Source organism: Mercenaria mercenaria, chromosome 12, assembly GCF_021730395.1.
Source record: "Mercenaria mercenaria strain notata chromosome 12, MADL_Memer_1, whole genome shotgun sequence".
Classification (NCBI taxonomy): domain Eukaryota; kingdom Metazoa; phylum Mollusca; class Bivalvia; order Venerida; family Veneridae; genus Mercenaria; species Mercenaria mercenaria.
Window position 1 is genome coordinate 75766196 of NC_069372.1, and position 72089 is coordinate 75838284.

Here is a 72089-nt window from a genome sequence, read left to right on the forward strand (position 1 = left end):
AGAACATCAAGAAATGTTCGATGTTCTTTGACGGAGATCATAGATGGGTAGAAAGCCTGCACCATGAGAGGGCTTTATCATTTGAACTGTTTCTAAAGAGCCCTGACATTTTATATTATGGTCGTTAATCTATTACACAAAGCAGTTTGATTATAGGCTTAACTATACATGTAACATAATTTCCGTAACGCATTATCACTTCCGTTACTAGATGCTCCAATATTTGCTGTATATACAGATTTTGTATAAATGCCACACATGGAAGTCTAGTTTAGTTGCTGTTTAGTCTTATGCAGGTAATTGTTTGAAAATGTACAGTTTCAATGGTTGTCTCTTTTAATGAAATGTATTGTTTTTGAATTTATGTTAGGTGACAGGTTTCTAATACTTAAGCAGTGCCAGAACTGTAATATGTCAACTTATTGTGTTGTATTTTAATCAATTCTTTAAAACATTTAATAAAGTTCCAAAATCATGTTCCCATGGTAGAAAAAAAACCAACAACAATATTTTCTTTAGGCTTATTTTTTCATTTCGTTGTAAATTTTATCACTTCCGTAACGGAGTTGTATGTTTTCAGAATCGCCATTCCAGCACTGTAATATACGTAACACATCCGTAACTTATTGTGTGGTGTTAAGGACATTCTAATTTGACAGAGGGTTGCCAATTTTCTTCTATACGATGCTCAATTTAATAATTATAACAAGTGTAAATATTCAAATTTTTGCTTTAAAAATACAGCTTAAAATTGTCAGTCATATACCTTTATTCTCTCTCGGTATTGATGGTAGAAAATGTCATATTGATTGGATTGTGTGTCGGACGTGTTTATCAATTGTGTTTCATTAAAGGGTTTCTTTTGACTAAGTAACTGCGTTAGTGTTTAATTTCTTAATGTCCGAAAATATAGATGGTCACTAAATTCTACCCTCCGTAACATGAGTAAATGCACATATGTATTAACACTCGATATTGTTTAAACGCTATCAATGTTGTGGTAGCAATTTTTCAGAGAAAACCAGGAGATGTTGGACTTTTGAATAAAACAAGTTAAGAAATGTTATTTAGCATTCACATTTTTAAGATTTTTCTAATTGTAAGTGGGTCAAATTTTTGGTTTTGGCTGCATTATATGGTCTTATTCCATATTTATTCAAATCGGGGCTCTTGGCCCCTTTTAGGGGCCGCTAAAGCCAAAATTAGAAACACCTTTTAAACGACTTCTTCTCATGAATCGCTGGAAGGATCTACTGATCTACTTATTTCCGAAAAACAGACACGGAAAATTAAAACAAACTTCGTGCAAAACTTGTAGGTTTTATTTGCGCAGTGGGCCCTGAATTAACTTTCCCCACTATTCAAGCAGTTATTTCCAGTTCAGGTTTACAGCATATTGCTGAAAATGTAAAGGACACAAAGCGTTGAGCATAGTAGGAAATTAGTGGCTGTATTTTTCAATTGATCTTCATGAAATTATGTCAGAATGATTGACTTGATAAAATCTAGGTCGAGTTTGAATATGGGTCATCTGAGGTAAAAAAAATAGGTCACTAGGTCAAATCAAAGAAAAAACTTGTGTATGCGATAGAGACTGTATTTTTCAAGTGGTCTTCATGAAATTTGGTCGGAATGATTGTCTTGATGAAATCTAGGTCAAATTTGAATATGGGTTATCTGGGGTCAAAAAGTAGTTCAGTAGGTCAAATCAAATAAAAACATTTTGTATGCGATAGAGGCTGTATTGTTCACTTGATCTTCATGAAAATTTGTCAGAATGGTTGCCTTGATAAAATCTAGGTCAGGTTCGAATATGGGTCATCTTGGGTCAAAAACTAGGTCACTAGGTCATATCTAAGAAAATATTTGTTTAAACTCAAGACACCACATTTTTAGTCCAATCTAAATGAAAATTGGACAAAATATTTGTTTTCATGAAATCACTAGGTGTAAACTGTTATAGCATGTTTCTCAGGTGAGCGACCTAGGGCCATCATGGCCCTCTTGTTTTAATCTTCTGTCCTTTGATCGTGTGGACATGGATGTAAAAACAAAACTGTCTTTATTCAATTCAATGGCCCTACCTATTTTTCTTTATGGCACAGAAGTTTGGGGTGTCAACAAGTTAAAAGAAATTGACAAGTTACATGTTTGGTTTTGTAAATACCTCTTGGGTGTTAAAAGTCAGACCCCAAATTATGCGGTGTGTAGTGCCTTTGTCTGTTGTTTGATAAATAAGAGCAATCAAATTTTTGTTAAAAATCATTGAGAACCCTGATTCTGCTTTATATGACATATATCTTGACCAGTGTAGAACTATTTACGGTATTTGCTGGTCAAATCAAATTAACTCCATTATAGATCACCTTGGTTACACTGATACACGCATGAACTTTGATAATAATTTGACCTATTTCCCGTTGTTGAAAAACAGATTAAATGATCAATTCATTCAAGAGTGGAGTGAATCTATAAATGCTATGGCTAAATTGGAAAGTTACTATAAATATAAAACGTCATTCTATTTTGAGGATTATTTGTGAAATTAAAAAATACTGATTTACGAAAGCAGTTTACTTGTATGAGATTAAGTTCACATCAGCTGGAAATTGAGATGAGTAGATATAATAATTTATCCTACCTTCATGCAAAATAAAGGCAAAAACCAAAGGGTCAGATAAATTTTGCTTTATCAGGTCAATGACTTGATAAAGCTTGGCGGACTACTTTTTGGATTTTTTTCTTAAAACGACGCCATCTTGTTTTTGAGAATAACTGCAAAAAGACATATTATTTTATGCAGCAAAAAGACATATTTACGCAATTATTTTTATAAACGCGCTTTTATTAGGTATGTGAGACCATGGGAAAGGCAAGGTAGACTCAGATCTAGTTGGTGGCAAATTTTGAATTTTAATTAAAGAATGATTTTAGACCAGAAGGTTGGATAAATAGAACATTAGGTTACTGTCTTATAAATTTAAATTTATTAAGTTCGTCTACGAAAAAGTAAAAGTCTCGGCAGAGCCTCGACTTTTATATTTTCTCCGACTCACTTAATAAATTTAAATTTATAAGACAGTAACCTAATATTCTCTATACAGATAGAAGTAACAGACTACGTAAGATATGTAACCAAATTGTTGTGGAGTCAGAATATCATTTCATTCTTTGTTGTAGTAAATATACAGATATTAGAAAGAAGCACCTTGGTAATATTGGTAATACACAATGGCCCACTATTCAGAAATCTAATAATTTAATGTCTTCGAAAAATGCTAAGCTGTTTTGTTCAGAAAGCTAAGTTTATTAAAGAAGCCACGCAATATAGAGTCAATGCACATAAAAAATAATACCGCATAATTTCACAAAAAATGTTATATATGTTTTGTTTGTTTGGATGTTTCCTAACATACTTTTATAATTTATACGTTTGTTTATTGTATGCATACACACTATTTATTTTTACATATATGGTATTGTTTGTTAATATGCCGTGTTCTTTTTATATTTGTTAATGGCAAAAGGCATGTATAATGCCGAGTTTGCCGAATAAACCCTGAATCTTGTTCACACCTTATAAACGACTGTATTCCCCCTCTTCCTCTTGCGAGTGATCAAAACAATAAACTGACAGCTAAAAGTTGGAAAACAGCATTTTAAAGTGACTGATTTGCTTTGAAGGTATATATATTTACACTTTATTGGAAACTAAACATGATTTGTTTCTGTATATAATGTGTTAGTCTGATGACAGGTAGAATATAGCAAAAAACTCGATTGATCACTGATTTTGTCCAGAAATTGTACATTGTCGGCGTCAAAAGTACTTATTGTCTTGCTTGAAGAATGGCCTACATGTAAATTCCACTGTTTCATGGATAAAGAAACAATACTGGTTTGGTAAAATAGAATCAAATCATTGATAAATTCTCCAATTTGTTTATAACCGTAAATGAAAGAAGATTCGGTGTTATTTCCTGACTGTATGCACGCTTGCTTAATTACTGTACAAGTGCTTGCGAGTTTGGTAAAAAGACTGTATGCCTGTTTGTGAGTGACTTCTTTTTAAAATATCGGCGTTTCCTATGCCCCTGTAGTAGTTCTTCATATTTAGAACCCGCAAACAATGTTTGAAGGAGGATGGTATAAAGCAGTCACCATGCGGTCTGTCCGTTCGGTCTGTTTGTATATGTGTCCTCATATATTTGGTCGTGCAATTACTTCAATGCTATTGCACCTACCTCTCTCAAAGTTTACATACAAACATCGGCCGTATGTAGTTAATGTCCATCTTATTATTTTCCTTTTTCTTTTTAAAGTGACACTTAAAGGTGAAACATGGTCTGTTTTTCGTATCAGTGCCATAACTTCTTTATGCATTAAGGGAGTTTGAAATAACTTGGAACAAATGTTCACCATCATGAGACCGTAATGCGACGATGTGTCGCATACAAGACTATATTTTCTAGAATTTCAAACCATTGAAACCAATATATAATCGCAACTGCAATTAATAAGGTGTGAACATATGAACAGTAAATGGGGTGATTTGGAGTGAAACGGCGCCAGATTGAATCCACTAACCCTTTGTGGATCGCTTTCTTGACAGCGTCGCACAGTAAACATCTCTATTGTAGTTGTGTCTTTGTATTTGCCATAAACACATGAACTTTAACATGAAACTTATCTTATTTTACTGAAAATACATTCTGCGAATGAAATAAGTCCCCATTTTACAAGCAGAAGTGCCATTAGAGGAAAAAATGAGGATTTATTACCTCACCTGAGCAAGAAGTGCTCAAGGTGAGCTTTTGTGATCACACTGTGTCCGTCGTTGTCGTCCGTCGTCAACAATTTGACTGTTAACACTGAGAGGTCACACTTTTGGTCCAATCTTAATGAAACTTGGTCAGAATGTTACCCTCAACAGCATCTTGGACGAGTTCGATATTGGGTTATCTGGGCTCAAAAACTAGGTTACCAGGTCAAATCAAAGGAAAAGGTTGTTAACAGTCTAGAGATCACAGTTTGGTCCAATCTTAATGTAACTTGGTCTGAATATTACCCTCAATAAAATCTTGGATCAGTTCGACATTGGGTCAACTGGGTTCAAAAACTAGGTCACCAGGTCAAATCAAAGGAAAACCTAGTTAACACTCTAGAGGCCACAGTTATGACCATTTATTAATGAAACTGTTTTCAAAATGTGTTTTTGGTGATGTATAGGTGACTTTAAATCTGAGTCAAGTGGGGTCAAAAACTAGGTCACGACTACCCGCTGTGATTTGATAATCATTTCTCATACATTTATACTTACCAAATAACATACAACTTTCGATATAAATGTCGGAATTTGCCAGTCATACTGAAACAAAGACGAGGTACAACTCACGCCATTTTTAAAACAACGGAAGTGGATTGAGCAAGGCCTAGCAATGAAAACGACCAAATCCGCAAGGACAGATTCCCGGCATGTGTGCGTTATCACTATCAAATGTAAATTATTTCTAACATGAGAAATAGTGGTAAATCTTGACAGGTAGTAAACACGACGGCTGTATTTGTAACGATAACATGTTTATTTTATTATTGAGGAAGGGGGATTCGGGTAGTTAAACCATTAGGCCGTTCAACTATTTTGTACTACTTTTGAATCTTGTTGACTGATTTACCATGAAGTAAACTCTGAATTACTAATAAGGACTTAATCGACTTTTCCGATAATCTTTTCGTTATCCTTTTCTATTTATACGCCCATTCGCAGGATACTTGCGGGTGAAATAGTTTTTTTTTTTAAATCAGAGGATCATTTTGTTGCTGACGGACAGACAGACGGGGGTCAACCTATAGTCCTCTCCTGTCTCATCTCATCAATATTTTGAAATCGTAAGGTAACATTTCTTCGTGTGATTTCCATAGGGAATCGACGGTTAATTTCTTGCAAGATATAGTGGGGACCCTGTGTATACTTTCAGTTTCTAATTAGTATTTTATGATAGTATATGTGTGTAAAACCAACACTGAACACTTGCATGTAAACGACTTTGAAGCATTCAATTAATTATTTAATTAAGTAGGATAGCGAGTCACAGACACTCTACCCACCCCCATTGGATTAGTTCAAGCATCGCATTGGGGGGTTCGACATTAAATGACATTATAAACATGACGACTGATCAAAAAAAAAATTGTATGCATATTTTTATTTCATTTACGTCTTTTCATAAATCGCCTGTTGTACTCGCAAGATGGAATACAGTATCACTCGCAAATACGCATTCAGATCAAATATCAAAATTGGCAAGTCGGTATACAGTAAATGTTTTTTCATCGACTAGATAAAAATTAATTTCATTCAAAAACGCAACAGAAACGAAACATTTTATGTACATATATTTATGGAGTATACATACTTATTACAGAAAACATCATGAATAATTGGATTACAAATCAATTTGGCGTGATATTCATCAGTTTCGTGACTTGGTCGAGTGAATTTTCATGCAATGAGTGTGATCAGTCAACATTTTTTAAACATTACCTGTCAGTTTCATCTATTATATCACATTATACACATATTTATGTTAGGCTTATCGTTTAACTTAAATACACATACAGTGTAAAGCCAAATAATGAATTTGAAGACGATTCTTACCTTTTGCGTGTCTGTTTATTGTTGTGATCACTCGCAAGAGGAAGAGAGGGAATACAGTCGTTTATAGGGTGTGTTGTTATACATTGTTATGTTATAATCGTCAATGATATTTAAAAAAATGGGGTTTACAGTTTCAGCTGTATAATAAGCCATTAAATGCAAATAATGCATGTTTTCACCTATAAAAATGACCAATACCTGAGATATCAGTTGCAAGTTTAATTCGGGATAACCAGCGCTTATAACAATTTGCAAACAAAGAGTCATAAAATTACATTACGGTTCATGTAAAGTGTTTTGAGCCCACCTTTCGGGTATACAACATATCTTACATTTTCACTTGTAGTTACGCCAACGTGAAAATATTACAGGTGATTACAAGTTATTTTCATAATTTTCTATGCAATCTCTACTCTTGCTTCATTTTCGATTCACATATGCGTATTAAGGTCTTTTACTTTGAGCGAAATATTTTACAAAAAAATCACGATTATTAAAAAGTACAATTGTCTAATAATTGTCTATGTTTTAAAGGCTTGTCACATGTCAGTCTCCTTGATAACCGCTATAAACAAGTTGGAGTTGTTTAAGTAAGGTAAGTTTCATCCTTATTCAAATAAACGTATATAAACATTACTTACACTGATCTTCTACTTAGTTCGTTAACAGATGTCTGCAGTTATTTTATACTCTCACCTCACTGACAAGTAGTTTTTGTTACAGAGTTTATGAGAAACAACAAAAGAAGTGAAAGCGATATTATTTAAAAACAGAACATGTAAATGTTTAATGTGTTCATCATTTTAAAGGCATCTTAGTCGATTACTTTCTTTCAAAACATTTATATTTTACACAGGCACTTTGCAAAAGATGATGGCTAGTCAGTGCTTTAAATAATTTCTACTAAAGGCTTTGGTGTTTACTACAAATATTTATAGGATTTGGTATTTACTAAAATGTAAATGGGACGCTTACAAATAAAGAAATAAGTCATCTATATTTAGACAGAAGTATTGATTCGTAAAAGCCTATAAGGGTGACTTCAATACAAAATGGAATGAGAAGGACAATAAATACAAACTACAGTAGACTTATACAGTCATCATTAGTGCGTGCGTATGTGTTTAATACGGTGATGTGATTTACTGATTATTATTTGGCCAACACGAGTTTCACCTCAATAACACCAATCATCAGAATCGCAATAAGCATCATAGTCATCATAATAGTTATCATCATTCCCATCATTCCCACCACCACCACCACCATCACCGTAAAACACGAAAGTGGAGGTATACCCTTCACGATTCCTATTTCCTCCTAAATCTTCCATTTGACGCCGCCAGTTTTCGCGATCATCTCGATTTTCTTCTTTTAACCTATTTATTTGTCGTTGGTACCTTGCATTATCTCTTCTAGCCTGTTTTTCAATTCTTCGCCTGTTTTGTTCTTGTGCTCTATAGAACTCCTCTTGCTTCATCCGTTCGCGTTCCCTCATAGCCTCCTCCTCTCGTTGACGTTCTTCATACCGACGAATAGATTCCTGTCTTTGTCTTTCATGTTCCAGTCGCATCTGTTCTTTCTGTCCTGCAACAGCGGAAAGTTCATTAAATAATAATAGAGAGTTTGAGATTTCAACCTTCGCCTTCCCCTTCAACGTTTTGCGAAGTTAACGTATAAAGTTGAAGTTCGATTAAAATTCCTTGAGATTTCAAACTTTAGGATGAACCTTACTTCTTTTAATCCGCCCATTCAATTTATCCGTAATTATGATCGTTTTTTTCGTGCATTTTGATATCAATAGTCCGAAAGGGCAGGACTTTTACAAGAGGTTTCTAAAATGAAAATTAAATTAAAACATTTCAATTAATATAATCATCGCATGGATATTAGTGCGATTACGGAAGTCGCACTGAGTTTCAAGACCGATTTTCTTTGTAAAATGTAAGAATCATAGTGTCGTGGGGGGGGGGGGGGGGGGGGGGCCCACAATGCCCCTTTACCAGGCTTTGGGTCCGTGCATGTAAAGAATGGAGTTATCCAATACCACTAACAGGACACTTCTCGCATCATGATATCATAGATCTGAAATTGTCTGATACTTCAGAAGAATATTCCGTCTTACTAGTACCATTTTATGTTTATAATTAAAATGCAATTGTCGTATTAAGTGTAAGACAGAAACGGATTGATTTTACCTGGAAGTGGAAATAATATGTTCCACCAAATGATAATCGCGCGTTATTATTCATTTTTCAAGTAAAATGACTGTCATGCCATGTGCCTCCATCCAGATTTCAGTCTTTGATGCAGAGTATGTGGACAGAGTAGATGCAAAAAAGACTTAAGTTTTGACTTTCGTGATATCACATCTCCGGACGTTTAAAACTTCCCTTCATACGACAAAAAGGCCCATCTGGTATAATCGATACCGCCTGGGGACACAAATATGCCGTAGAAGTTAAAGTTTGAATAAAATCTCAAAGTTTCTCAAAATCAGTTAATAACTTCATTAGCCATACAAAACTTATTATTCTCATACTTGTTGATAGTGTTTCGCATCAAATTTAGTCTAATTATACATATGGATAATCAAATAACTTAATAAGCAGAAATCCTGAAATTAAGCTTTTTATTTCACATAGTAATAAAGAGAAGTCTTAGGCCTACTTGATATTACACGGAAAACTTTAGTAGCAACGTCTGATATAAATAAAATACACTTATATCGGCGAAGTTTTACCCCAAATATATATTAGAGACGTTGAAGGGGAAGGCGAAGGTTGAAATCTCAAACTCTCTATTCACATTAACTGTACGTTCCGCGGTCGTTTCCCGGTTAGGGCTGATATCACGATATTTTTGTACGATATTTTTTTACGATGGCTGATTAATTAAAATCAAGCAGTATCATCCTAGACTGGAAAAACGGGATTGCGGGATATTTATCACACAGATAATAGCACTGAATGACGTTATTTTGAAAGGTTCATCATGACATCACAATGTTTACATAGATCGATTCTTGGAAAGGTTTACAATACACTTGTCAATGTATACTTATTCTTGATTTATGTCTAATTTAAGGCATGCACATTTTATTAATTACAAGCAAAAGTATTTGTGTTAATTATTATTCTTGGATCAGTCAATTATAATTCTTGGATCAGTGTAAACTTAGTGATTAAACTTTAAAGTATCTCTGACCTGAGTCTGGGACTGGAAGTGAAATTTTCAGCGCTTTGGACATGTAGTTGCCAGAGTGAAATGGTTTAATAATGTGGAAATAAAGCATGTGCTGGTTTATTCAAGAGGATGAATTTTGAGTTTTGCGTAGGTAAGAGTTTATTTCATTGTTGTTTTATACAAGAATATCAGAAGGTCAAAAACATTGTCGGAGCTGAATTCAATATGGCTGCCGTTTTGGTTCGTTCAGATGTTTGAGGGGCGGATGAAGTTTCAAATCCGTAAGATATGAATTAAAATCTATTAATGTTTCAGCAGAACGACTTCAGAAGTCATTTTTACGAAATAAGAGATTCCCAGCCAGCAAGACTATATCGGCCCGATATAGGTATACTGTCGGAATGTCGGCAAAATGTGCCGATGTAAGGCCGACGTCGGGCCGTTGTGAGTGAGTGAGTTAGGTTTTACGGCGAGTCGACACAAAATGATCATATATCGCCGAGATCGGACCATTGGACTGCCGCAAAATATTAAAATCAGTAGATCGGCATCAATCAGTGTAACTATTTCTTAAGTCGGATTGACATGGGGCCGATATTGGATTCCCTAATATAGCAATATTTTTCAAAATATTATTGATAAACGTGAAAAAGTAATCTAATTGTTTATGTGTGCTAATTTATTAAGCAAATATGATGTATGCCAGAATTAATCAAACTAGGTTCCAAACAAAATTTGTAGACGGTATTTATCAAAATTTTATATGTAATAAAGGGAGGTTATACTTAAGATGCATTTTTATTTTATGTAGAATGCCGCCGTAGAAATATTTATATTTACAAAATAATGAAAATTTAAATATGTTTAAAATTCTAATTGAACAATTTTAATAGTGTTTAGAATATACAGAAACGTACGTAACTGTATAAAACATGTAGTATATAGTTGTGAAAACTATTATATCAATAAAATCAAATAACCATCATACACATGATGCGAGACATATCTGTTTTCAAGTAAATTTCTCTGAGAATTTATAAAGTGTATATTTAAAGAAAACTTTGATGAAGCACTGCGTGTCACACTGTTTCGCGACAACGATATGATCTACCAATATCAGGCCGATATCATTTTGATGTTGGCCAAATATCGTTTGCTAATGTCGGACCGATGTCATTATGATGTTGGCCCGATATCGTCTGCCGACGTCGGGCCGACACCATTCCTATTTGCAGCCGATATTGAAGCCGATATCGGGCCGTTATAGACAACGACGTCGGTTTGATATCGGGCCGATATAGAATGCTGGCTGGGTTAGGACATATGTTGTTCTAGGCAGTTTGTATGTAAGTAGACCATTTGGTGATATCGTGTCAAAAGATACGGGAATTTAGATGTATTAGGTGCAACAGTAAATGCCTAATAAATCTATTAAGATTTATAAAACATCCCCATACCAATATCAGAGGAGCGGTGCAATTAGTGTCCCTTTTGTAAGGAAAGCAGATATGTATATTTTTGCCCGCATGGTTTGGTAAATAGAAACATAATGACTGAAATATGGCGACTTGGTCTTCAAGGGCAAACAACAACATTCGTATATAACATTTATACCTAAGATAATCGCATTTGCATCCTTTCAAGTACATTCAAGTTATGTGAAAGAAAACTTCAGATATTTTCACGAGCGCGTAGCGCGTGTGAAAATGTGAACATTTTCTCACTTTGAGGTGAGATATATTCCATATTCACGAAAAATAAACAAATTTTCTTTTTATTTTTATGCTTAAAGGCCTAGATTCACTATTATGTAAGTGCCCCCTCCCCCCAAATCCAATATACAACTCCCATCTTATCTGCTGCTTATCAGCGATTATGTTATAGTAACTGATTAGGGCAATTAGCACAGCAGGGACCCCAACTAGACCATGAAGATGTGTGCATTGGAGTTGAAAGAAATTAATTTTTGTTCAGTGAATGTGGAATGATAATAATAATAATTATTATTTTGATATTATATATTAGATGATAATAACTATTACTTTAATGTTATAATAATAATAATAATAATAATAATTATTATTATTATCATTATTATATTACATATAGGATAATAAAAGATACAGTAATAATATTGAAAATAATAATGATAATGAAACACAAGTATAATAGTGAAAACTTCTTCAGTTCTTCAGTTCTTTGTGCTGACAATCAATATTTTTCGAATTGGAAATTGATTTTCTTGTATCCATGTAATCAACATTATTTGAATATAAAATTATTGCGTTCCATCTATACTCAATTTTCATTTTCAGTATGTTGCCAAAAGGGACTTTTTTCATGCTCTGCTTTGTAACTTTAAAATTCACATTCTGTTTTTAATTTAGACAAATGTTATTTACAGTATACTGCAAGCTTTAGATGAGTGAAAGTCACATTTTTCTGAAATATCACAATTCTCCAGACAGAATTCGAAAAAATAAAAACTTGCATATTTCTTTAAGTAATTTTCTCATTATTTCATTTTTATGAAAATAAGTTCCTGATTATTTTACTATTGTATTTGATCAACAAATATTTTTCTTTACAAAAAAATGCCAAAAAAACCCCCCAAACTAGTATAACTTTAAAAGTTAACAATAATAATTATTATTCATTAATTTAAAATAAATTACATTGTTACGGGTTGATAATAAAATATGCAAAAAGGCTGAATGGTTTGATAACGACTGTCGTCAAGCTAAATGTGAATATTTTGATGCTCTTACATTATTTAATAGAATCAAAACAGATGAAAATAGGTTAAATATGCTTAGACTGAAATCGATTTATAAACGTTTAGTCAAAACGAAGAGAAAAAAGTTTGAATATGGTAAAGTGAAAGAATTAGAAAATTTACGTCATTCAAAACCAAGGGATGTTTGGAGACTGTTTCGCAAAAATAAAAAGAAATCAAATAGTTCCATCTCTGTAGATGATTTTTATAAATATTTTTCAGGCTTGCAAACTGATATACAAAATGTTGTTAATAATGAAGCTAAGCGCTTTTGTTCGGAAAATAATTTCGAAGACAATGCTTGTAGATTCGAGGAATTAGATAGTCCAATTACTGTATTAGAAATTGAATATGTTATTAAAAGGTTGAAAAGAAATAAAGCTCATGGTAATGATAATCTGATAAATGAATACTTCATAGAGTGTTTTGATATATTGTCATCTCATTTAGTTGATATATTCAATGCTGTATTGAATTCTGGACATTTTCCTGTGGAGTGGTCCAGGGGCATAATTGTGCCTGTATTTAAAAAGAACGATCCCTGCAATGTTCAGAATTACAGAGGCGTAACGCTTGTAAGTTGTTTATCAAAAATATTCACTGGAATTTTAAATAAGCGTGTTAGCGACTGGGTAGAAAATAATGATATTTTCAGCGATGCGCAGTTTGGATTTCGCAAGGGTCGTTCCACTGTTGATGCTGCGTTTGTGTTAAATGCTATTATACAGAAGATTTTAAACGAAAAATTTAAAACCGTTTGTATTGTTGTATGGTAGATATGAAAAGGGCGTTTGACTCTGTTTATTTAAATGGTCTTTGGCAAAAATTGTTTAAATTAGGCATTGATGGAAAATTACTAAGCATTGTTAGAGATATGTATTCACAAGTAAAGGTTTGTGTTAAAGGTCGTAGTTCCTATTCTGAGTATTTTGAATGTGTGTAGGATTAAAACAAGGGGAGGTAATGTCTCCTTTGCTGTTTTCATTATTTGTTGATGATCTTGAACTGTTTTTACAACAACAGCCCAACAGTGGCTTAAGCTTAGATGATATCACATTTATACTTATGTTGTTTGCAGATGACATGGTCATTTTAGGAGATACTGTGGTCGATTTGCAAAATAGTCTAGATCTTTTAAGTACATACTGTAACAAATGGGGACTTGAAGTAAATACTCTAAAGACAAAGATTATGGTTTTTAGAAAGCGGGGTCCAGTTAAAAATAATGAAAAGTGGCATTACAATAATCAGGAACTGGATATTGTTGATAATTTTAATTACATTGGGATAGTTTTTAATTATACAGGTACGTTTGTGTTAAATCAAGAAACCTTGGCTGGTAAAGGGCTCAAAGCTTTAAATGTGTTAATGAATAATATTAAAGGTTTAAGTTTAAAACCCAGTGTTATATGTCATTTATTTGATGCTTTTGTTGGTTCTACTCTTAATTATGGTTGTGAAATATGGGGGTTTGGAAAATCGAAAGAAATTGAAGGTATTCACCTTAAGTTCTGCAAATCTTTACTGAATGTCAAAACATCGTCTAGCAATATAGGTGTATATGGAGAACTAGGGCGTTACCCGTTATATATAAATAGATATGTACGAATAATAAAGTACTGGGGTAAAATTGTTTCATCTTCAAATATTTTATTAGTCAAATTGTATGAATGCTTTCTTGTTAGTAAAACTTATAGAAATAATTGGGCTTATCAGGTGAAATGTCTTTTAGACAATTTTGGTTTTTCCTATGTATGGAATAATCCAACGTTGGTAGACTTAGATAAGTTCCACCTAGCGTTTAAAGAACGTGTATTAGATACTTTTAAGCAGAATTGGTGCCAACGTATGAACGATTGTGGAACATTAGCTATGTACAAAAATTTTAAAACTAGTTTTCTATTTGAAAAATATTTAGATTTATTACCGTTTAAATATAGGAGTGCTTTAGCTAGGTTAAGACTATCCTCGCATAAGTTAGCAATTGAAACAGGTCGTTACTCTAGAAATAGAACAGATAGAAATCTGCGTTACTGCATATTTTGTCAGAACAGAGATATAGAAGACGAATACCATTTGATCATAGTGTGCCCATTGTATGAGAATATAAGAAAAACATATTGTAAAATCATATTATTACAGAAGGCCAAATGTAATGAAATTTATTGAACTTCTCAATAGTGATAAACAAGTTATTATTAAAAAATTGTCTAAATTCATTTATCATGCATTTATACTGAGAACATCTTTATTGTAAATAGTGGTAAACTTTTAGCTCTACATATCCAGATGATACTTCCATGTATTGTTTGTATAAGACTCATCCTCCATAACAATCTATGTTACATGTAAATTCAATTATTATCCCCCGACGAAAGTCGGGGGGATATAGTTTTGGCGTTGTCCGTCCGTCTTTCCGTCCGTCCGTCCGTCCGGAGCCATATCTAGGAAATGGTTTGGAATATTTATTTAAAACTTCATGTACACGTTCACCACTATGAGTTCTTGCGGCCCGTCAAGTTTCAGTCAGATTGCCCAAGTAACACCAGAGTTATGGCCCTTAGAAGTTTCTAGTGTTAACTATATAGGGTACTATAAATATGGCAATTTCGGCATCATAACTTTTGATATATTTGACCTAGAACTATGAAACTTAAACAGAATTTAGATCACCATAATGTGGTTGTGTACACACAATTTCATTCGGATGTATGTGTAAATTAAGAGTTATTGCCCTTTAATTTTATAAAAATCCACATATTTGTACATAACAAACTTACTATTTGGTAGAATTTCATTAAATTTCTTTCATTATTTTCCATGAACATTTATTGTAAACATGTGAAGTTGTGTACCCACACCTGGTCACCCCCTTACCTTGATCATACACCTCCCCCCTATCCCCCGACACCCCCCACCCCCCACCTCAAAAAAAAAAATCATTCCTTATTTTAGATTTTTTTCAAACAAACTTCATATACATGTTCAATTCAATTCAATTCAATTCAATTTATTTGGATTATCTGGCCTCCGGCCCAAATACAATATATACAACATGAAATAAACATAATGCATGAGGTTATGACATAAACAGCTAGACGACATAGTCAATGTTAAACCATGATGACGTATTAAAGTTAACAATACATATCAAAAGTCATATTTAACTGAACATTTCTAATTATTTGTCCCTCTCTTTAAAAGAGTAGTAAAGATACATGGCAACTTTTCTAATTAAAGGCCTAGATTTTGGCAGTGGGCCAAGGGATTTCTGTCCTCACCAGCACAGTTGGGGGCTAATGACCATCACAGTATGGTTCCAATAAACAAGGATCATTGTTTATTGGAGAGTCAGTCTACCTTTCAAGTGTATCAATTAGTGAGAAGGGGAAACAATGTAATTTATTTTAAATTAATGAATAATTAAAAACATTAAAGTTTTACTAGGATTTTTTTGGCATTCCTATGTAAAGAAATATATTGATGATCAAACACAATAATAAAATAATCAGAAACTTATTTTCACACTGATAAAATAATGAGAAACTTACTTAAAGAAATATGCAAGTTTTTATTTTTTCAAATTCTGTCTAAAGATAACATTTGTCTAAAATTGAAAACAGTATGTACATTTCAAAGTTACAAAGAAAAGCAACATACTAAAAATGAAAATTGAGTGTAGATGGAACACAATAATTTTATATTAATTTATTTGTCAGCACAAAGAACTCATGAAGTTTTCACTATACTTGTGTTTTATTATCAGTATTATTTTCAAATTTATTACTGTATCTTTTATCATCCTATATGTAATATAATAATAATGATGATTATTATTATTATTATAACATTAAGGTAATAGTTATTATCATCTATATAATATCAAAATAATAATTATTATTATTATCATTCCACATTCACTGAAGAAAAATTAATTTCTTTCAACTCCACTGCACACATCTTCATGGTCTAGATGGGGTCCCTGCTGTGCTAATTGCCCTCTGATCAGTTACTGTTACATAATCGCTGATAAGCAGCAGATAAGGTGGGAGTTGTATATTTTCAGGGGGGAGGGGGGGGGACACTTATATAGTAGTGAATCTAGGCCTTTAAATTCACATTTTCGTCTGACATCAAAGCAAAAAACTTTTCTAGGGTTGGATATTGACAATAATACATAGGTAGATATCTTGTACGAATATCAGCATATAAAGGGCATGATAACATGAAATGATATTCATCTTCCAGTACAGTTTCACAGTACAGACATACTCGATATTCTTTAGATATGTTATAATGTCTACCTTTTCCTATTAATGCGAAGAGCTACGGAATCTTGCCATACAATTTCTAAATTTCTCAACATCTATTGCAATAATATATTTTTCAACTCCAAAACAATATTTATAGTTACAATAGTATTGTAGTTTAATATTGTCTCTACACCTTGACTGCCAGTTTTGTATGAACTGGTCTTTTAAAGTTTGAACATACTGAATTAAAAATAACCTTGGATTTGCAACATTTTGTGTTTCCCATACATATCCAAACCCATTGCTGTATAAGTTACGCTTAACATCAGTAACCTAATTTTCATACCCTATATTGTCATAATACATAAGCATTTCATAACACAATCTTGTATATCTATCTTTGGGAAGATTAAGTAATCTTAACCAATATTTAATACATCGTTTTGAAGCATATATGTGCATAGGATATCTCCCTGTATCCCCAAGTACAGCATCATTACATGCAGAGTTGTATACATTCAAAAATCGTTTGCAAGCATACACCTGTACTGTTTCTACGCATTGTGGGTGTTTTAAACCCCAAAGTTCAGAACCATATAACATAATAGATGCAATCAAACACTTTAAAAAACGTTTTATATGGCAGACAAGATAAATGTTGAAGAGAACTAAAAATGTACATAAGTACCTTCTTCGCTTTCACAGACATGGCCTCTGCCATTTTATACATTGATAATCGGTTTGTAAAGAATATACCGACATAAGTAAAACCATTGACAATTTCAAGCTGTTTGCCATTATATAACCATTTTTCTCTTCTCGCCAACCTTCCACCTCGTTTAAATACAAGTACTTTTGATTTCGTGATGTTTACAATTAATTTACTCCTTAAACAAAACTGATATAAAACATTTAATTGTTTTTGTAAGCCAACAACAGTATCAGAAATCAAAGCAATATCATCAGCAAACATAAGCAAAAAAAAATTTCAGCAATATCTGGAAATAAGTGAATCCCTCTGATGTTATCTTCACATAACATTGAATAAAGTTCATTTATGAACATTGCAATTAAACGGGGCTTAGGCTACAGCCCTGACGTAAACCAACCGGACATGTAAATATGTCTGACACACCCTCGTTGGTTCTTACACATGCTTTGACTGATGAATAAATGCCTTGTATTGACTTATATAAGTGACCCTTTACACAATTTCGTTTTAATATATCATACAAAATCGACCGATCAACTGAATCAAAAGCTTTTTGAAAGTCTATGAAAGCTACATATACAGGTTTCCCTTTCATACATAAGTATTTATTAACAATGGAATATAAAATAAAAGCATTATCAACTGTAGTATAGCCCGCTCTAAAACCTGCTTGGGATTCCGAGAGTTTGTTATAAGCCTCAACATAAAAGGTAAGTCTTTGAGTAATTATTGATATATACACTTTACTAAAACATCTAGTAATGCTATACCCCTGTAATTATCAGGGTTGCTATAACTGCCCTTTTTGTGTAGTGGTATAATGACTGATTTAATGCATGAACATCTGGACTTAAATGTTATGGTTAAAGCTGTAGCACAAAGTGCAAGCCGTGCTCTTGGACTTTCATAGCCAAATGTAAAGTGATGGGTGGGGTTCCATATGACGTATTCACAAAGCTCTACGATACTGTAGTGTGGCCAGTTATTAGTTATGGTTCGGCCATTTGGGGGTACAGGTCATTTTCTTGTATTGATGCTGTTCACAATAGAGCCATGCGGTTCTATTTGGGAGTAGGGAGGTATTCTCCTAATTTGGCTCTTTCGGGGGAGATGGCCTGGACTCCTACAATGGTCCGTCAATGGAAAACTGTCGCGGGCTTTGTGTGTCGTCTGTGTAACACCGATATGACAAGAGTTAATAAACGGATTGCAGTCTGGGCTAGTTCTAAAGTTCGGTGCAAAAATTGGTTTTACTGTGTGAAACAGAAATTCCAAGAGTGTAATATTGTTACGATCCAGGGGGTAGAGGTCTCCGAATACTGGCTATGAACAAACAGGCTATCTGTCAAACGATCTTTGTAAATTATGCCGGTTTACTTTTCATAGGGGTAGTACGGTAGCTTGAGTAAATTTGAGTTACAGTCCGCACGGTAGTGGGCTGAATATAGTTTAGAGTAAATACGGTAGTCAGTTGAATCTAATTTGGACATATACGGTAGTTGGCTGAATCCAGTTTAGTTAAATACGGTAGCTGGCTTGATCTAAGTAAGAGTAAGTACGGTAGTAGACTCAATCTAACTTGGGCAAATACGGTAGTTGGCTGAGTCTAGTTCAGTTAAATACGGTAGCTGGCTTGATCTAAGTAAGAGTAAGTACGGTAGTTGGTACTGGTAAACACAGTAGTACTAAGGTTTATTAATTTTGCCGACCTGTTAAGTTATTTCTTCTAGGCACAGGAAACAACAGAGGACAATGTTGGCTTTCCATAACCTTGGTTAATATCTGCATAAATATTCAACAACACTGATGTAATAGTTTAATTAACTTTTATTTTATAGATTAGGTAAATCTATAGAGAACAATAACTGGATTCTGTTAACTTCAGATTAGTCTATTAATTCATAAAATACGACTTTCTATGAATTGTATAACGTTGATAAGAATACATTGACTAGACCTAATAAATATAATGAGCGTATTTCAAGATCTCCGTGTAGTTGCATAACAGCATTTCACAAAACGCGTAGTTTCTATAACAGTATAATAACCGTTGTGACAATAATACCAGAGTTTACTGTACACAAATAACAATTCGAAGCACTGTTTCTTTAAAAATATATCAAAATGTTGTAAAAGTCTGTAGAAATAAGTTAAAATAACAATGATCCCAGGTCTAAGCAATTTACTTCAACGGCTCTTTACTTCGTGAATTTATTTTGCTTACATCTGAATTATTCGTGATAAAACAGGGAATAACAACGTAGGATGTATGCTCAAGAGGTTCGAAAGCTAGACTCCTGGTGACCAAAAATTGGGCAGCTTATATACTAAGCAGTGGTAGACTGACCCAAAGTGGGTAGCTGCTACCCGGACTAGGTAGTGCTGACCGAAGATTGGTAGAATGTCCGCTACCCAAAACGACTTTGACCCAGAATTGGTAGAGAAAACTGTATTAATTCTGACAAGAAAATGGCCGCTAAAATCTAATGAAAAATGCAACTGACTAAGTTTAACATTGAATATTGTAGTAACTACGGTAACAACCTTTATCAAACTACTGTATAGGTAAAATAGAGAGGTTGTATTCTCGAAATATCGATGACTAAGCGATTTACTCGGCCGTAACTATCCCACAATGCAAGAGATAAAATGGCGTATACAGTAGGATTTGTAAAAATCAATAACATGTTTTTACGTTTTAAAAATGATTTAAACGTGGATTTAAACACTGACACCTGGCTAAAATACAGGTTCAATACCCTAGTTTACGAAGGAATCGACATATTTAACAGACTTTATGGAATAACAATGAAATAAGCGTAAACACTTGGAAAGATTAGGATATCCCGGAATCATGTGGCTTCGACCTAATGTCAGGAAGGAAAATCTGGAATATTTCAACAGATACACTATGAAAAAGACAGGAAAGATAAAGGCAATCACTGTTTGTTTAATGTGTAGACTGCCCGATAAATATTTCTGGTCAGAATACATATTTTATGTATGGTGAATTGCCACATGCTTCGCACGAGTATGGAGATCTTGAATACCTAAAACACTATGAAAAATAAAGGTAAATGTTCACTTTGTTCAAGTTTTGACTAGTGTTCAAGTGTAAAGTAGTGTTTCAGCATAATAAATTAGTGTTCAAGTATTATTTTATAACCGTCTGAACAACCGGTTCATAATGATAACAACAGGTCATGTAAAAAGTTGATCAAAATCCGGGGCACTTCAATATTACTTTCAATATAATGGGTTATGTGTGTAAGTCAAACGTTGTTGGTAACATTGAGAAATGTATTATGGAAAAATATGTTCAAGATTGGTTTAATGGTATTAATAGAATAACTAGTAATAGTGGTAAAGGCAACAATAAATTAAGGACATACTGTACATTTAAATCTGAATTTATTGTTGAAGATTATTGTAAAATTATTCTGCCAAGAAAACATATGTCTGCCTTATGTAAATGTCGATGTGGTGTAGCACCAATACGTATAGAGAGTGGTAGATATGAAAATTTACAAGTTGAAAATAGAATTTGCCCGTTCTGTCCAAATATTGTGGAATATGAAAAACATGTTATTTTGAAATGTTCCTTGTATAATGATTTAAGGGAGTCTCTTTTCAGTTATGTAGTTAAAAACAATGAAAATTTCAAGAATTTGCCAGAACAAGAACAACTGAAATATCTATTTACAAACCCATTGTTAGTAAGATCTGTTGCCAAAACCTGTTGTAAAATTCTATACCGTCGTAAATAAATAATTTTACATAGAATTTCAGTCTTTTTTTCCACTAAATTTGATTAGTTTAAATCTCTTTCTGAATGCTATGAGGGTAAATTGTTATTTAGGAAGTTGGTATTAACCATGTTGCTCTAGATCTGATCTGAAGTATTATCCACTATCTTAAATACTTTGTTTAGTATTCTTTTTACTTTAACTTTCTTATTACAACCTTTTAGACATGAACCAGTGAACCAGGCAGGATTAGTGCCAACTTCACAAATCTATCTTTTGTCTATAAGTATGGTTTTTAGTACCAACTATGTCAATTAGTATGGTTTTTAGTACCAACTGTTATAATAAATACGTATCATTGGTAGAGTACGGTTTATATAAATGGTGTTTTAATATTTTATGGAATGTGACTGTCACGTATTCATTAAATATGGATTTGACTTCCACACTTAGTGTATTAGTACACTCTGAGGTAACTTTATCTCATCAGATTCACACACACACACACACACACACACACACGCGCGCGCGCACACACACACACACACACACACTTGTCTGTATACTTTTTAAGTAATGGATATACACTCACCAACACACGCAAGCACGCATAAACAATCACACACAAAAAAAAAGACACACACACACACACACACACACACGCACACACACACACTTGTCTGTATACTTTTTAAGTAATGGATATACACTCACCAACACACGCAAGCACGCACAAACAATCACACACAAAAAAGCACACACAAGCACACATGCATTTACACACACGAGCACACTCATGCTTATACATATAAATATATTGTGTGTACTGTTTTAAGTCATCTGGTGGATTTTAATGTTTGTAGTATTGTTTTTTACCGTTTTATATGTCTCTTATAATCTAAAATTGAATGGCCATTTACATATGTTTTAATGTTGTGTTGTATATTTGTATATACTTATAGTTTGTAAATGGAAGAGACTGAAATAAAATAAATAAAATAAAATAAAATATAAATGGTAACAATACATGTACGCCATACACTAACTGATGGGGTACAAGACTACCTCCAGACGCTTTATTTATATTTAACGCTTTTACACTATGTAATATCTCTTCATTAGTAATCTCAGAGTTAAAAATTAACTGTTCTATATCATCAAAATTTGTATCTATATCAAAAGTAACACATACATTGTCACATACATGGTTATTTTCTACAGTATTCGAAAATAAATTACTAAAGTGATCATACCATTTGTCCAATGATATAATAATCTCTGATTTAGGTTTATTTAATACCCCTTTGATTTCATTCCAGAATTTTCTGGAGTTATTAACAGAGGACTCGACTTTATTTAAGTATTTTCTGTTAAACAACAGTCGTTTATGTCTACACAAATTTTTATATCTACATTTACTATGTACATAAGCATTCAAATTCTCATCACACCTGTGTTTCCTGAATCTTTTCAAAAGCTTTCTAGTAGTACGTTTTGCCTGCTTACATTCTATATCAAACCACTCATTGCATTTAACTGGTTTGCCTTTTCTTCTAACCTTTTGAAAACTAGTACTACTGTTGCAAATCACAGTTTCAAATTCCTGAATTACTGAATTTATATGTGTTTCATCATCTGACAACATAATTTCTAGATTTGTAAAATACCCATTTAGGATGTTTTCAGATAAACAATTTAAGTACTCCTCACAATTATCCTGGTTTAGGTCATGTCAGTACGTTTACAATTATTAACAGGTATATCACCTTGCTCTATCTTCAAACCCAACGATAAAGGAACATGACTACTTTCAGTGCAAGAATTGATCTCAAACAATGTAATTATATCAAACAAATGTTTCGTCACAATATAGTAATCTATGACACTACATCCGTTATTGTTAGTAAAAGTGAAGCCATCACCTCCATCATATCTACCAAAGCGGCCATTCACAATATAACATGAGAACACTTTACAAAACTCTAACAACTCGTGTCCAAATTTATTAGTTCTGGTGTCACATGATACCCTTTCAATGCCAATATCACTGTCAATTATATCGCTAAACTCTTCTAACTCCGGTATATTGTCCGGACATACTGTGTAGTCAGGAAGACTAGCAGTTCTGGCATTAAAATTACCGCATAAAAGTAAAGCAGTGTCTAAAAAATTATTACTTATAATATGGTATTCTAGTTGTTGCAACGCAGACATGACAACATTATTATAAACTGGCGAATTTTCTGGTGGTATATATAACGATACATAAAGTATATCTCGATCTAAAGACAGTAACTTGCTATCTATTATTAACATCACTCAAAAACTGAAATTGTCACAAACACGTTTAAAATAACTAGCAGCGTTGTTTTTTACCAAAACTGTTACACCGCCCATAGCTCTACCTCCTACAAAAGACGTTTTGGCATTGCAAGAAAAAATTGTATATTCATTGAAATATTTGTTACAATAGTCAGAGTCACAATCCCAAGTTTCTTGTATACTGATTACATCATATTTTTTAATAAATTCAATTATATCAGTAGAAAACAATTTCGATTTGAAACCTTCAATATTCCAAGACAAAAAATGTATGTCCGTCTGTGCAGGGCTTCGGCCTTCATCCTATCTGGAATTTACGTTGACTCGATCTGGCCTATCATCATCCGAGGTCACAATATCCATATCAGGGGCAGGATTTAAATCCGGACTCCTATCCCGGTGTCTAACGGCTCGTTTTAATGTTCTGAATTGTCCATCAAAGTCGCCAGTCAACGGTGCTGCCTTTGGTCTAAAGGCTACAAGTTTACCGTTTTTAAAGTAGCCAGTTAGTCCTTCCTTCTTGAGCTCCTTTAGCTTTTGTCGCTGTAGGAATGATAAATCATTCGATACCCGGATTCCTCTATCTCTTAAAGTTTCTCTGTACTTGAATAACTCCAATTTATGATCACTATTCTTGAATTTTACAATCACCATTCTTGGTTCATCATCTTTCAATTCACCGACCCTTTTAGCACTATCAATCGAATATATGTTAAGCTCATCCGGTTTTCCAACTACATTTAAAACATTTTCAGACACCACATGCTCCAAAGATACTAATTCTGACTCCGTTTCTTTTAGACCGAAAATTCGTAGCGACAGTTTCAACCTATAGACTATAATATTTAACTGTATTTCAATATTTGTCAAGCGTTCTTCCTTCGTTTCATCTGCAAGAGACAGTGTCTCTACATCACTATTCAGTACTTCCTTTCCGTATTCAAGTATATCAACTTTCGCTTTAACCGATCTGATTTCATCCTTCAGACTTCCGATCTCTTTTTGTAAACAAACAACCTGCTCTTTCACTCCTTTAACTTCCTCTTTAGTGTCAGCTATATCATACAGAATCAACCTCGTGTTAAGGTCAATGGTGTCATCAGGGTTAATACTCATACCCGGACTCTGTATGGGTCCAGGGTTGGTCTCCACATCGGACGATAATATCAACAAACGTCTGCAATAATAACTATACTGTCCTCCGAACGAAACACAAGATGACATATATCCTTGCATCGTCCCATGTATTGACAAAGATGTCCATGTGCATATATCTGTGTGCGACTCTGAAAGGTTCTCCATTAATCATTCATGTGAAATCATAACTCCAGATAGCGCTAGTATTATGAACAAAGAGTATGTACAACATATGAAAGTTCTCAGGTGAATGTCAGATCCTTTCGTGAATTTATTATATTTCCCGTATTTATAGCGTCTTTTATTCACTTTAGTTGACAACGCAAACGCACCACTGTGAGGTTATGGGGCCCATCAAGTTTCAGACAGATTGCCTAAGTAACACCAGAATTATGGCCCTTAGAAGTTTCTAGTGTTAACTATATAGGGTACTATAGATCTATAGATATGGCAATTTCTGCATCATAACTTTTGATATATTTGACCTAGAACTATGAAACTTTAACAGAATTTAGAGCACTATAATGTGGTTGTGCACAGACAATTTTGTACGGATTTCTTTTGTAACTTCAGAGTTATTGCCCTTTAATTGTCTAAAAATCCACATAATTGTACATAACAAACTTACCATTTGGCAGAATTTCATTAAATTTCTTTCATTCTTTTCTGTGAACATTTATTATAAACATGTGAAGTTGCGCACCCACACCTGGTCACCCACTTGCCTTGGTCACACCCCCTCCCCCTCCCAACCCCCTCCTCCCCCCCAAAAAACATTATTTTTCATTTCTTATTTTAGATTTTTTTCAAACCTTCCAAGTTGTACCATTCCCCCACCTCACTTCTCCATCAAGTCATGCCCACCACTGATCATGCATCCTCTGCCCCCCCACCCCACAACTTCACCCTTTTACCCTTTTTTTTAATTTTTAATTTTCAATCAATATTTATAATCAACATGTGAAATTTTGTTTCCTCTCCCGTTCCCCTGCACCCCACACCCTAAAAAAAATATATGCACATATCTATATATATTCCATTCCTTTTTTTTTTAAATGTTCAAACCTTCAACATGTTAAGTTGTGACAGCACAAACCTTGCCCTCAGCCATGTTCAAGATATCTTACCTGTGTTCTCTTAAGGACATCTGTTCTTTTAAGTTCAAATGTACATGTTAAACAGCAACACCTGGTGCCAAACCACTCAAAGACAATATTTCGTTCCAGTTAAACTTCAAGCTCACATTTCAATTAACTGCATTTATTTTTAAAAGCTAAGCTTATTACAGTAAGCATATCCCATTCAAAATAAATTGTTTAGTCAGGATCAAAGTATCATACAATTTAATACTCTTTAATTAAACATTTGTTTTCTGTTAAATTGATTTTGACTAATGAAATTATTTGCTTCTTATTAACATCCTTAACTTTTTGCCGGATATATCTTTTTGCCATTCCTCACCACAAACCCTTTCGGCGGGGGATACCAATTCATCGAATTTGCTTGTTTCATTCAAAAATGCTTACGCTTTTTGTTATTTGTATAAAATCACATGACAATATTTTGATGTATGTGTATATATTGTATTTATGACAAAAAACTGTACAGTTAACGTCAATAAAATATTCTGTCTGTCTGTCTGTCTGTCTGTTTGTTTCCCCTTCTCACTAATAGATACACTTGTAAGGTAGACTGACTCTCCAACAAACAATGACCCTTGTTTATTGGAACCATACTGTGATCGTCATTAGCCCCCAACTGTGCTGGTGAAGACAGAAATCCCTTGGCCCACTGCCAAAATCTAGGCCTTTAATTACGTTAAGATGTGCGTTTTGCAACAATTTTTAATCTAAGCGCGGGAAACAGACGCGCGTAAACGGACATGACGTCAGACGTTTTGTGACGTTAGAAAGACGCACACAACATAAAGTTCCATTTTATTTTATTTTTTGTTGCATAACGTTATGAAATTCTTATTAAGTAAAATAATTTGAATCGAGAAATATACTATAAAGAACAAAATGTGACTACAATTTTCATCCTGTTTTACACAAATAATTTAAAATTCATACACACTGTATGAGGGGGCGGAGCTATATCTCTCACAGTTTGAAAATATATATTTAATATTTTCACAATGTGAGTGATGAGATATTAAAATATTTAAATGATAGAATACAGTATTTCATTAGTTAGCATAAAATAAAAATCCTTTATATATACTTGTGTCAGTTGAAAACGTTATATCGTTGATGACTATTGTTCCTTTTGTTCAAAAAATTATTACAACAAATTTCATCGCATCAATACCACTTTGAGGTTGACTGAAATAATCTAATGAAAACTCTCAGTTGCTAACCTTGAAGTACATGATCAAGAGTTAAGGAAATACAATTGTTCTTATAACATTTCAAAATAATAAAATGGATGCCTTACTGTCTTCCTTTTCCTTAGTTAGTCTACGGTCTTCCGTCATTATCCTTGATTCTATTTCTGTCTTTTCATCTAGGAAACGTTGCAGAGCCCGCTCCCTCTAAAATGAAATAATCAAGCCATCTTTTTAAGAATGTAAGACTTCTTTTTAGCATGTAAACAGCAAGCAGTGTACTACTTATCACAAGCTTTATTCCGTGTATTCCGGGAAATAGTAGCTGTGAATTAGTTTTAAAAAGTTATTTTAGTAATACAACAATCAGATTTTTTATTTTACTTTGTTCCAGTAATAGCCTTCAAATGTCGTCTGGCATCTGTCATTTGCTCAAAAATTACTATACTGATTACATAAGATATTGTCAATTTGATTTTTACGCAATATTTAATCTATTGTCCACACTTTACTATACTTATCCTATATTTTATTGTGAAAATGACCTTAACTCAACCTTTATCCTTATGGTCCCATTTGATCTTTACTCAACATTCACTCTCCTGATCCCATAGGTAGCTGTGGGTTTAACCTTTACTCATCATTTACACATCCAATTCAATAAGTTACTTTGCATCTGACTATTGCTCAAAGTTCACTGATCGTATGGGTTGTTTTGCAGCTGATCTTTTCTCGATCTTTTCTCAACCTTTACTCTAATGTTCCCATACGTTACTTTACATTTGACCTTTACTCGACCATTACTGATTTTATAAGTTAACCTTTATTCTACGGATTCCACAAGTTGCTGTGAACATGATCTTTACTCAGCTGATACGCTACCGACCCCATTAGCTGATACGCAGCTGAACTTAACTCAACCTTTACTCCATTGATCCCATAAGTAGCTACGCATCTGTCCCTTACTAAACATTTACTTTACTGATTCCATAAGTTGCTATGCATATGACCTTTGCCACACCCTTACTCTCCCCGAAGATACTGTGCACCTGACCTTTAGGCCTAAAAATATATGGTAGATAGGTCGAATTGTTTTGGATTTTTTTTATTAAGTGAGACTTTCGAAAATTATTTTTGTGTCAAAAAATAAATACAAATAAGGGGGTTATACCTTTAGAGCATCAGTAAGTTGATTTTGTCAAAAAGTGGAAAAGAATATTCTCCAATGCCATAAAACATTTAGGGTCGGGCCAAAAATTTAGGGTAGGTCAGGATACCGGAAACAATCATTTTTTTCTACGCCTTACAAAGCGTTTACTTAACTGATCCCATAACAAAACTTGCCATGCAGCTGACATATACATAACATTTACTCTATTGATACCATCAGATAGTGGGCATCTGACCTTTACTCAGCCTTTTTAAACGTGGCTTTCCCTGTTAGATACTCATCCTTGTTTTTATACTTGGATATTCATCACTGTTTTTTTTACTGTAATGATTTTGTAAGTTACTGTGAATCTGACCTTTACTCACTCTCCACAAGTTAGCAGGCACCTGATTACTCAACGTTACCGTGAATCTGAGCTTAACTCAATCTTTGATTCACTGACCCTATCCCCCTTTACACCACTGATCCCAAAAGCAGATGTACATCAAACCAGATGTACATCTAACATTTACTAAACATTTACGGATCCCATAAATTACTGTAAATCTAACTTTTACTTGACCTTTATTCCGCTGATTTCACAAGTTGCTGTGAATCTGACATTTACTAATTTTTTATTTACTGAACCCCTGGTAATCTGTGAATCTGACCTTTGCTTAATATGTACTATACTTAGCGCAGTTTACAGTACTGACTTGATATTTTATAGTAAATCTGACATTTACTCAACTTTTACTTTGATCTCGTCAGTTGTGGTTCAACGGACCTTTGCCAAACCTGTACATTACTGATCCCATAAGTTACCATTAATTTGATCGTTACAAACATATTACTGTCCTTTTTCCAGTTACTGTTAATTTGACCTTTACTCAAAATTTACTATACTTATGTCATAGGTTACTGTGCATTTATTCACTGAATATGGCAAATTATATTTCAATATACACGCTAAACCTGTTTATTTGTAATTTCCCTATTAGATTATCAGAAAGCATAATCTTTGGCAAAAATATTTACCAGTTTTTGGTCAGCTTCACTACAATGAAACCGATAATATGCTTTGAATGACTTAATTGCTGATCTGTAGTTTTCATGTCCACCTATTCGGTTATATTTGTGTTCAAATCCGACCACGGTGCTAAACAATTGAAACAGCTTGCCAGTGCAATGTGCATCAACAAGTTCAAAGTTGTTTTGCCATATTTCGTCTTTTATCTTTGCCATCTGTTCCTACAAAGGAGGAAAACTTTAAACTTTTAATTCTCTTTCCCTAATTTAAAGAAGAGATATTATTATAGCTATTTGTTACAATTATTTCAGATATGTACAACTGGAGTTAAAACCTTTAACACATACTTTTAGGTTTGATCAATGAAACATCCTGGCATAAATTATATTTTATTATTTGTTACTCATACACCCGTACAAATCAAAAGACATTAAAGTAAAGTTTCATAATAGAAAAAGTAAACATGTTGTGTCCTATATTATAATACCAAGAGATATTCATTAGATATCTTTCAATTACACACGTTGTCACATGCTTCGCAATCAATCAAATAACTTGTTCTCACAGAGGTATAAGATAAGGTTAGGTTCTGTTTAAATTTCATTGTATGGGTGTATTTTCCACATTCTGGTAGCAAAAAATGAGAGGAGGTTGTATTTAGTGAAATGAAACTCAAATTTAGAATAAATAGCAATACAAGGTCACAGTAGTGTAATTTTGATGTGATTTTGCATAAAGTAAAATGACAGAAAGGTTCATAATCCCTACTGTAACTGTTCCCTTAATTTTATGTCAGTTTTAGTACAATTTTTCTTAATTTAGGGATGGATTTGTCTTAAAATGACTCGAGGTATGGTTAGTAGGTCTCTAACATTAGCAAATTATATATAGAATATATAGAATATACAGGGAATGATATTTAGGACCGTTGAACCAGGATAATTCAATATTGGAACGTACATAAATTCAAATGTAAACTTCTATACTAGTGATTTTGTCAAATTCTATCTGACCAGGGCTTTGAAATTTTATTCATTCAATAAAAACATGTCATTCATAAGCCAAAAAGTCTTATAAGCATGATGAATAAAGTCTGTGAAGTTTTGATAGATTACGTTTCTTTTGTTGATATTGTCTTCCACACAAATAAACATTTAGTTTGTGTTTTCGGGGTTATCGTCGCAAATTATTTAACTGCAAGCAATGCTGGGCAAATAAGTAGCCTAGCCTGATAATTCTGCAACCTTGTTTAGATGATTTTCATACCAATCAAGCTTGTTAATTGAATACCAGGTTGGATGAAATGACCAAATTTGCAAGGACCTAGATTTTTAATGATACAGAAATATTGAATAAATTGCACATCAACAAATTCTGGTCATTCTTCTATTTTCAATCGGGCACCTGCTGCCGTTTTAAAGTACAAGTATAATCATATGAAGGTCATACCCTAGCTTTCTTCTTAAAGATTTTGTTGTCATCGCATCGCAGATGTTGTTTCAAATCAGTCAATAGACGCTCAGCTTTACTGTTGCATAATTCTTCAAATTTTATAAAACTTAAGACAGGAAGTTTAATGTCATTAAGTTCACGTCTGAACTTTTCGTCGAAGTTGATAACTTGCTTTTCATTTGCTTGTTCACATGCCTTTTGTAGGGCGTCCTGCACCTCTGGAACCATTCCAGAATTTACAGACTCGATATGACACCTCGTTACTGAAGTTAGCACTGTCAATTACAATTTAGATATATCAATAAATCCTGTGAATGTAAAGTAATCGAAACTAATTATCAAGTTTAAATAATGAATTCAAACCTGTATGTAAAGACCATGCGTTGGAAAGCTAAAAGTGTTTTTGTGCTCAAATGATTTATATTCACCGATCAAAACAAACTGAACAAGAATGTGTCTGTAGGACACAGGGTGTGCCCCCACTGGTACATTTGTCACAAATGAGGGGCAATAATTCAAATGTTTGCAGTCTTAATGGGGTATAGCCTCAACAAACATTTTATGAAAAAGATTCATTATTCTAGGCCATATACTTTTTGAGCTATGAGCATCACAAACAAAAAATCCACTATTTTGGCTATTTCAAGGGCCATAACTCTGTAAGATTCTCAAGAAGAATGCCAAGTGTGCAAGGTCACATCATGATAAAGACTCGAGCAAGGTTTCAGGAATTTACATCATATACTTTTTGAGCTAGGCACATAATTAGGTGAAAATGTGCATTATTTTACTATTTCAGGGGCCATAACTTTAAAAATAGGGGCGGAGCCTGCCAAAAATACTTTTTGAGCTAGGCGTGTCACGAACTTCGGAGGGACGGACGGACGCACGGATGCATGGACAAGATCAAAACTATATGCCCCAACCACTCAGGGGGAGGGAGGGGGGTAGGATATGGGGCACAAAAATGCTTAATTTGGAAATGAGACTAGTTAAACTGGAATTTCACAACGGTACAATAAGAAGTATGTAGCCATTTATACCGCAATTTGGCATTTCATGTAACATATAATAAAAATCTATTAAAGATCTTTTAGAAGTATAAAACTTATCCAAGCAACACAGCAGACTCGGTGACTTCATGAGAGGTTAAGAAATTTGCAAGCAAATCCTTCTTGTCCCCTAGCAAGGGCTTAAGCAGAATTCTATTACAGTAAAAGTGAATGTTCTGCATAATTCCAAGAGGATCAGAAAATATAACAAAACTTACTGAAGCCGTCAAGTGTTGTAACGCCATATACAGATTTTGGTCTTCTTTCGTATAGATACTTTTCATATTTACGAACATCTTCCATGAAATCAGGACTAAATGACGTCTTTGTAAGCTTATCTAGACGTTTGAGGTCCGTTCTTTCAGCTGGACGGTCAAAAGTAAAGCACATTCTTCGTGGAAAACTCTTTCTTATACATGATCTAGACATGTTGTATTTTTGCACTTTTTCGCTGTTACCTTCTAGGGATTTCAGACTGTCCTCTAAATATTCTTCCTCTGTCTTTCCATTTAATTCTAAACTGAAATCTCTAATACATAGTATCAGATCAGGGGAGAATTCATTCTGTTGCTGACCAATGCTGCTCGATATAAATCTCTTCATTGTTAAGGCGAAGAAATCATATAAATGGATCTCTAAATTCTTAATGAGCTATTTTGCCACATCGATTTAGCATCAGAGAGTAACATATCAAGAAAAGATACCGAACGTATATTTCATTATCATTATACAGACTGGAACCAAGCATACCAATCATTGAGGCATGCACTTCAGGAAAAAATAATTTTAGATAAAGGTTTATTGTCTTTTCGGCAATTTTAAGGGATGATTATGCAATTGAACAAAATAGGATGAAAGATGGGAATTTGACAATTCTTTAAAAATAGGAAAAATGTTTCACATAATTAACGCTGAATGTAAAAGTATTACTCAAATCCATTAAATTGAGACAAGAAGTTAAATTTACAAAATTACGTACAAGCCTGTCATATAAAGGATACGCCAGTCTCTCTGCGGCGTCTTCGTCAAAGACGTTTAGAATATTGTAACATAGAACGTTGCACAGCAAGACCGTCAGAGTAAGAATCTTGTTGTCATGGTTCACATCACCCTGAAAGAATAGTGATCACATACCAGGTAAAGAGGTAATATAATTTACTGCAAGTTTATCTTAAAATCCAAAAACAAGCTTGTTTAAACATCTTTTCTTGCAAATAATGTATACCAGACATTTTGCCGAATTGTTTTGACTCAATTTACATAATTTATATTACCATGGACTTTGGGTGTATTAAATCTGATTATTTCGTCAATTTCATGACTTTTTACACACCGAAAGCATTGTAATTTAAAAGTCTAAATAGGAGTATAAATAAGGGTGCCGCATAAAAAAGGTTGAAACATCATAGGCCGCAAAACACGACAAAAACAACAAGAGGGTCGTGATGGCTCTAGATCGCTCTGGAGATGGTTATGCAAGAAAATGCCTGTGACATTATCTTAAATAGTATCGGTGTTTCCGGACATGATTATTTCAAAAGTTTCTACTAAACAAATAATATGTTATGTATGTGTTGGGATGGGGTGGGGGGGGGGGGGGTGAAAGTTGGCTAAGAGGTTTGGAGAAGGCTGACATAGGATACTAAGAGACAATATGAAACACGAATATTTTAATGTTTTCACAATAAACATATAGGGGAAATTGACCAGATTTCCTGGTAGCCATGTTTTTTGAAGAAACTGAAATAATTGTACAATCTTAATAAAGGTTGACACAAGAGACATTTGTGTAAACTTATTTAAAGATCGGGCCAGCAATTTCTGAAAATGATATTTTTAATGTTTCAACAATAATTATACATGTAGGGAAAAGAAACAACGCCCCCCCCACCCCCTGGCGGCCATGATTTTTGACGTATCTGAAGAACCTTCATAAAGGATCACCAAAGGAACATTTGGTTGTCTAAAAGTATTTAGAAGCCAGGCCTGCTATTTCTAACAGGAGGATTTAAAACGTTTCACAATATACAAGTGACAACGCCCCCTGATGAATCAAAAGAACTTGAACAAATTTGGTTGTGGGTCACACAACGGCCACTTCGGTGAACTTATTTTAAAATTAAGCTAATAGCTTCACAAAAGAAGATTTTTAAATATACTTTTATATAAATATAGGTAAACGTGATGATGCTCTATGGTGGGCACATTTTTGACGAATCGGATCATTTGTACAATTTTGGTAGCGGGTCACATAAAGACAATTAGTTAAAAATTATTCTAGCATAAAACTGTCGTTATTGTCACATTTCGGGGGTGTTTTAACAAGAGAGAAAACGTGTGTAAACAGAGAGATTCTCGCGCTCACGTGCTGTTATAACACCTTTTTATATATGCGAGTTCCGTGGCAAAGCGTAAACGTCATTCGACCCCAAAACGGATAATTCAAAACAAAATGACGTCAACGTAAAAAACAACCCAGACATTCCCGCGCATTTCATGGAAATTTAATGACGTTGAGGTAGGATGTATTCATTTATTAGTATTTTTTCCGCGTTTTATGCTGGAATAGCGTTAGCGCATGTTTCAATATAGGACAAGCGGTTTAGTAGGAGAGATGCCGTTTAAAGATTTTTCTAGTTTTAATTCTGGCGGCCCATATGTTTAAGCAAGCGTTTGAACAATTTTGGAAAAAGATCATCTAAAGAACATTTAGGCCAAGTTTCATCACATAGTTCCAGAGGGGAGTCATTTGACGAAAAGTTTGGACGAACAGACGGATGGTGAGTGATTACAATAGCTCACCCCAATCACTTTGTGCTAAGGTGAGCTAAATATGCTGCAGACTCGGTTTGATTGAGTCTCTTCATGGAAGGTAGTGGATTACATGCTGGCGCTCTCAACTGTTCTGGAAAGTTAAACGGTGTTTTTGTGTGCATATGTTAGCTGAACGAACTATTAAACAAGGAAGTATTGATATTTCGACCTGTGCAACACACACAGGTCAGTAAAAGAAATTAATGATAGAAGCTGTACCTTTTTGATATCACCTAGTCCTTCGGTATCTAGTAGTACCAGAACTGTGTTGTCTTGCGTGGGGTGACTTCTGCAGAATATCCATATTCCTTTTGTTTTTGCCTCGGTTGTCTGTCCAACAGGAAAACCTATTATGTATATTAAAACGACATGTTTCACGTGTATCATTCTGGTGAATTAAATGTTTATCGAACTACATGCGTATATATTTTTTAATATCATTTGTAACACATTATTATATTTAACTAAGTACATGTTTACTTAATATTACTTGCAAGAAGTGGGTTGACAATTACAAAATAAGAGGTAATTCACCAATTTATTGCTAAATAGATCATATCGTATATTTCAGAAAAATCGCAATATATTATAAAGTGCCTTTAAAACTTATCAAGCGCTAAATAAAAACATCGTAGACACCCAAACCAGATTTTACTAGATTGAGTGTTTTACAAAAAATGTATAGTAACGTTAATACCACAAATTGAACACTTTCTCATACAGTTGGACATACTTCAGTTGTTTTAGGAGATGTTTAGCAACGGCAACATGTCCTGCCAAACTAACACGGACATCTAGCAGGATAGCTGTGCTGTCAGCGTTGGTGAGGAATACGAGGCCCCGGACCTTGTTCTGCCATCACGTTTAATGTTTTCTGATGCTTTTCAGAACAGCGATAAAAGAATTTGCATCAGATAGACTAATGTAGGGAAATTGCTTAGTGAAGTGTCACGAAAATTAACGGTACAGTCATCATTCATCCATCTAAAATGAAACATTTAAGGGGGACATGCTAGACCGAATCACTTAAATCCAAAAAGGTTCTACAGATCACTAAGGACAAGAACATTGCCCTGAACAACCCTAGATGATTCTCCATCATAAAGCATGTATGCTATTGGGCCATCATGGAAATGGTAAATGACAGTGGTGGATCTGTCGTAGCAGTCTAGCTATGGTATGATTCATGTGAACCCGTCTGGATTGATTTGGTCAGCAGAAAAAAGGCGGTAAAAAATTCACAATGCTGATTCTGGAATTTCTCTTATAGCCAACTATCATCTCGGCTGTCCTTCGGAATCCACACTGGAATTCAGGCAGAAGGCCTTACTCTATGTTGATTGTTAGACGGATCGTTACCTTGTCTGCAATTTATGGAACGAAGCTCTTTTATGGGTGTCACCCGTCTGACGATTGCCATTGAATTTGTATGAGCGGATTGTATGAGTGGGTAATCTACGCATTTTATAGCTCCTGTGTACATCTCCTTGTTCCTATGTTTGTTAGGTACTATCATAACAATGTACACATTGGCTAGTAGTTTAGTTGTTTTAATGATACGACGTGCAGTAGGCTGTGTGTGCAATACTATCCTTTGCTTTCACCCTCCGTCGCTGGCTAGCACTACCTAAAAAGAAGCCGAGCTCGAATACCCTGCTGGTACATAGACAAACAACCCCCTCGGTGTTACTCCTTTTTGTGCCGCCCATGAGTGGTGGGGGTATATAGATTTGGTCTTGTCCGTGCGTCCATGCGTGCGTCCGTCCGAAGTTCGCGCCTAGCTCGAAAAGTATTTGATATAAATTGATGAAATAGAGAAAAGTGGAAACTTCACAGGTCGCTCAACACGACAAAAACGAAAATGTTGCAGGCTCGGTTTGATTGAGCCTGTTCATGGACGGTAGTGGAAATGCATTCTACCGTCCACGCCCTCTAGCCCCGGGTTGAGCAGAACTCAACATTTACACATGCTAAAAGTACAAAAAGCAATTTAGAGACATCCGCAGATGTATTCAAACGGCAGTGAACATGGAACCTTCAATGATACACGTGCTGAGGCGTGTAATTCCATGAAGAGAAACCTTGCATGAGTCTTTATCATGATATGAACTTGCGCACCTCCTATTTTTCGTCTGGCTCCGCCCCCTATTTTTAGAGTTATGGCCCCTGAAATGGGCAAAAATGCACATTTTCACCTTGTGATACACTAGCTCATAAAGTATTTAATATAGATTCATGAAACCTTGCATGAGTCTTAATCATGATATGAACTTGCGCACCTCCTCCTATGTTTTATTTGGGTCCGCCCCCTATTTTCAGAGTTATGGCCTCTGAAATAGTCAAAAATGCACATTTTCACCTTCCGACGCACCTAGCTCAAAAAGTATTTCATATAAATTGATTAAACCTTGCATGTGTCTTTATCATGATATGAACTTGCGCACCTCTTATTTATGTATGAACTTGCGCACCTCTTATTTATGTCTGGCTCCGCCCCCTATTTTCTTTCAGAGTTATGGCCCCTGAAATGGTCAAAAATGCACATTTTCACCTTGTGTCATGCCTAGCTCAAAACGTATTTGATATAGATTCATGAAATCTAGCATGAGTCTTAATCATGATATGAACTTGCGCACCTCCTATTTTTCATTGGGTCCGCCCTCTATTTTCAGAGTTATGGCCCATTGTGACGCACCTAGCTCAAAAAGTAATTAATATAAATGGTTGAATACTTGCAAAAGTCTTTATCATGATATAAACTTGCACACCTATAATTTCTGGGCAGGCTCCAACCCCATATTTTTAAAGTTATTGCCCCTGAAATAGTAAAAAAAATGCACATTTTCACCTAATTATGTGCCTAGCTCAAAAAGTATTTGATGTAAATTCCTGAAACCTTGCTCGATTCTTTATCATGATGTGACCCTGCACATTTTCTGCATTCTTCTTGAGAATCTTAGCACTTATTACAGAGTTATAGCCCTTGAAATAGTTGATTTTTTGTTTGTGATGCTCATAGCTCAAAAAGTATATGGCCTAGAATAATGAATCCTTTTCATAAAATGTTTGTTGAGGCTATACCCCATTAAGACTGCAAACATTTGAATTATTGCCTCTTGTCTGTGACAAACGTACCAGTGGGGGGCACACCCTGTGTCCTACAGACACATTCTAGTTGGTATTTATTTTTGGGACGTCAGTACCTAAACTCGGGCGAATATGACAACGTACGTATTCAGATATGGGTAATAGATTTAATGTGATTTTTTTCTGCTCCCACCTCATTAAACATTTATATTACCAGTACCTGATTCCGTATTGGTCAATCTGTTCATCAGGAAAGATTTGCCAGTTCTGTACAGACCTGCTATGGCAACAACAACCAGGCTTTCCTTTATGGTTGATATTTCAGAAATAATTTTCTCTTCTACGTGAAGTTTTCCCTCATCGTCCGTTTTTATCAAACACTGTGGTTTTATAAACACAGACAGTTGTCTGAAATGCAGACATTTAAAATAGTAAGTGAACTACAATCTTAAGTTTGATTTTAAAAGATTCGTTTCCGAGAGAAATTTTAACTTACTACGTATTGGTGTTACTTAAATACAACAAAATTATTACTTGACGTTGTTTAACGGAACAAGACCCAACATGCACATCACAGTGTTAAGATAGCAGATATCATAATCCAGTATTAGGAATGGTAATAGTTGATGAGTATGCTACAAAGTACAAGTAAGTACATATATTGTATAGAGTGACTGTGCAGCAGACGTTTTACATATTTTACATATAATATAGAGATTTTGTAAATAACTACTGTCTAACATACAAACACATGAGAGGACCTGGCACCAGGAGGCATGATGTCAAAAATAATGTTTATCTAAATCGTCTGTAAACTTCAACACACGAATACTCCATTCATGAAAAAGATATTCATTGAAAAATATCTGGGTCAACTATAAGCCGATATTACTCAAAGTATTAATTCTTGTTTTGTTTACACCACAGTAACCTACACCAAATCGGGCAAAATTAGGAGGTTGAAAATTTAAATTCATACCCGACTTTTGACATGCTGATTTGGAATTCCCTTCAGTGCACTGTAAATATAAATAGTATATCAATAACATGAATTTCTTATATTTGATTTTACATTGACTTTACCAATCAAGTATAAACAAACTGGAAATAATGTGAATCGTAAATATGCATTAGTCTATAAGCTTATATAACACTGCTCTGTATAATACGGAGGTATATTCGGACGAGTTCCAACCTAAAAAAAGAAACATATTGGTCGCTCAAATAGGCGTGTCTAATATGATTTTTTTCAGCTGGGTACGAGTCAAAATATATTCCTTACTGTACTGAACAATTTAAAATAACTTTTTATGCTATTTTCAAGTTGATAAAAAATCAGACGGGTGCGACCGTTGATCCAGGTGAGCAAACAACTAAAACGTAATCGTATACAGTGCGTCAAGCGTCAAGCGGTAAATTACGTTGAATTACTGCAGACACTTTAATCGGTCAACGTATAGTTCCGTTAAGTTAAATTTGGAATATACACAGTTTATTATCATCTGATATTGAATATATTGTATCCGGAAATGAGATGTACGGTCATGCTGATTGGATGAGAAAGCTATAAAAGTGAAGATTGAATTATATCAAAATTCAAATTCTTTTCGTTTTAATATCTTACTCATACGATGTGACAACAAATCATCATTGTATAACTCGCTAACTATTGGACGGGTTCGGACCTCCACTATAAGTTATAACACTTCAAAAGACCATGCATATTCAATCACAATTTGTGATGAAAGCCGTTTCGTTATCGGTATCAAAGATCTGATATAATACTTATCCTAAAGTTTTATCACATTGATAAAGTATAAGTGACTGTCACAAAGAAAGGTTAAACGGTTAGGGTAGATTTCCAGGAAATACAATGCACCCAGGACGCTGTCAGAGAGCAATGCATCTCAACGTAGACCCACGACAAAAAGAAACAGGAATGGGAAGATATACGGGTTGCTTAAAAATAACAAGTACATTTTTGTTACAAATGTATATGCAAAATACAGAAATGGGTCGGGGGTACATGTATATACAATATAAAAATGGGTAAGGGGTACAGAAAGGGGTGGGGTGTAAGGGGAAATAGAAAAAAAGCTAGGATGAATATTCAACAAGGGAAGTCGCGCTACAAACACGCAGTCTCCTTACAATGCAAACCACAGCAGCGCAAAATGGACCTGCAGTAAACACGGCAATGACAACACAGTTGGGCACCGCACAGGGACGGCCGGCGGCCAGATAAAAAGTGGGCACCTAACCTCACTCAAAGTAAAAAGAGAGTGGCAAATTCAAGTGGTGATGTGGGATAAGAAAAGATAAACCAACAACAAACAAGAAAGCAAATGTAACATAAAATACAAAATGGATAAAAAACAAGTTGAAAATAATGGCGTCGCCTTGGACCGCTCAGCTACCTTTGGGTTTTAACTCATTAAAGGGCATATCTGCCTCACCCTTACGTTAGACACGACAGTGTAAATTTAATAACCCCCGATGAGAAAGATTAACTTTCATGACAAAATACAGGGGCCTTAATGGCCGAGTGGTTAAGGTCGTTTACTTCCAATCGATGTGGGTTCGAGCCTTGCTCGGTGCGTTGAATTCTTCATGTGAGGAAGCCATCTATCTGGCTTACGGAAGGTCGATGGTTCTACCCAGGTGCCCGCTTGTGATGAAATAATGCACGGAAGGGCACCTGGGGTCTTCCTCACTACCACAAACAAAAGCTGGAAAGTCGCCATATGACATATCACTGTGTCGGTGTGACGTTAAACTTAACAAATAACAACAAACAACAAAAAAGTCATGTCAAAGAAGTCTGAAGTCAAAGCACCAATAGCCTAACTTTTACGGACACTACAAAGCAAGTTGCAAGACAAAAATGCACTCCATTCGTCCATTTTCGTAGGCATCACGGATTCTAACATTTTATTAGTTATCGCACCATCAAATAGGAAAGCGTAGAGACTACCTGTAGAGTGGTCAATCACTAAACACTTCGTATCCTCTTTTGATGAACTTATAAGGGGTGTGTGAGACCAAGCTTATAAATGTATTCAGGTTTGTGATATATTTCTTTACGATCTGTAGCAAAGATTAGTAAAAAGGGTGTTATATTTCTGGTCAGGGATCATGTAGTCCATTCAATATCTATGTGATATAATTCCGCAGACAAGGGGGCTTTCCATTATCTCTCCTGAACAGACTCAATCAAACAGAGTCTGCTATTATTTTGCTTGGTTGCATTCAAAGATTCCAAAGGATCTTCTTAAAGATTTTATACCGTAGTTTTTGATACCGATAAACCTATGGTAATAACTTATTGGTAACATGAAGATTTCTATGTATCAAATCCTCTAACTTTGAGCAACTTCTTACAAAACGAATAAGTTGTGAAATATAGACATCCTATGATGCCAATCGAGGACATCCCCATTTAGGTGGGGAAATTGACAATATCAAAATTAAAATCGTCTCATTTATCAAATATTTTTGTTTCTAAATTACTTTTCATAATTGTCAATTGTAAGCCAAAATGACTTCTACATTTGAAGTATTAGCATTGTTAAGTTGCAATTCTTTTCAGCAGTTCTGAAAATATAGTTTCCAGATTAGATATCAAGGTACCTCGGGGTTCCATTAAAAACTACAACAATGTAAAACTCATATCAGTGGACAAACTGAGCACAAGACTTCGGTCATTATAAATGAACACATCAGCAATGAATGGGGCACAGTTACTCCCCATAGGTAAACTAATTACTTGTCTATATGCTTTATCACCGTGTATACCGATATCGGATCCCTCTCTGTAGAAAATGAGAAAACGGATCCCTCTCTGTTCGCGCACAGGACACTCTCTGTGCTAAACAATGAACTCCAACGTCACTCAGCTCGGAAAATCAAATTTTTCGTCCAAAACACATTTTTGTGCATAAAATCATATAGCCCACGGAATGGCGTAGCTATATACCATTGCTTTTTTATTGTTACATTTGTTTTATCAGTTCACACAAGTCCAAACGAAGATGGAATATAGCCGGAGGTACTGGCTTGGATGAACATCGTGCGATGTTTATGAAACTTATATACGACTTTCCTTGAATATAGCAAATATCTAGTACCTTAGATGTGAAGCCGTTGATCCTATCTTATTTGTAAATACACAATATTCGGATATTTTCATCATATTTCCTTTAAAACGCTCACTTTCGATTTCGTTGATGCACGAGATCCCTCTCAGTTGGCCCAATTTTGCCTCACAGGACCCCTCTTGACTCTCTACACACGGCACAAGAATCCTCTCGGACACAATTGTTTTTCTATCGGCTCAGGTGCTCTTAATTTAACTTCAATGTTAGAGTTACGCAATGGTGTTCGTATTTAAAAGCAAAACAATAATTATAGGTTATTATCTATGCACAAGGTTTGCAGCGGAAGTAGATAGTACGACTTTAGGAGCACAATATTCTTCCGCTAAAGAACGATCGAGTGCATATTTACCGATGCAAGGATGATAACCTTTTTATTACATACGCATACAATGTAATGTAACTGCACTATATATTTTCAATAGTCTGAATAAGATTAACAATACTGAACTAAATAAAATAAAGTTATTGCCACGACAGACATTCAATTACGCCACGTATCCGATATGAAAGTCAGGCGTCAGTGTATGTACCGATGTTTTCGATACAGACTTGTGTGTCCGGGCGGACGGGGGTTTGGTCACTGGCACCAGAACAGAAATATAATGCCTCTGTACATGTTATACCCTACCCCTAGGTATTCTATAAGAACCATGGTCATGAACGGGAAAATATACTAACCCGTTTCAATCGCGCATTTCATACCTAAAACACGCAGTTCGGTAAATGTGTACTATAGATATCAAACAAGTGATAATTTATCTTCCATTGTGTACCGGTCACAAATTTTCAATACATCTTATCTTAGAAAAACAACGCGTAGTTTAAAGTTATTTCAACGTTACACAAAAAACTTGCTTGAACTTCCCTGGTGGAGTTCCGTTCTAGATTACAAAACTATTCTGACTGGCTGTTGTGAAAATGTATGTCAATCGTCATTTTACTACACGTGTTCGCTAAAATGTGAAAATGCTGCATAAATGTGCAAAATGAATAAAATAAACAGAACAGATGCAGACCAATGTACGATTTCAAATTAAAGATCATATACAAGATGAATTTCATTCATCATTTCGAGTTTTAGTGTAAAATTGTGATTTTTTTAAATTCTATTTTTGTTTGTTTACATTTCGCCAAACATGTGCACACTGCCGTGACCTCTAGACCGGATGTTCATTAGGGAAGGTCAAGCAAGTTTTTTCTGTAACGTTGACGAAAGCATAAAATATGTTGATAATCTCAGCAATATGAAATATTGAGACAACGTGACTGGTGCATGACGGAAGATAAATTATCGCTTGTTCAATATACTAGGTACCCATTCACCGAACTGCGCGTTTAAGTTGAGAAATATACGATTGAAACGGGTTAGTATATTTTCCCGTTCATGACCATGGTTCTTATAGAATACCTAGGGGTAGGGTATAACACGTACAGAGGCATTTTCCTTCTGTTCTGGTGCCAGTGGGTTTGGTATAATAAGTACAGAGGTGTCGCTGAACCTTTTCAGACTAGCTATGCATGAATGGCCCCTTTTTGTATCAAATCAAATTATACAAATTCGCGTTTAAACGTTATTTGTGTATCATTAAGATATCTACGGAAGAGCATTAGTGCCAGGTGCGTTTTTTTTAATAACTCGAAATTTCGAATTTCGAGTTACTATTTTGCCCTTTTATTAGCAGAATTTGAACGTCTGTCTGTCAATCAAAGGCCAAAAATGTAACGGACAACGGTACACCCAACAGAATCAATAAATAAAGAAACATTGTTTAAATAGAGATATTTTCTATGAACAAACGCTGCCATATGACCCTGTATGGCTACCCAATGACTACACCAGGTATCTTATCTTGGCCAGGACCTATACAACGTCAACAATTGTAGTTAGTAACTCGAAATTTCAAGATAAGTAACTCTAAATTTCGAGGTAGTAACTCGAAATTTCGACTTAGTAACTCGAAATATCAACATAGTAACTCGAAATTTCGACTTAGTAACTCGAAATTTTGAGATAAGTTACTCGAGATAGTAACTAGAAATTTCGAGTTAATAAATGACATACACCTGGCACTAATGCTCTTCCGTAGGTATCAGTAAATTTGATAATAAAATTTAAATATGAATGTTATGTGAAATTGCTGATTGATTTTCAATTTAAAAGCATATTAAAGGAAGTAAAAACACCATGATCTATACCCTTAGAAGCAGATGTTGTTTTCAATAAGAATACCATTTCAAAATTTTAACACTGAAGTTGAGGGTGCCGGTGCCGATAGAACATTTTGTCAAAGAGGGTTCCCGTGCCTGCAGAGAGTCAAGAGGGATCCTGTGAGGCACAATTGCACCGACTGATAGGGATCCCGTGCATCAACGAAATCGAATGTAGGGCGTTTTTAAGAAAATATGATGAAAATATTCACATAAAGTGTGTTTACAAGTAAGATGGGATCAACAACTTCACATCTAAGGTACCAGATACTTGCTATATTTAAGAAAGTCGTATTTAAGTTTCATAAACATCGCACGATGTTCATCCAAGCCATTACCCACCGTCTACATTACATCTTCATTTGGACTTGTGTGAACTAATAAAACAAATGTAATGGTAAAAAAAGCAATTGTATATAACTACGTCATTCCGTGGGCCATATGTTTTTATGCACAAAAATTTGTTTAGGACGAAAACTTTGACTTTCCGAGCTGAGTGACGTTGGAGTTCATTGTTTAGCACAGAGAGTGTCCTGTGCGCGAACAAAGAGGGATCCGTTTTCTCATTTTCCACAGAGAGGGATCCAATATGGGTATACACCGTGTTTATTGGAAAATTAAATAAACTGTGCTATACTTTAGAAACTGAAGCGCTTCACATACCTGATTACAACTTTTCAAGGTGTATTTTTGTTATATTTACTGTTAGTAAAATGCTCTAGTTTTATTCTATACCAAATATTCTAACATGGCTCCATTTGATTTCTGGTTAAACAAAGAAGAAAATCAAGCTCTGTATATTCTACGATAAACAACGGTTGACGCGCGGACCGGTAAGAGAGCATTATGACGTCAATTATGACGTACGTCAAATTACCGAATGACGTCCGATACATTGCTCCTCGCGTAAATGAAGTTCAGCATAATATTTATTAAAATATATCAATGAGCATGTCAGATGCTTCAGTAACGCCCTCGTGGTTCAATTCTTACGCATCTGAACTCTGAACCGTGGTAAATCAGACGATAAACCACTCGAAGGCCTTGATTATTTGTTAATTCTACATGAATACTGCAATAAATGTAGAAATCAGTATTTTTTATATTTAAGTGGGTTATTACATGTTTTCGTGTCATATCCTTTCATAATTATTACATGTTTCCGATTGTAATTAAGCAATTATCATATCATGTAACGTTACTATGGTAAAGTAAAAGGACTGCGTAATGAAACAAGAGATGAAACTACTGGCAATGAACCTAATCAAGCGAACGTTGTATTTGTATTTTATACACAGCGTTGTTTTTTTATTCTGAGGCCCCAAAGAGATAACTTCATACTCACTCCACTGCTAAAACCAAATTTTGGAACCATTTAAACTTGTGTAATTATTTATTCTTAATAACATGAAATAAATGTATGAAATAGTACGTTCGATAAACAAATCAACAATGTTCTCAAAGAGTGAACAGTCATATATTTGAAACAAATCATTATCCAGAAACAACTACTAACGTTTCTTAACATTTTAACTCTCAAAGACATACTATCCAGGATTTCTCCATAATGAAACAAATTCTTTATGGAAACGGCCTCTAAAAGAGATATTCTGGATGTATCACTTGGGTACTGTGTCTCCAAAAGGAATAATTTCTAAAATTCTATATGAATGTCTTTCATTCATATACATTTATCATAAACTAATATATTAATATTGTTTGTGTTTCACAATCAGTTTTTAGCTCGACTTTTCGAAGAAAAAGTAGAGCTATTGCACTCGCCCCGGCGTCGGCGTCGGCGTCGGCGTCGGTTAAAGTTTTTGATAAAGTCAAATATCTCTGTTACTATCAAAGCTATTGACTTGAAACTTAAAATAGTTATTTACTATCAAAGTCTACACCAGGAGAAACAATCCCCATAACTCTGATTGAATTTTGACAGAATTATGCCCCTTTTTAACTTAGAATGCTTGGTTAAAGTTTTTGATAAAGTCACATATGTCTGTTACAATCAAAGCGAAAGAGATTTTCTGGATGTATCACTTTGGTACTGTGTCTCCAAAAGGAATAATTTCTAAAATTCTATATGAATGTCTTTCATTCATATACATTTATCATAAACTAATATATTAATATTGTGTGTGTTTCACAATCAGTTTTTAGCTCGACTTTTCGAAGAAAAAGTAGAGCTATTGCACTCGCCCCGGCGTCGGCGTCGGCGTCGGTTAAAGTTTTTGACAAAGTCAAATATCTCTGTTACTATCAAAGCTATTGACTCGAAACTTAAAATACTTATTTACCATCAAAGTCTACACCAGAAGAAACAATCCCCATAACTCTGATTTGAATTTTGACAGGATTATGCCCCTTTTTAACTTAGAATTTTTTTTTTTTTTTTTTGATAAAGTCAAATATCTCTGTTACTATTAAAGCTTTTGACTTGAAACTCAAAATAGTTATATACAATCAAAGTCTGCACCAAGAGACACAATTCCCATAACTCTGGTTTGAATTTTGACAGAATTATGCCCCTTTTTAACTTAGAATTTTTGGTTAAAGTTTTTGATAAAGTCAAATATCTCTGTTACTATCAAAGCTTTTGACTTGAAACTTAAAATACTTATTTACCATCAAAGTCTACACTAGGAGAAACAATATCCATAACTCTGATTTTGAATTTTGACAGAATTATGCCCCTTTTTACCTTAGAAATTTTTGCTAAAAGTCAAATATCTCTGTTACTGTTAAAGCTTTTGACTTGAAACTCAAAATAGTTATTTACTATCGAAGTCTACAACAGGAAACACAATTCCCATAACTCTGTTTGAATTTTGACAGAGTTATGTCTCTTTTTAATTTTTTTTTACTGGTAAAGCTCTAATTCAGAGTCAAGCACTGAGAAAAGTCGAGCGCGCTGTCTTACGGACAGCTCTTGTTATTTGTTGCCATTACTTAACCATTGCACGTTTAATACTCTTTCGCCACTAGTTATGTATAATACTTTACCCAGTCCGCAAAACTCTTCGTTAAATTTTGACGTCGTCTTTATTGACGACATTTGACGCGGACATAATGCCCTTTATGATGTACCCTAAGGAATGCTAATGTAGGCCGGGAACGTTAGTAATAAATACAAGAGGGCCAAGATGGCCCTAGGTCGCTCACCTGAGAAACACACCATAATACACCATAACAGTGTAAACATGTTTGAACTAGTGATCTCATGGAAAAAATATTCTGACCAATTATCATTAAAATTGGAGCAAAAACAAGTATTTTCTTTGATTTGACCCCAGATGACCCATATTCGAACTTGACCTAGATTTCATCAAGGCTATCATTCTGACAAAATTTCATGAAGATCAATTGAAAAATACAGCCTCTATCGCATACACAAGGTTTTTCTTTGATCTGACCTAGTGACCTAGTTTTTGAACCCAGATGACCCATATTCGAACTTGACCTAGATTTTATAAAGGCTATCATTCTGACAAAATTTCATGAAAATCAATTGACAAATACAGCCTTTATCACATACACGAGGTTTTTCTTTGATTTAACCTAGTGACCTACTTGTTGACTACAGATGACCCATATTCAAATTCTACCTAGATTTCATCAAGGCAATCATTCTGACTTATTTCAGGAAGATCAATTGAAAAAAAACAGCCTCTATCGCATACACAAGGTTTTCCTTTGATTTGACCTAGTGACCTATTTTTTGAACCCAGATAACCCATATTCAAACTTGACCTAGATTTCATCAAGGCAATCATTCTGACCAAATTTCATGAAGATCAATTGAAAAATACAGCCTCTATTGCATACACAAGTTTTTTCTTTGATTTGACCTAGTGACCTACTTTTGATCCTAGATGACCAATAATCAAACTCAACCTAGATTTTATCAAGGCTATCATTCTGACCAAATTTCATAAAGATCAATTGAAAAATACAGCCTCTATCGTATACACGAGGTTTTTCTTTGATTTGACCTAGTGGCCGAATTTTTGACCCAAGATGACCCATATTCAAACTTGACCTAGATTTCATCAAGGCTATCATTTTGACCTAATTTCATGAAGATCAATTGAAAAATACAGCCTCTATCGCATACACAAGGTTTTTCTTTGATTTGACCTAGTGACCTAGTTTTTAACCCCAGATAACCCATTTTCAAATTCGATTTAGATTTCATCAAGATAATCATTCTGACCAAAATTCATGAAGATTAATTGAAAAATACAGCCTCTATCGCATACGCAAGGTTTTTCTTTGATTTGACCTAGTGACCTACTTTTCGACCCCAGATAACCCATTTTCGAACTCGGCCTAGACTTCATCAAAGTAATCATTCTGACCAAAATTCATGAAGATTAATTGAAAAATATTTCTTTGATTTGACCTAGTGACCTAGTTTTTGACCCCAGGTGACACATTTTCAAACTCGGCCTAGATTTCATCAAAGTAATCATTCTGACCAAAATTCATGAAGATTAATTGAAAAATACAACCTCTATCGCATACACAAGGTTTTTCTTTTATTTGACCTAGTGACCTAGTTTTTGACCCCAGATGACCCATTTTCGAATTCGACCTAGATTTTATCAATGTAATCATTCTGACCAAATTTCGTGAAGATCAGTTGATAAAAATACAGCCTCTATCGCATACACAAGCTAAATGTTGACAGACGACAGACGACGGACATCGAGCGATCACAAAAACTCACCTGAGCATTGCTCAGGTGAGCTAAAAAGTGACCTGTTATAATTTGTAGTTTTGACTGCTTTTAATACCTATAAATAAATATTGATCCAATACTACTAATTTATTTTGAATTATAAAGCTTAAAGAGATCGATCATAACTTCTGCATACACGTGTATTAACATTCTATAAATATGCCTAGTTGCAGGTTAATAAAAACTTTCAGTACTTATAAATAATATCCAAACTATAACCTTGATATGAAGTGGGTCATTTGAACAATTTATCAGTTCTTATAAAAGTGTATGTAGTCTTGAGGAAATTTTTAATTTGAAGAATTAGAAACCGATTACTTTTGGTTACCTCAAACGCAGAATACATTTGTATTTCTTCCGCATAAATACAAAGCATAATGAGAATTTGCTTTTCGTAAGAAATCCTTCATATACATATAAGTTTCTAAAGCATAATATCGGTTTGGACACTTTCACACTACTGACGCAAATAAAACTTGGGATTCAGATAAGATGGAATTTATTTCGTAAGGATTTACATATTCCGATGACACTTTTAAACAATGTTAAAGAGGTACATTGGTACATACAATGATGAAACTTGCTTGAATAAGCAACACATACATCAACACTTCGTCATTATTTATTGAATGAAAATAAATTATCCATTACTACAACATATAAATAAATAGCCTACACAAAAGGTCACGTAAAGTAAAAAGGCTAAGTCAGAGGCAATGTTCTCCATGTAAAAACAATATTTTTCACTATTAGAAAACAATGTCTAGTGTTTAGAGATAAATAGATTTTTCAACGATAGAAATACATTAGATAAAGTCTAGACATTGATTTCTAAGTCCTTGAAATAACCAAAAATGATTTAACAAATGTAAAATTTATGATAGATGATTATAAGCAGTGATATCTATTAGTTTACTTCCCTTACAATTGCAATATTGAGTGGAAAATGAAAACGGTTTAAGACACAATATCATACCTTTTTACACAACAAAAACATTTAGGATTTATTCATATGTGTTTGACTTACCCTTTAAAACCTTCTTCATATAATTTTGTCAGCTTACTTATGGCAAAAAATAACTTTTAACAAACAATTTAATAAAACTTTTGTAATACAGAACAGGTAGAATTAGTAAATGTGATATTATTTTTATATCTATTTCCTATGCCTTTAGTGTTTCATATGCATTAGATGTAATTCCAGAGTATATTGGCTTTTAAAATGTTGCAATATTAACTAATTACATAATTACGTATCTAAATTAACTCGTTTATAATCACGCTGGTTTAATATCTTCTTTGATTTACTAAAGTAGCATCGGTTTTTATACATGTCCTATATGAGCAAAACATATATGCATTTTACGTATATTTTCAAACCGATACTGTTGTTTATAAATTGGAAACACCAAAGTGATTTTATAGAGTGTTTCGTAGTATCAAACGTGTGTACGATTAATAAAGATTTTACCATGTAAGTAATAGAAGAAGGTTAAACGTTATCAAAAGGAAATATATGAACTGTTTCAAGTTGATGACTGTGAACAAGTCTGCATAAACAACTATAGTATACTGCAATGAGATAGACGTTTACCATTAAATGATGATCATTCTAATAATATCACACTTTAAATACATAATTTGACTAATATAGCCAAAAATAACATTCATAAATGGAGCGAATAGTTTCCATACATCTGCTGTTGCAGAGGTCAGAACATAACGTAGTTTACTTTGTGGCCTTCGTAAAGTGATTGATTGAGAGAGAGAGAGAGAGAGAGAGAGAGAACGACAAACATTTGAAAATATTTCCTCTATCAATTATCACATTTATAATCATTATAATAACGGTATTTAGTGAAAATTAGACGTCATTTTACATCCTTGTAATCCATATTGTTTAGATTTGTTACGTCCTCATCAAGCTACTATACGTAGACGTCAGAACGAAGGAGTATTTTTCTTCTTCTAAAGACACGTAGAAAATATTTATTCTCAACCGTTGGAAAACCGTTGGAAATATTTACACAGAATGGTATGAAATTCTTTAAGATCTATTTATTCCACAATCTGTCCCACAAATTACGATTTTTAAGTCTTTCTACTTCTTTCTCCTTTTCCTGTTTCTCTACTTCAATACTTTCAATCTTCCTTCGGCAATTTTCAACATCGATAGATCTTTGCGATATATCAGCTTGCATCTGTGAACACTGGTTTTGAAGGCCAGTGTGTTGCTTACGAAGAATCTTATTTTTCTGTTGTTCTCGAAGTATTTCGTCTTTATTCCCTTTTGCTTCTCTTTGCCTTTGTAAATCAGATTCTTCCAGATTTTGTATTTGATTCTGTTGTTGATTAATCATACTTTGAAGTTTATCTGTCTTTTGCCGTTCATTCTCTAAAGCCTCATTTTGTTTTTGATTATTCTCTTTTTCTATCTGATTTATCCGCTCCATACATTTCTCCTCTCGTATGCGATTTTCTTCAGTCATTCGCCTTATTTCTTTCTTAAATTCATTTCTTTGTTTTTTATTTTCGGTGATCATCATTTGTATCTGCCTTTCATTAGACTCTCTTTGAGCTTCCCACTGCTGCATTAACATTTGCAATTTCTCCTCTTCTCGTTCCATGTACGCTTTCCTTTCCATCTCCAGTTTCTTGAAATGTTTCTCTGATCTTTTCTTCTCTTCTCCCAGCATTTTCTCATGAAGTCTTTGCTGTTCCTCAAGTGCCTCTTGGTTGTCCCTCTGCATCCTTTCGATCTCTCCTTCAAATTAAAAAAGATTCCGGGATGTATTTAAAAATAACTTTGATCGTTTGTTTATCTTCTGAATAGTTAAAGATAAAGCATGATAACAAAAGGTGAACGCATTGCTATAAATGTCACTATAAATTATAAATCCCTAAGCTGAGCTTAACTGGATTTGAATAAAATAGAAATCCTCTGTAAGGCTACAATATTTGAAAGCTGAAGGAAACATGCTCGATACAAATTAATTTAGATAGGTAATTATCGCTCAGTATAAATCTTTTGGTAACCCCCTATGAAGAGAAAATTGTTTCAGTTTTAAGTTACGGTACAAAGTTTGATTAATGCTCAGATTAACTATTTCTGCGACAGTGTTTTATGAAAACTCCATCCATGAATTTTCAGGAACCAGCTACTAGTATAATATTATGTATATATGAAGTGGCTTTCATGTTATTCAGAAAGTTTGTTAATAAGCGAAATGACTGTTCTGAAATTGTAACTTTACATTGTGTAGTCTTAAACGCTTGCAAATGCCAATGAATTATTAACCTTAACTTCAAGAATGCATTACAGCTAGCGATGCTATTAAGTATTTTATTATCATATCAACGAAACTGTGAACTTATCAAGACTAAAAAGAACGCTGCTGACTTAAAATCCTAGTGAATACTGATATGAATTGTCAGTTCAGTTTGAACATCATCATACTTTGCCTGTCAGCAGCTGTAAGTCTCTTGTCCTTCATCAGAATTTCTGTGTCATTTTCGGTTTCCTGTTCCATGAACTCATTTAATGTTTGTGATACCTTTAAAGAAATTATAAATATGTTAAACGAAACAAGAAGGCCATGATGGCCCTATATCGCTCACCTGTTAAACTTGTCATTGGAATCATCAAGATAAACATTCTGACCAAGTTCCATGAAGATAGTGTCATAAATATGGCCTCTAGAGTCTTAACAAGCTTTTCCTCTGATTTGAGCGTGTGACCTAGTTTTTGACCCCATCTGACCCAGATCTGAACTTGACCTAAAGATCATCAAGATTAACATTCTAACCAAGTTTCAAACTTGGCCTAGAAATTATCAAGGTAAAACATTCTGACCATGTTTCATGAAGAAAGGGTCATAAATGTGGCCTCAATAGTGTTAACAAGCTTTTCCATTAATCTGACAGGATGACCTAAGTTTTTGACTCCACATGACCCAGTTTCAAACTTGGCCTAGGAATCATCAAGATAAACATTCTTACCAAGTTTCAAGAAGATATGGTCATAAATATGGCCTCTAGAGTCTTAACAAGCTTTTCCTCTGATTTGAGCGGGTGACCTAGTTTTTGACCCCACATAACCAAGTTTCAAACTTGGCCTAGAAATTATCAAGGTAAAACATTCTGACCATGTTTCATGAAGAAAGGGTCATAAATGTGGCCTCAGTAGTGTTAACAAGCTTTTCCATTGATTTGACGGGATGACCTAGTTTTTGACCTCATATAATCCAGTTTGGAATTTGGCATAGGAATCATCAAGATAAACATTCTGACCACATTTCATGAAGATATGTTCATAAATGTGGCCTCTAGGGTGTTAACAAGCTTTTCCTTTGATCTGACCTGTTGATCTAGTTACTGATCCCACATAACCGAGTTTCGAACTTGACCTAGAGATCATCAAGATAAACATTCTGTGCAAGTTTGTTTCAAATCAAAGCATAAATGAATTCTCTATACGGCTGAAAGATCTAAAATAGAAAATCGTGTTCACAAGCCAAAATAGCAATTTTTTTTACCTTTAAGGGACCATAACTCTAGAACCCATAACGGGATCTGGCCAGTTTTTGAATGGAAACGAGATATTATGCCAATAAAAGTTATGTGCAAGTTTGATAAAATTGATTGCAAGATGTGGTCTCTATCGTGTTCACAAGGAATTGTGGACAGACGACAGACGAACGACCGACGACAGACAAAGGGCGATCACAAAAGCTCACCTTGTCACTACGTGACAGGTGAGCTAAAAAGGTAAAGGTAGATTTCCTTGAAACATAGAGCACAGCATACACAGCCAGTGCCACACATCGCAAAGTAGGCCCTTGACAAGTAGACCCAAGAAAATGTTACAAATCTTAACAGACAAGAGGGTCATGATGACCCTATATCGTTTACCTGTTAAACTTGGCATTGGAATCATCAAGATAAACATTCCGACCAAGTTTCATGAAGATAGGATCTTAAATGTGGCCTCTAGGGTGTTAATAAGCTTTCCCTTCGATTTGACTTTGTGAACTAGTTTTTGGTCCCAAATGACCCAGTTTCTAACTTGGTCTAGACATAATCAAGATAAACATTCTTTGCAAGTTTGTATCAAATCAAAGCATAAATGAAATTTCTATATGGTTGAAAGGGTCAAAATAGAAACTTTTGCCCCTTTCAGGGGCAGTAACTCTAGAACCCATGATGGAATCTAGACGGTTTTCAAAATGAACTGAGATCTTATTGTGACTTAGGTTGTATGTAATTGTGGTTAAAACTGAATGTAAAATGTCACTTCTTTTGTGTTCACAAGGTAGAAATTAACAAATGTTTGCTCTTTCAGGGGTCAATCAGGGACCGTAACTCCGAAACCTATGATTGGATCTGACGGATTCATCATGGAATTCAAGATCTATTGTTGTTAAAAATATTTTGCAAGTTTGTATCAAATAAAACCAGAAATGAAGTCTCTATATGGCTTCAAAGCAAAAATAGCACATTTTGACCATTTAAGGGACCATAACTCAGGAACCCTTGTTGGGATCTGGCCAGTTTACGAAAGGAAGGAGATACTATACCAATACAAGTTGTGTGCAAGTTTGATTAAAATTGGTTGCAAAATGTGGTCTCTATTATGTTCACAAGAAATTGTGGACGGACGACGACGGACGAAGGGCGATCACAAAAGCTCACCTTGTCACTATGTGACAGGTGAGCTAAAACCGGACACAGCCTATGAGCTGTCTATACATATGAAATGGTATCAACTTGGATAGGCGTAGGATTAAACATGTTGTGGCATGCCAAACGAACAGTTGCTATATCCAATCTGACGGACAAGCCAGTGAAAATTCCCCGACCATCTTAATTTTACATAACCTTTTAATTGATTGCACTGGTTGTCATTTCTATTCGATAACAAGTGTCAGAAAACACAAGCTACCAACGTCCCCAGCCTAGGGACATTTTTTAACAAAACTTATTGCATGCCAGTACCACATATTCTACTTAACAGGGCAACATACTAACAATGTACATAAGTCATAATTATATATATCATATAGTTCATGAAGACATTATGAAGTTTGAAAATGACTGGAAATCTATAGTGGATGAATGTTTTCAAATGCTACTATCTGTATTTTAAAGATTTAATGTGATTCTATTTTTAAATTGGTAAGGAAAAATAGATAGAAATAAAATGAAACATTTAATCTTATCAAAGAGAGGTAATTAATAAACAAATGAAATGCATGACATTTATATGGTACTAAAATAACAATTACACACCAGAAAAAGTTAACTGTACTGTTGATACAGTGCTGCACTACATATCAACCTAATGATTGTTGTAACCATAGTAATGCTGCATCTACCAATATATACCATTAACTCATATCTTGTGCCTGGGTTTGCTTTCTACAAGTCTACAAGTGTTTACTGCTTTTTTTTTTACAATGTCTTGTAATGGTAAATATTTATGCCAAGTTATTTGAATATACACCAATGCATAAAAAAGTTACAGACCAGACCCCACCCCCAACAAACAACCCGAAAAATCTCCAAAGGTGACCTTGACCGTGGAGCTAGGGGTCTGGGTCTTGCGCATGACCAATCAACTCATTATAGAGAAATTTGTGCCAAGAAATTTTAAAATCCCTTCATGAATTGCAGAGTTATTTACCGGACAAGAAACAGACCCTGTTAACATTTGACCTCTAAGTGTGACCTTGACCTTGGAGCTAGGCGTCTGGGCCTTCCGCGTGACACGTCATCTTATTTTAAGGAACATTTGTGCCAAGTAATTTCAAAATCCCTTGATGAATGGCAGAGTTATGGACCGGACACGAAACAGACCATGTTAACATTTGACCTAAGTGTGACGTTCACATTGAAACTATGAGTCTGGTCTTGCGTATGACACTTTGTCTCATTTCCGTCCCGTGCTCGACCGTGTTTTATTTCACAAATCAAGATTTTGACCCCGCGCACCCACTATTCAAACATCTTATTTTATTATCATGTTTTCGGCCCGCCATCCTGCCGAGAGGAAACATATAACATCTAAATAGCTCTAATGATTGGATCGCGCAGCGAAAACACGATAATTAGAGATGCCGCGCAGTAAAAAGTCTACGCTAGAAGTTTGTATCTGCGATATTTCGGCAGCCTATAAAGATAAAAGAACGTACTTCAAAGTCCTCAACTCCTCTCATAGTCAGTTTGTATTGCCGTTTTATTTTTCCAATATCCTCCTTGTATAGCTCATATCCACCAGGTATAAGGTATATTTCCTTTCCGCCTCTTGCACTTGTCACTCCGTCATGTATTTTCTTCAGTTGTGTAAGGCAATAGTCTCTTATCAATGCACTGTTCTGTTCTTTGATAAGTTTCCACGCTTTATCCATATCATCCTGAATATTAGAAAATTAGCAACTTAATCGTTGTACGCGCATGACTTTTGAAAACTTATTTTCATAAGAATTATAAAAAGCATCGAGTGCATAATATCAACTTGTGATTACCTGAGCAAGACCACGGTATTTCATTTCGAATGTTAAAAGAAGTATTGTGTATAATATCTTGGTATATATTTTGATCCTTTTGCTATCATGGTGCCTATTCAATCTTAATATAAAGCCAGTGCCAGGGGGCATCATGGGTATTTTAAAGCATTGCATTACCTCTCATGAACAGACTCAATCAAACCCAGACTGCCGTTATTTTGCTTGCTTGCGATCTATGCATCCAAAGGATCTCCGTATAGATTTTGGATTGTCTGATCAAGATCATAACTGATATTGTGTTTAGCAGATGTTAGGAGAACAGACAAATTAATTTGAAATGAAGTGTTGGCTATTGCATTTAATACGTTATATTAACTTTAGGTAATTTGATCTAGATCTGACGACTTATAATGTTAGAAGATATTATATATAAACTAACTATAAAACAACAAAAACACTAAATAAATCGCCGACTAATGTTCAAGAGAATTCATATGCTGATAGAAATGACACCAAACTAGGAATAATTAGAAACATCCACTTTTAGTTTTGATATTTATTTGTCTCGAAATAAATATATGCTATAATAATATTATGTTTTGTTGTATCAAAAATCACCGTACTCCGCTAAAGGTTTGTAAAATCAATGTTTGATGACATAGCCATTCGTATAAACAATGTTTCCTTTACGAAATGATTCACAATGCAATTAACTCTTTTTTTCATCATGGGCCCCGGCGGGCGAGCGGTTGAGATCACTGACTACGAATAACTTGCCAGAAATTGTTGAGGGTTCAAAACCAAACTTTATATGATTGATGCAATGAAGCCAAGAAGCTAGCTTTCAGAAGGACGATGGTTCTGTCTGAATTTTCACTCGTCCCTGAAATAATATCCAGAGGGACATATCAGGTATTCCCACTCCTTTAGAAACTAAATAGTCATCATAGTACCTATAAGTGTTGATGTGACTTAAAACCAAATAAATTAAATTTTCAATGACAGACAATATATATTTGCCTGTGTGGTTCTCTGGTTTGTTTGGTTTTGCCCATTATTTTCTCGTTTGGGGCACATACATTATTTCTACTGGGAACCATATGCCGCTTTTCATGGAATTGCACTCTGTGTATCATTGAAGTTTCCATGTACACCACCGTATGACTACATCTGCGGGTGTGTCTCAATTATACTTTGGTACTTGTACCATGTATAAATACCGAGTGCTGGTCAACCCAGGGTTAGAAGGCCTGGACGGTAGCTTGCATTTCCACTACCGTTCACGAACAGGCTCAATCAAACCGAGCCTGCAACATTTTCATTGTTGTCTTGTTAGGTGTCCTGTGGTTTTCCACTTTTTCTGTTTTATAATTTACAAAATAGTACTTACGATTGCTCTTTTTTCAAACTCTTCTGCATCGAAAACTGCCTCGCGTCGAAAATTTGCTAAGGATGCATTTTGGATTGCTTCATACAACTGATTAAAATCTCTGACTTGGAGAATAGGCAACTCTATTAACCGTAGTTTAGCCTTGAACTCTTCAACTGCTACATTTGCCATTCTTTTATTTTCTATTTTAGCTACCATTTGTATGGCGTTATCTACATCTGGTATTGCACCATTTCTAACTGCGTCTATGTAAGAAGTTGCAAGTGTGGCAAACACTGAAATACAGGATATAAGCAAGTCTCAGAAAGTACAAAAGGTCTATATTTAAATGCTTTAGCTTTTGGGTGACGATTTAGAACTATTTTATAGGATCGGAAATGAAGCATGAGCCGACAATTTATCCTGTTATATATCTATTGTATATAGACTTTGATAATGACATATATGACACTATTTTATTAATTAAAATGAATGAAACACCATCTGGAAAAACTCAGTTCACCCCGTAGAATATGTTTTGACAGCGCAGTGCAGTGCTGCAAAATCATAAGAATCATATATTTCGTGAAAAAGATTAAAAAATGACATCCAACGACTTTAAACTAAGATAATGGCATTGAGGCAGTGTGACCATAACTTTATGCTGGAGCGATTGGTATATGCATTCTATACCGTGTCTCCATTTACAAAAAATATTTTATAAATATTTCTTAAATTCCTATTTCATAATTCTTACTTTCTCCTCTGACAGGTTTGCTATTGAGCAAAACTTTAGGTTTGCAGTTGTACACATAATCCAGAAATAATTGTGTTTCTTGGAGGAAATCTTCTGATAGTTCCTCTTTTCTTGCTGTCTCCAACCGCTTCATCACTCTTCTATTCCCGGGTCTGTCGAAGGTGAAACACTTTCGTTTTTGAAAATACCTCATTATACATTCCCTTGGCCTGTTGAACTTTTCAATATCTTTTCCCTTCCCAGGTTTGAGTTCCAAGCAGTCTTCCAGGTACTCGTCTGGAGTAATCTCTTCACCATCTTTTTGAATATCTAAGATGAAATCTCGTAAACAAAGAACAAATGTCGGCAAAATTAAGTCAAACTTTTTATCACTTTTTATTTCTCCATTGGCAAAACTTATATTTTTTGACATTTCAGATATAAATCTGATCGTGTAGTTAAGAAATCAAATGATGAATTTTACAATCAATGAAAACATACTATATATTTTCTAAAAGAGACCGTAGTTGTTGTTTGCCCTTCTAAATCAATAATGCGATGGGGAAAAATTAAAATCGTAATGAATGTCAAAATTCACAAAATAGTCCGCATAAACCTCCAGAATATGTAATTATTGCTTGACACACACATATAATATGCGCATGCATTGAACATAATATATTATCGGTAATATAACTTAAGCAGAATATAATATGAAGGATACGTAAGTTTTTCGACAGCATCTTGATTGAAGGTTGACATCATATTGTAAACTAAAACGTTGCACAACAAAGCAGCAATCGTAAATATCTTGTTGTCGTGGTCTGTGTCTCCCTTAAAATGAAAACATTTACATTTAAAAGTTATTAATTACTGCTGACAGTCCTATGAATTATATCTTAAACAATTTATATTATACCAGATTTATGTAGCGCCTTTTTATGATAAACACGTTCAAAGGCACTATACATAGCACAAAGCCGGTCACTCAGCGTACCAAATTCATTCTCTACAAGTACAGGCACAGAGCCATCTGACCAGTTGGACAGAGTGAGATAAAAAAACCCGTAGAAGAGAGAGAAGGAGAAATCCTTTTAGATACAGGCCTGTCCGGCTTACTAGCCTAGCTCTCTGCGAATTGACAGTCTGGTTCATTAACGTGCCCGGTCTATACCACCGATAAACGCAAAGACGTCTTTCCTGATAAGAACCAGTACTCCCCTCATAGTTAGGTTGGCTTCTGGACTGACAGTCGAGCTTGTTAAAACTAGACCACCGGGTCACCTTAATACGAATCTTCTTAATAACGCTATAAATGCAAGCAGTTCATGATGTTTCTATTTCTACTTTTTAATCCAATACACCACATACTATTACTATACCAAGAAAGCATTACATTTGGCGACAAACATGCACACTTCTAGCACTATGCGACCAGTTGTTCATTATGTAACGCCCGCAAGTAGCATTTGAAAAGTCTAATTTGACATGTTTTGGATGCTACTAATTTAGCATTTGTACCTAGGACTAAAAATGATAACTATTCATCACAGCTGTCTTAAAATTATAAGCGGAAGTGTATGTTTTCACAATAATCGATTTGCAAAGAACATAAAAGATAAAATGGTTAGGAAAACTGCCTTCCTGACGCGTTGTTACACCAGACCGAATGTAATAGACCACTGATCCTAAAATAAATTAAACCTGGCAAGTAGATCCCTCGGAAGCATGATCTATTCTGAGCACGATGTTTAGGGGATTTTGTTTGTATTTTCCATCATGTAAAGAATTCACTTTAAATGACTAGTCTTAGTAAATAAATAGTGTTAAATAGCTGTAAAACACAAAAAGAGGTTTGAGATGTTCAAATGACGACCAAACATGTAAATTTGGTTGTATTGTTTCTTCTCATTACCATTACCACATCAATCTATTCATCTCCTGGTGCATGGAAACTTTGTACTGAAGCTATAAAACCGTATTCTTGATGAGAGGATTCAGTTTTAAAGGTATCTCCGACTATCTTATCCTATTATGTTTAAAGACCTAGGGATTTCTAAGAATAACAAATTGCTGTGCAAAATAAAAATGCTTGAATCTGTTTTCCTAGCCATTTAAAGGTGCAAAGGTGTAAATATTATCGTGCAACAAGTGATATTTTATACAAGCACGGGTCAACGGAAGTGAGAGCAACACAGGATATTACAATCCTTATGATATCGGTGCACTGCAATACAAGTGTTTGTTGCTCTGTTGCAATGAAATTAAAGCTTCTGCATTAAGACTCAGAACTAAAAATAAAATGAATAAATGTACAATACGATCCCGTTATCAAACTTGAACATTATGGGTATATCATTTTAAACGAAACTTACTACATTGGAATTTCCATACTCAAGGACAGACGCTATCAAAAAGCAAGGATAAATATCAAACTTGGAATGCCACGTTCCAAAACGAAAGTCACAGCACGCAGATATGCACAATGCCAACACACACACTCACATACAAAGCAAACACACGAGGACAAAACGAACAAATAAAGGAACACAGTGGGGCACGCCTTGAAACGGTTAGTGGCAAAACCACCACTGGGACGCTTACACCGGATTATGGTGCGCACCCAACCTCACTCTCATCCACACCATGTTCCAAAGTCACGGGCCAGTGTAAATAAAAGTAATCCCCGCCCAGTGAATCTCTAACACACGCAATGGAAACAATAGGCATGGTATGTAAAACACAAAAATGCCCCTGAATAATTATATAAAAATCAAACCTTAAGAAACATAAACGTATGTACTAAATGCCTTTGTAGAAGACGGAATCTGCTATAATTTTGTTTAACTGTGTTCTGTACTACCAGATTATCTTTTCATAGACTTCACAGATTTTATCAACTATATGGTGGCTGTAAAATATCTCTCCTACTTGAAATTAGTGTTGTTTTATTTTCTAATCCATTGATCTATTGATTACACTAATAAAATCTGTAAAAAGGTCCTTTGGAAGCAAAGAATGCAACCGAGAAGAATAATAGCAGACTCGGTTTGATTGAGTCTGTTCATGAGAGGTACTGTAAACCTAGAATTGTTTTCGCGCTTTTTAAATTAGCGCCTTTCGCGGGTAGTATATTTCCGTGAAATTAAATAGCCGCGAAAAACTCTGTTCTAACAAAAACGCGAAAGATTCTAGCTTCAGCTTATATAGATCGCTTTAAAATGGTTCTGTGCTTACACATACCTGGATATTTATAATTCATATTCTAGTACCGTAATTGTAGAACATGAATGCACAAATCCACATTATTTCAATTGATTAACAATTTACTTATTTATGAAGCAACAGCATTTTCAATATCGATCCGTAAGGCAAACAGGGGATAAAAACAAAAACAATATGCATCTATCGAACGACATATACATGCAATTTGCAGTCGGCAGCCAATACGATATATTATTTGTAAATAAAATATTGTGTCTATTTCTGCTAAGTGTGGATTAATCGCCTATCTAAATGGCAAACAAATGACAGTGTAATAACACATGTAACAGCAATTTACTGACTGTCAATAATTGGAGGTGTGAATAACCGTTGATATGGATGAAAATGATTAGGGGTTTAAAGAGTTTATTGTTTATTTATTTCAGTCTCATCCATTTACATGTTTACAGTATAAAAACATGACATATACATAATAAAACACAAGTAAATGGCCACTCAAATTTGAATTACAAGAGACTATATATATAAAATTTCTACATATCTCATATTTCACATTATTCAATATATGTTTCTAATGATAATCTAAAGAGCACCACCATGTGACAGCCAATGCAAGTGGTCCAACAAGCGATATAGCCAGCAGATCCAAGCCACCAGGAACAGAACCACAGCATCCTCCCATCCACCACACCGCAATTGTTGTAGTTGATAAGAGAACACTGCAGTCCCCTTAAATGGCCCATTCGAGACACCAGACGACCAAAAACCCCATACCAAACCCCGGAATTTTTCTTCAAATTTTTCACCAATTTTTTATCAAAAAATTTAAAAATTCTTTATTACAGTAAAAAAAAAATTTTTGTTTTTGGGGATTTTTGTTAATCTTTAAAACAAAATGTGTTTAAAATTTTTTAATTTTTGAGTTTTAAAACACTGAACCGATTAGCAGGTGCACTTTTAAAGTGCGCTGTAAAAATTGGGTTAAAGAATCAAGTATTCCCCCCCAATCGATTGGTAGGAACAAAAATTTTGCGTTTTTTCTTATTAACACTAAAATACTGTAATTTTTTTAAAAGAACTAAATACAAATTTAAATAAAATTAAAAATTTTTTAAATAATAAAAGCCTATCTTTACAGGTGAAATTTTAAAATTATTTATGTTATAAAAGTATTTCTTCTTTTTTTTAAAATTTAAGGTTTTTTTCAACTATTTTATTTAAATTTGGGGTGTTTTGAAAAAACAGAACCCGTTTTCTTGTATTTTAGCTCTCAAAGTTTTACAAATTTTTGAAGTAACCCTTTTTTAATAGAAGTCTTCGTTCAACAGTTTAATGCGGGGCATAGATTTTCATTTTTATCTCTGATTCTACCCGCTTTTTTAAAAAAAATTTGGGGACAATGTTTGGGTTTCATTTTTAATTGAAGGGTACAATAAATGAATATTTTTGGAAATAGTATAAAAGAAATATGCGGATACTTAACCCTTTTTTTTCTAAATATGTTCCCTTTTCGTTTCTTTTTCGCGGGGTTCGCGTGGAAAGTGATTAAGCGGATTTAAATCCGCAATTTTTTTCGTGTTTTTTTAAAAAAGGTTTTTTTTTCCCCGGAAAAAATTTTCAAGGTTTTTTCAGTTAAAGAAATTTTTGAAAATCAAAGCCTCCCAGAATTTAAATTTTAATAACAAATTTTTGCTTTAAGCCCGGGCTAGGTGACGGAAAAGGGGGGACATGCACAGTTTTTAAAGGTAATTAAAGCCGTGGGGTTTGGGATTAAAAACTCGCTCAGTTTTGGTTTTAAACGCCGGGGTTGCGACCCTTTTTTTGCCTAACATTTGATTTTTCAAATATGCCCCAAAAATTTTATTGTTATTTTTTTTTTTATATTGCTTTAAAGAGCCCTTTGGAAAAGTGTTGCCCCCTTTTTGGTAAAAAGGGGGAAGGTTTTGAAATTAATTTTTTTATGTGGTGGTTTAAAACCAAAAGGGGGAAAATAAGGTACCTTTGCCAAAATCAAATTGCCTTTGTATCCGCAACTGGAGAATTGTTATCAATTTTGGATGATTTCCTGCCCCCAGCCCTTTTTCCTTTGGGTTTTTTTTTTGGGGTATTTCCCCGGGAATCCCTTTTTTTTGTTTGGATAAAAAGTCATTTTTATTTAAAAATTTTTTTACCTAAATTTTTTTTAAAAATTTTGAAATATATTATACGATTTCTAATAAAATTTGTTTAGAAAAAAAATTTTTCCAGTGTAACGAAAAAAGCGAAAAAAAAGGTTTTTTTTATTCAAAAGTTAAATGTATTGGGTTTTTTAACCCGAATTTTTTTAAAAAAATTTTTTAAAAAAACTCATATATTTGAAAAAAAAAACCTTTTTTTCACCCGCCAAAAAGTTTTGGGTTTTTTTTTTCAGTCCCATAAGGCCCGGGGATTGCAAAATACTACAAACGGGTTTTTCTATTTGTTTATTTGTTCAAAAGGGTTTCCCCTTAAAACTGGTTTAAATTTGCCTTTTTGATGTGCTTTATTTGGGCAAATTGGTCTTTCAAATATTGTGCTGTTCCAATTTTTTAAATTTTTTCTGTTGTTTTTTATTCTTTTAAATTTTTAAAAAAAAATTTTTCAGATTTAAAGAAAATTTCTAGCTTTGATTTGGGAGTCCCTTAATTTGGGCTTTTTATAAAAAAAATAAATTTCCCCTTTTTTAAAACGCCCTGTCAGCCTCCCCCTTAGATAAATAGGGGGAGCTAAAATCTACGAATCGCGGGTTTGGGGAGTTTGATTCCCCAAAAGTGGCGTTTTTTATTTTCAGTCCGATTTGTTGAAAGCATTGTCTCTGAAATAGTCTTTTTTTTAATTTGTTTTTTGTGGGGGGAGTTTGCAGTTTTTTGAAAAAGAAAAAAGTTTTTATCCAAAAAGATAGTTAGGGTTTTTTTTTCCCCTGTTACTTTTTTGAATTTAAGTTGAAAACGGCGTTTTAAAACCCACACCCAACAAAAAAAAAGTTTAAAAAAAAAAATTTTTAAAATTTGAGGTTTGCATTTTCATATTTAGTTTCAATGAAATTTTCATAAATGATATTTCCCTTTTAATTTGGACTTTACATTTTTTGTCGTCCAAATTTTAAATCTTTTAAGTATAAGTTTCTAAAAAATATCCCTTTTTAAAAAAAATTTTTATATGAAAAAACCCCCCAAAATTTTATTTTTTTTTGACGGCCCGCCCCATGTTGTTACGAAAATTTCAAATTTTTTTAATTATCACTAAAATAGAACAGGAATTAAAGAAATTTTTTAAAAGAACCCCCGAATGATTAGGGCCCCATTTTTTTGTTTGCTTATGTATATAAAACAATACCCCAAAATTTAAATTTGATGTTCTTTTTTTAAAATTTTTCAATTCTTTTTGTTTTTTTTAGGCATTTAATTTTTTTTGGTTTTAAAAAATTTGGTGTTGGTAAAAAAGGGTTTTTTTTGAAAAGTCTTCCTTCTTATTGAAAAAATTTGGTTTTAAATTTCCAGTGCATGATTAGACAAATTGAATTTTGCCCCCAATCCCCCTTTTTTCAATTTTTTTCTTGATGTATTTTTTAAAAGTTTTATTTACAGGTGGGTTTTAAATTTTTTGTATTCATTGTCAGCCCAAAATAAAGGTTTTTGGTTTTTTAAAAATTTTTTTAAAAAAAATTTTTAAAATTGTAATAACTTGGTTTAAATATTTTATTGAAATTCAGTGCTTTCCCTTTATTTGAGAAGGGACGAAATAAAATGATAAAAACCACCCCGGTGTTAATAGGTACTGATGAGAGGGCAAATTTTAAAAAAGGGAAAAAACCTGGCTGGGTTTAAATTTGGGAATGATGAGGGGACAAATAAAAAGAAAGTTCCCGAATTTAAAATTATCCAAATTTAAAAATGTCGGCTGGGCCCCTTTTAAAAAGGGATCAAGTTCATGTTTTTTTTAAGGAAATTTTAAATTTTTTTGGGAAATTTTTTTGAAAGCTTTTTTAGTCGCCCTCGGTAACCCCCAAAGGGCCGGTTCCCCAGAAAAAACTGGTTTGTTTTATTTTATTGGTTTGTGAAAAATATAAAAACGCTCCAAATTTGGAACCCAAAAAAAACAAAAAAAAAAAAAAACCCAACCCAAAAAAAAAAAAAACAACAGGGAAGAGGGCCCGCCAGAAATGTCGTTTTGTTTTTTTAAGAAAATTTTGTTTTTCTTAATTTTGTTCGTTTGATTAAAAAACTAAAAAGAATTTAAAAGTAGCTGAAATTTTTAAAGGGCAATACTGGTTTTTTTGGTTTTTTTTTAAAATTTAAGTTTTTCCCGTTTTAAAAAAACTTTAAAATATGACACGTTTCTTTTTTTTTATAAATTTTGCATGAAGTAATTTTCAAATGGTTTTCTCAAAACAAAGCAAAAAAAAAAAACAAAACAAAAGTAGGCCATTTCCCCAAATTTCATTGGGGTGTTTTTTTTTGAAATTTTTCCTCAAATTTTTGAATTCTTTTTGACATATCTACATTTTTCGGGAAACTTGGGCAAAAACGTCAAATGGCGTTATTTTTATTAAATTGTAAAATCAAAGGAATTTTACCGCTTTACGCGAAATTTTTTTTCTTTATTATATTCATTTTTATTGTATCGCGTTTTGTTTATTGTTTTTTTTTTTTTTATAAAAAAACTTTAAAAAGGTTTTTGCGGGGGTGTGAGATTGTGTAGGAGGGTGTTTGCGAGTGTTTGGTTTGGGGCATGCGGTTTTTGGGGCCCTGAATGGTGGCTTAAATTTTCTTTAAAAAAATATTTTTTATTGTTTTTTCAAAGGAATGTTTTCTCTGTTTCTTAAATTAGATCAAATTAAATTGTAAAAAAACCTTTGTTAAGACTTAAGAAATTTTTAAATTTTAAAAGCCTGTTTAAAAATCATTTTGAAAAGATGTGGGTTTTTGCGGGTCTATTCATGTATTATTAGGTTTATTTTGGATGTTTGTAATTTTAAAAGCTTTTTGTTGGGCTGGAGGTGTTCCAAATTTTCCCCTTTAGAAAAAGAAGGGGTTCTTTTTCCCTTTTCATGATACATGGAAAAAAGTAGGACAAAATTTAAAAAGGGGCGAAAAACGCACTTTAAAAGTCGTTTAAAAATTTTTTTTATATCTTCTGATACAAATTTTTTCTTTTAAAGGGGTTTTTATTTGAAGCGCGGTTTTTGTTTTGTTCGTTTTTTCTTACAACTTTAAACCCAAAAAAACTTTGAAACACGGGAAAAAAGGAAAACAGTGTAAAAAAACCCATTTTGGGGGGTGCCTTCCCTTTATTAAAGTTATTAAAACAAATAACAAAATTTTTCTAGTTTTTTATCAATTATCTTTTTTTAAACTATTGGGAATACTAACCCCTAAAGCCCGGGGGTTTTTCGAGATAATTTTTCCCGGTTTTAGACCTTTTCGTATTTTTTGGCGTACCGATTGGTAAGCCAACCTTTGGCAATTTTCAGTACAATTTCTTGGCAAAAGTTAAATTTACGCCATCTTGAATTATTTTTTTGTTTCTTTTCAAATTTTTGGGAAAAAAATTAAAAAGTATGTTTAAATTTTTAGAACTAAATTTCGTTTTTAAGTATATTTCTATTTTTAAAAAAAGGCATTCAAAAGAAATTAAAGTGGTTTGTTCTTTTTTGTTGTTGGGGGTTTTTAAAGTCGCAAAGGACTTTTTTTTTTTGGCATAAGGGGGATTTTTTGGGTTTGATGGTGGGGAAAACTCCCGGTGCCCCTCCCTGCGTTTTTGTTTTTTCATTGGCGGTTAACCCTTTGGGTTTGGGAACCCCCGACTTCCCTAAGAGGGTGATGGCTTCCTGTTTTTAAAATTTAATTGGGAACGTTAAAAGAAATTTTAAAACCGGGAATTTTGAGTTGTGCCCCCAAAGTTTTCGTAAGATCTCAATGGACCCTTTTTCCCGAAAAATTTTTTTTGGGGTTTTTGATAACCCAGATTTACCTGAACTAAACTGAAACAAAGAGATTTTTTAAAACACAAAAGTTTTTGGTTTATTATTAAAACAAACTTTATAATTTTTATTATAATTTATTAAAAAAAATAACCCCCTTTTAAATCCTCTTTAAAAAAACGCCTGTTTTATTGGGGGCCGCCCTTTTAAATGGTTTAAATTTTTAAAATGGTAAACAAAAAAAAGATCCATGAGAATTTTAAAAGTAAATCCATTTCTTTATCATTTATAATACGCTTTTCGGAAATTTTCAAAATTTTTTTTTTTAAATGGGAGAATTTTGTTTTTTAAAAGTGGGGGAAAAAACAGAAATATTTAAATAAAAGAAAGCAAATAAACTTTAAAATTTCGCATGGGAAAATTTTGAAAAACTTGGGTTTCCCGTTTTGAGGGGTGCGGGTTTGGAAAATTTTTAAATAAATAAAATTTTGGTGTTTTTTTAGTTTGCCGGTTTTATAAAAAACTTTGGGTTAAAAAATTTTTTTTTTTTAAAAGGGGGAATTTTTGTTGTGGATAAAATTTCGTTTTTCAAAATTCCGGGGTTTTGACCTGTGTGTTGATAAAGATAATTTTGAATTTACCTTTTCACTTTCTGGAAATTTTGCAAAAATTTTTTTAAAAAAAAAAAAAGGTCTTTAAAATTTTTAAAGTAAAAGAAAAAGAAATTTTGTACTAAAAAAAATAAAAAAATTTGCCCAAAAAAATTTGCCTCATTTTCTTTTCTTTTTTTCAGCCCTGTTGTTTTTATGTTCTTTGTTTTTTGGAAGCTTTAAATTAGGTTGGGTTTCTCGAAAATCAGCTTTAATTTTTTAAGTTTTTTATAAAACAGCTTAATGTTGACCCATTTTATAGTTTTTCCTCTTTTTAAGGTATTCAATTCTATGAATTAATTTTTTTTAGGGGCATAGGTTCAAGCTAATTGGGCCCCAAATTTTTTTCCCCTTTTTTTCCCTTTTAAAAATTTATTATTGATTTATTGTACAAAGTGAAAAAAAATCTTTTTATTTAAAAAATTTCTTTTTGTTCAAATGTTTTTTACCTCGGGTACAGAAGGGGGAAGGTTTGACAATTAAAAATACTGGGTTTAAATTTCGGAAAATGTTCTTATATTGCCCCTTTTCTCTTTTGATTGCTTTTTTTGAAAGGAAAATAGGTTTGGGTTTTCTTATACCCCCCGGTTTTTTTTGAATGAAAAATTTCAAAAATGTAAAAAAAAGTCCCAAAGACTCGGTTTTTTTTTTTTAAAGTTGGGGTTAGAATTTGTATCATTAAAAAAACTTTTTTTTCTTCCTCCCAAAAAATTATATTCACGTTTTTTTTCTTGTTTTAATTTTTTTCCAATGTTTGTTTTTTCTTTTACAAATAAAATTTAAATAAAAGTTTGGGGTGGTCATCTTTTTTAAATTTGTCTCTACTCGGTTGATTAGATGAAAACAAAATTTTAATTTAAAAAGAAAAGATTAAAAATTTTTTTTAAAATTTTGCATAAAAAGTCCCCCCCCTGGAAAATTTGTTTATTGCTGTTTTAAATTGTGGAGTTTTTTTAAATATTTGCCTTTTGGTGGGTCTTTCCCTTTAATTTTTGAAGGTTTTGGATCGTCAATTTAAACGACACCATTTGGGGGCTTGGAATTTTGGGGCCGATCTGCAGCAAAGCAAGAAAAACTAAAATGTTTGGGGAAAAGGGGTAAACAGAAATTTAATTTTGCAGTTGTGTCTGCTTAACCTTTCCAATTTTTGAATTTTGGGGCGTGCCCTTTTTAGGGTTAAAAGTTTTCGTTAAAGAGTTTACTTTTGGGGCTGGAGAAGGGGGGGTTCTTTTTTTTCCCTGAAAAAAGTTGGGCTTAATTTTAACAGAAGTTGGGGTTTTATTTAAAAAAAAGTGTTTTACTTATTGAAGGGAGTTTTTTTAAAATTGATTGCTAAAATTGCGTGGATGCCAGTATTTTTTTGACAATCCTTTTTCCCCTAAAAAAACTTTGGAAAAGACTCCCAACCCACTTTAAAAATTTGGACCCTTTACATTTTAAGCAACAATCCTTTTTAAAATGTTGAAAGAAAAAGTTATTGCAAAAGAAAAAAAATTTTTTTTTTTTACTTTAAAGGGGAAAAGGAAAATAAATTTAAAACAGTAGGGTTCAAGGGGGGAAAAGGTAAAAATTTAACGGAAAAAAAAAAGTCCCTTTAGCAACATGCACAAAACAAGTTTTTTCTTTAGGGGCGGTGCGGGGGATGTAAAGCAATGGCAGTAAATTTTTTAATTTTAAAAAATGATTTCAATGGGCAAGAAAGGGGGTCGTTTCTATGTGTATCATGAAAATTTACAAGTTTACGGATGAAAGTTTGGGAAATATGAAATCAAAAGAAATTTTTTTGATAAAATTTGGAATTTTAAAAAATCTAAAAGAGTGCTTTTTAAACCCCCTTTTTGGTGAAGTTTTAACAGGGAAAGAAAATTTTTAAAAATTTTTTTCTAGCCAGGGGTCTAAATTTTAAAAGGGGCAACCCCCGAGATTAATTTTTTGAGTGTATGAATGTTCATTGGGTTTTTTAATTGGGTTTTTTTTGTAAACCCTTGTTTTGTTTTGAACTTTTTTTTTGTAAAAAATTTTTTTTGTCAGTATAAATTAAAAATTGGGTTTTAAAAAAATATGTTGTAAATTTTTAATTTAAAAACCCTAAAGGCAAAAAAGTTTTTACTTTTTTAACATCCCCTTTAAAATTTTCTTTTTGGGGCCCCGTGGGGGTTTGGTTTTAAAAAACATTTGTCAAACAATTGATTGAGTTTTAAAACGGAATTTTGTTTTAAACTGAAACCCCAAAAAATTGGGTGTGGTTTTTTTCAAAAATTTGGCCCAAACTTTCCCTTCGCTTTGTTTCAAAAAAGAGAAGGATCAAAAATTTTTCAAGTTTTTAATTTGGGACACCCCGACGAAAAGACGAGGGGGGGTTGTCAGCGTCCGTTTTAAAATTTTGGGGGTTTTTGAAATGTCGCGAAAAGATGAAAAAAAAAATCAAATTTGGGGTTTTTTTGAAAAGGGACATCATCGTTAAAGGGCCCGTGTTTTTTTATTTTAAACCCCGAAAATGTTTCAAGAAAACAAAAAACAGACAAGGGGTTCTGAATGGCCCTTTATGATTTTTGTTTTAAAATAATAGAGGGGTAAAGGAAAAAATAAAAAAACTTTGGCAAGTCCAAACCCTTGCCACATTTACTCCCAAACCTACCGAGGGCCATTTCAGTCTCCGGTTTTTTTTGGGTTGATTTTATCCCAAAAACTCCCCAATCCTTCAGACTGAGAAAGAAACCTTTTATCGGTGGGTGGGACTGGGGAATGAGGTCCTGTTTTGTAACGGGACTAGTATTTAAAAAGAAAAACATAGGGGAAGGTAAATTTACTTCAAGAAATTGTTAGGTTATCACCAAAATTTTGGGCCCTGAGCCTTGGGGAAACGCTTTTGCGGTGAAAATTTTCTTTAAAAACTTTAGTTTTACGGGGGTTGAATTTAAATGATTTTAAAAAGGTTTACGTTAGCCCGCCAAGTTCTTTTTACAGAAAAAGATTTTAAAAAACCCTAAACCTTTGAATTTAAAGAACAGAAACAAATTTCAACAGTTAGCCGACGCCAATGTGGTGGGCCCAAACCCAAAAGTAAAGTTAACTAAAAAAAGGGGGCAGTTTGGGTTTTTTGGAGGTGGGATGTTTTTGAAAATCTATTCGTTGGGTAGGGGCAAAAGACTTTTAGAAAATTTGAAAAGATTTTCAAGAAAAGATTGTTTAAAACGCCGCAGCCTAGAAAAGCAAAAAAGGGGACTTTTTCCCAAACCCGCAAAAAAAGCCAAAATTTTCCCTTGATAGTCAAAACAAGTAAAAAACCCGGGAAGGGCCAAAGAGGGGAACCCCCTTCCCACACCAATGGAATTTTGATGATGGTTTGGGGCTGTTAAAAACGAAAAATCTTCACCAAGGCAACCCTCGCCTTTGAGACCAGTTTAGTCGTGTCTTGTTTTGATTTGACAAAACAGTCAGATCTGTCTCTCACCCCCCCAGTTATTTTCTGGAAATTTTAAAAATCCAAGGGCCCTGCCATCGAGATCTTTTGAGTCCCACCAAACCCCTGTTCTTTAAAACTCCCAAGTTAAGATTTGTTAAAGTGGTGGTGAATTTTTAAAAAGGTTTGGTTTTAACATTTGTTTCCAAAAAGGGTAAATGGGATGGAAGCAAAATTAAACAAGGGAAAAAACTTCGTTTTCGCTTTCGTTCCCCAAAACTCAACCCCAAGATCGTTTTTTTGGGGGAAAGGGGGCCCTTTTTCAAAACTGGGAAAAAGTATCCCACCCTTAGTTTAGTTTCGTTTAGTGGGTGCCCCAAAAAAGAATTTTTTGGTGTCGGCCTATTTTTGCCCCGGCCCAAAAAGAAACAAAAATTTATTTGTTTTTTG

The 72089-nt window shown here is 33.9% G+C and overlaps 2 protein-coding genes across 3 annotated transcripts; both read right to left on the bottom strand.

Annotated features, from left to right (window-relative positions):
• Positions 1-6862: 6862 nt before the first annotated feature.
• Positions 6863-39021, bottom strand: LOC128547453 (guanylate-binding protein 5-like). Of its 2 annotated transcripts, XM_053520356.1 has the most exons (9): positions 38681-38942; positions 37922-38109; positions 34834-34961; positions 32802-32911; positions 32019-32395; positions 30746-31023; positions 29305-29517; positions 27227-27323; positions 6863-8245 (listed from the first exon to the last, which is right to left on the bottom strand). In XM_053520356.1, exons 1-9 carry the CDS (start codon positions 38692-38694, stop codon positions 7836-7838), a joined length of 1815 nt encoding a protein of 604 aa, XP_053376331.1. In that variant the 5' UTR covers positions 38695-38942; the 3' UTR covers positions 6863-7835. The 2 variants fall into 2 exon arrangements, with proteins under 2 accessions (XP_053376331.1, XP_053376332.1); XM_053520357.1 differs by lacking the exon at positions 29305-29517 and having other exon boundaries at positions 38681-39021.
• Positions 39022-50824: 11803 nt separating this feature from the next.
• Positions 50825-59429, bottom strand: LOC123534822 (guanylate-binding protein 4-like). The gene is made up of 6 exons (XM_053520358.1): positions 59145-59429; positions 58442-58866; positions 57706-57980; positions 56001-56222; positions 52268-52364; positions 50825-51574 (listed from the first exon to the last, which is right to left on the bottom strand). The coding sequence occupies exons 1-6, from the start codon at positions 59183-59185 to the stop codon at positions 50865-50867; spliced, it is 1770 nt and encodes a 589-aa protein (XP_053376333.1). The 5' UTR covers positions 59186-59429; the 3' UTR covers positions 50825-50864.
• Positions 59430-72089: the final 12660 nt, after the last annotated feature.

Excerpts from the sequence above, each read along its gene's own strand:
- LOC128547453 (XM_053520356.1), bottom strand. Across the intron at positions 29,518-30,745 it reads TCTTTAAGAAGAAAGCTAGG|GAACAGATGGCAAAGATAAA; the intron begins GTATGACCTTCA and ends CCTCCTTTGTAG. Across the intron at positions 27,324-29,304 it reads GTGAAGCTGACCAAAAACTG|AGGGAGCGGGCTCTGCAACG; the intron begins GTAAATATTTTT and ends ATTTCATTTTAG.
- LOC123534822 (XM_053520358.1), bottom strand. The coding sequence starts at position 59,185 with ATGATGTCAACCTTCAATCAAGATGCTGTCGAAAAACTTAC. Across the intron at positions 52,365-56,000 it reads GAGGAGTTGAGGACTTTGAA|GTATCACAAACATTAAATGA; the intron begins GTACGTTCTTTT and ends ATTTCTTTAAAG. Across the intron at positions 51,575-52,267 it reads TACAGCTGCTGACAGGCAAA|GAGAGATCGAAAGGATGCAG; the intron begins GTATGATGATGT and ends TTTAATTTGAAG.